We start from the raw sequence: 72,089 nt of genomic DNA on the forward strand, positions 1-72,089 counted from the left end.
TTCCCTCTCTTCTGAAGGCTGCTACCTGCAATTCATCAGCAATTCAAAGAGCAAAGCGGACTTTTTCCTAACGTGAGTCAGCATTAACATCCTGCATATTAGATACACCACTGTGTGTGTGTGTGTGTGTGTGTGTGTGTGTGTGTGTGACTGGAAAGAATCTTTTTGTACTAAGATAAAAATCTGGATAATGTTACATATGTTTGATATAAAAAGCTTGGCTTTGGCTCTTTTTTATTTTTTGCCCAGAAGAGTACTTGAAGAAACAAGATATTTATTTTCCTAAAATGATGTAAAACTCATTTTGGGTCAGGTTCGCAAATGCAGTCATAAAAAACTTATAATCAGCCTTCATAATTACTCCTTGACAGCTATGTAACCTGAAAAGCTACATGAAATAGTGCAACAGACATAAGCATAATCAATACAGTTTGTACACAAAATATCCATTATGGAACATCCCATATATACCGTATTTTCCAGACTATAAGCCGCTACTTTTTTTCCCACGCTTTGAACGCCGTGGCTTAAACAACGAAGCGGCTAATTTATGGATTTTTCCTGGGTTTTTCCCGGTTTCACAAACTTCAAACCAAAAAACTGAGCCCCATAACATTAGACCAATGAAATTGCCGAATGGGTTTAAGGTGAACCAATGAAACTCTTTATATTAAATCGGGTGCACTCCCACTCCCACACATCGGGCCGCACCACATTATAAATATGGATGAGGTTCCTCTGACGTTTGACCTGCCGCTCACTCGGACTGTCAACAGGAAATGCGAATCATTCGTCACGCTGAAAACAACCGGGCATGAAAAAACACACTTCACCTGTGTTCTGAGCTGCACGGCATCGGGAGAAAAGCTTCACCGATGATGATTTTTAAACGCACGACGATGCCAAAAGAAAAACTCCCGAGAGAAATAGTTGTGAAAGGAAGGAGGAAGACAGTGAACAATTACTTTCTTGGTAGGCTACTGTTTAGATACAAGCCATGTAACAGACACTGTCTTTCATTAAAGCCTGTGTAAAGTTCATTAGTTTCAGTGTGAGACAGGTGCGGCTTAATTATGTTCAAAATAATAATCTTTGTCAAATTCACTGGGTGTGGCTTATATTTGGGTGCGCTTAATAGTCCGGAAATTACGGTAAACTATATGGACAAACGTATTAGGACACCTGATCTGTGGTCCTTCATCAAAGTGTTACCAAAAAGTTGAAGACACAAATGTCTTTGAATGCTGTAGGATCTTTCACTAGAAGACTCAAAACTGTTCCAGCATGACAATGCCCCTGTGCACAAAAGAAACTCTATGAAGATATGGTCTACATGGGTTGGGGTGTAACACTGACTGCTCCCCAGGCCTCCTCACAATACATAGTCAAGTCAAGTCAAGTTTATTTCTATAGCGCTTTTCACAACAGACATTGTCTCAAAGCAGCTTTACAGAAATCAACAGTCAAGGTGAATGGTGTGCATTTATCACTGATGAGCAGCCATGGCGACTGTGGCAAGGAAAAACTCCCTTAGATGTAATGAGGAAGAAACCTTGAGAGGAACCAGACTCAAAAGGGTAACCCAGCCTCATTTGGGTGACATCAAGAGTGTGATTATAAATCTTTCAACAATACAGAACACTGGAAAGAGAGAACTAACATGAGCACTGGAGTATAAGATTATAAGTAAATGTTCTTTCAACAGTCTTTGGTATAAAAGTAGGAGCTACTGAGCTCAACATTTGTGATCATCACAGATCCAGCATCAGCTTCTCCATGCCAGAGCCTTTAAACACTTCAGGAAGTCCAATGTCAAACTCCACACATGCAGTGGGATCCAATTGGCACTGGTACGTCTCTAGATGGTTCAGGATGTTTGCGAGTTTGGCATCTACTTCTTTAAAGTCTATAATCTTCATGAGGAGGGACGTGACTGGAGCTGGCCAAACCTCAGGAAGCAGTGGAAAGGAATTAGTGTAGCTGCTGTTCATGATATTAACAGCACAAGTTGATAATGTGCATACCTGAATTTACTAATGCCCTTGTGGATAAATGAGCACCGATCTCCACAATCGCATTTCAAAATCTAGTGGAACACATTCCCAGAAAAGTGGAGGTTATAATAACAACAAATGGGAACTAAATGTGGTAAGGGATGTTCAAAAAGCACATACGAGTCCTAAAGTCAGGTGTCTGCAAACGTTTGTCTGTAAACCTTGCTATGTTTTAAAACTAAAGTCACAAGGTTCCTGTGCTCTTTCTCTTACACATTTCTCACTAAGCTCTTAGGTATAATATTTCATCCAATATTCATATTATTACAGGAATGATAAACGGTTCTTCCTGAAGACACAGAGCAGAAGGGAGATTCGGTTTCTACTCTCTCACCTAAAGCATTACATGGATCATCTGGAGATGTACCCCCACTCTCTCCTGGTTAAGTTCTTAGGTGAGTGTTTCACAACCACAAATGTAGTGAAGCAATCATTAGTGGACGTTTTTGGCTTTTTTTAAATATAATAATAATTTTTCACAATCGCAGGTGTCCATAGCATCAAGATCTGCAACCGAAGGAAGGTAGAGAGGTCTTAATATTGTACTGTTGTCATGTGATTGATGATAAACTGTAAGCAACATAACGATCAAATCTGTTTCTCTTTGTAGTATTTTATAGTGATGCAAAGTGTCTTCTATCCCGATGAAAGAATATGTGCCAGGTAAAAGACTAGCGAATGTGTGAACACAGCCTGTATAGAGAACATTGCTCTGATTTGGATTCAAGTGGTTTATCTTTTTATTAACATTTGTAATAAGAGACATTTTGTTAGAAAATGTATTAACATGGTAGATATTAATCAACATGAACAACAAGCATCCTACTTGCACTGTATGGACAAAAGTTTATGGACACCCAAACACAAGATTCTTATGTGCTTATATGATTCTTTTGCGATGAACATAAGATTCAGGGTGAGGAGGCCTGGGGTGTAGTCAGTATTCCAATTCATCCCAAAGGTTCTCAATAGGGTTGGGGTTGGAGCTCTGTAACAGGATCTTCTCAAGATCTTCCACTAGAAATCATGTAAACCATATCTTGCTATCTGCAATAGGGCATGGTCATGCTGGAATAGATTTGGGTCTCCTAGATCAAGTGAAGGGAACATTTTAATTAATTGTATTGCTCCAACTTTGTGCTAACAGTTTTGGGAAGAACCACATATGGCTGGAAAATTCAGGTGTCCTTATACCTTTGACCAGATAATGTACAAGGTTTGTACTAGAAGTTGACACTGTAAAGCCTGTAGCATGTGCATTTAAGCCTGTAATCTATAATCGATAAAGTATAAATTTATACAATCTTTTCCGGACTTCATTATTATATCATTGTACCAGAAACCATTTGTTGCCCAAAAAAAGTACAGTTTATTCAATGATTATGTGACAAAGGCAACAACCCAGTAAGTCAAAACAAATAGTGCCAAACTAAAGCGAATATGCATGCATCATTTACACACTGTACACTTTTCTCATTTATAGATATGATATCAAGGGCTGCGAAGTGAGCAGGTGGACAGACCCGGCACCCGAAGGAAGTCAAGTCATTGTTGTTCTCAAGGACCTGAATTTCGAGGGAAGGTTCATCACATTAGGTGATGCTCTGTGTGCCGTAGTTTACTGCAAGAATAAATGTCAGTATTTGCATGTTAGACACAATTCATAAATGGCATCTGGGACCTAAAGAGTGTAAAACCCAAGAGATGAACTAAACTGCATTGCTCATCCATGCCCAGCTGATATATACGCCTGTTACTGCAGGGTTTCCCAGCAGAGGGTTTATAAACAGGGGGCTCGTATTTGGATTGCTGGGGGTTCTTAAAGGGGTGTTAAGTGTCACTGACACATTTCAGTTTTATAAAATCAAGTATGTAATCAGATAAAAAAAAGAAAGGTAATTAAGACTGTTAATATTGTAGTGTTTCAGATCTCAGCTCCCCCAAACTGTTTGGTCTTCATTCTGTGATACTTTCTTCCTAGTTAATACTGTTTGTTGATTACCTGAACGTTTCGTCCTGCTTCACGTGTTGTCCTGTTTTTTATTACAAGTTGAACTTTTCAATGGCATTTAGCATGTGAGAGTTAAACGTAAATTGCAGTGTTAGCGAGATATATCATGCTTTCTGGCTAAATGCGTTCTTTTTTTATTTTTTAACACGTGTTTGATAAAAAAAAAAACCTAAAACACGTTTGATAAAACAAAGCCTACATTTTTAATAATAATAATGATAATCTTTATTTTATATAGCACCTTTCTCAAAGAGCTTCCCAAGCTATATAAGAAAAAAATCTTATTAAAGATAAAAAAAATAATAAAATAATAGTAATAATAATGAAACTAATAGGAAAAATATTAATGAGAAAAATAAAATAAGTAAATGAACATCACAGAATACATCACAAAAGAGATGTAAAAAAAAACCTAAAAGACTTGGCCTGTCTAATCTTATTTGGTTTTATTATGTATTCATTTGATTTAGTAAATAAATAGAAAACCAAATAATTTCAATCGAAGAAATACACAGAAAGATTTTACAAAAAGACACCTGTAGTGTATTGCCTTAATTATTTATTCAAGAACCCTTAATCAAAACCTTCAAATGCGTGTGTGTGTGTGTGTGTGTGTGTGTGTGTGTGTGTGCGTGTGTGTGTGTGTGTGAAGTAGACCAACAGCGTCCTTGGCTGCTCCGCCAGGTACAAATCGACACATCCTTCCTACAGACACTGAATGTACTGGACTACAGCCTCCTGCTGGCCCATCAGCCCCTGCATAAGGACGAGCGTCACCCCAGCCTGTCCTTCGCCTCCCTCATTATGCGCACCAAAAAGTGAGAGACTTGCAAACACTTACAACCACTGTACCTGAGGGTTTATTCATTGACACGTGTGCTATTGAGATGATGAAATTTTATTGCTTTAGAATTGCTCAGCCGTTTAGTCAGGCACAATATCTGGTGAATGTTTTAAACTGATGTGTTTCATAAAGTCGAAATGCACACATTCATGTTCAAAGATGCTACAAATTATATACAAGGGCACACTGGGGCTTTGGAATTAATGTTGAAAGGAGCAGATGAGAAACATTTAGCCAATAATAAGAAAGGAAAAATAACCCGAATCCAGTGATCATCAGCTACCATGGTGTTGTTCAGTCTTATCCGTAAAAGGGCCGGTGTGGGTTCAGCTTTTCTTTCCAGTCGAATAGGAGCCACACTTGACTCCATCTGTTTAATTAGTTGCTTAATGCAGCTTAACACTTATTATACACCGGGGAGAATTTTGCATTTGCTCTAGTTGTCAGTTAGTAAATGACCGTACTGTATCTTACAGCAGACATTGTGCTGCACTGGCAGGTTTATCATTAACAATATAAATGAGCTTTCAGTTTTTTCTGTAAAGCAGTTTGTGACAATGTCTATTATTTAAAGCCCAATACAAATCAAATTGATTTTGGCTTTCAGTAGACTATGAGGTTGCACTTTCTTGGATTGGAAACCTGCACATACGTGTACAACACGTCTTTTGTAGAAAAGATTGCACACCACTGAACGACCACATCTTTGGCTCTAAATGTTTTTCGTTTCATTTTTATGTAGACGCTAATGTTCGAAACCATTTCTTTTAGTTGATCATGTTTTTTTTAACTGAACTGTTCTTTTAAAGTGGCTCTGATGGCGTCCTCTAGTGGACAGTTCATCATGTTTGACAGATCTTCACACTTTTTCAAATGAGAATCTAAAAAGCAGTAATATATATATATATATATTTTTTTTACAGATACATTTTTTTTATGCTTTATGCTCATCAAAAGGTCAAAACACAGAGGCATGTTTTTAGCTTTCTGTTTCTGCTGAATCTTACTTCCTTGTTTACCTTTGTTCCCAGATCCCTCACTTTGCTTTCCACAAGGCCAGTAAAAGGCAGGCATGTAGCTAAGACATATTAGTACACTGTAATATAACCAGTGGTATAAATACAAAGTATTTTACCATAACCACGATTGAGCTTGCTTAGTTACCTTACTTATCCTGAGATCCCATTTTTACACATTCCACAAGAAAATCCAAGTGCTTGATGCATTAGCAAACAAACTAATGAGCTCTGACTAACCAGAGTGATTTGTGTGTGTGTGTGTGTGTGATAGAGAGAGATATGACCAGTGCTCGAATTGAGTCAAGTCCTATGGGTCAAGCCCCAGTTGTTGTGTACTTCATATATTTTTTGCTAAAATAATCTTGGGGACCCCCCCAAATCTATTTTTTACTTGTCATGGGGGGGACCCTAATGCCTTATGGGGGTCCCGGATCCCCCCAGCACCCCCTCAATTCGAGCACTGGATATGGCTTTGTAATGCTATGACTAGATACATTTTTTTTCTCCAACAGGTCATTAAACACAAGCTCCCGTGCTGCTGTACCAGGAGTGGTGCCTGAGGATGACTCAAGCATCCAAACCCCAGAGCTGGATCCAGGGACGTCTCAGTATCAGATCGCAAAGGCGTCTCAGGCAGAATTTGGGGAACAGAACGACGAGGCCTCTACGGTCGAATCTAAATCGGCTGAATTACTGGAGTTTCAGGCCCAGAACCGGAGGCTGCTGCCTAACTTCAAAAACCCAATTCATGTAATAGACGGACCTGAGCAACGCTATTTCATCGGCATCATTGACATCTTCACAGTTTACGGCTTCAAAAAGAGGCTCGAGCACCTGTGGAAGAGGCTGAGACATCCTGGACAAAGTTTCTCCACTGTCAGCCCTCCTGCTTACTGTGTGAGACTGTGCCAGTGGGTACAGGACCATACCAATTAGACTGTGATGACGATATGTGCTGACAACATGCGGCGAACATGCTTGTAGATACAAACAGGTCATGCTAAAGCAGAAAGAATTGAATTGCTCTGGTAAATAAGAGTGCCTATGTGTGGTTGCAAACATTTAGCCACAGTGCCAACATAAGATCTTACTACTAATCAATTTGCTTAGAAATAACAGGACGCCAAGCACTAAAATCCCCTCAAAAAGACACTAGAGTCATTCTGCCAGGTCTATGATTAGAGTTTATACAAATTTGAATACAGAAAAGTTTTTGTTAAAGATTTTCCTTATAACTCTCTTGTGCAACTTAATTGTTAAAGGTTGAACAGTGTCTTTTGTGGTACAGAAGATCATGAACTGAATTAGACAGTCAATGACTCTTAAAAACCAACAACCGATTAGTCAGTTTAAAGTAAACCACATGAACACAAATAGAGAAATACCCGGGTATGTAATTAGTTGGGGCCCTTAGCGTTGGTGCACGTTTGATAAGGCATCCATTCAGCAACAAAGCAGGTGTTTTCAGATTTCAGCATGTTTCTCACGAAACCAAATGATTCTCACTCAGTAAAACAGAGATTTCTCCAGCTGTATCCCTCCCTGCTGCAGGGTCATTCTTGAAGAAAAACCAGGAAGAGTTGTAGGCGAGTTGTAGCCACAGTGCCAACATAAGATCTTACTACTAATCGTTTTGCATACAAATAAATCCCCTCAAAAAGACACTAGAGTCGTTCTGCCAGGTCTATGATTAGAGTTTATACAAATTTCAATACAGAAAAGTTTTTGTTAAAGATTTTCCTTATAACTCTCTTGTGCAACTTAATTGTTAAAGGTTGAACAGTGTCTTTTGTGGTACAGAAGATCATATTACACGTTAAGCAGCAAACTTAATCTGTGAAAGTACTCCTTTTTGTGCTACATTCGAGACATCCATTCGGTGATATCCTTATTGGTCAGTGTAAGAAGTCTTGGTGGATATTTTTTGTTTCTCCTCTTCTAAGATGTTAAAAAGCTACAAAACTCCAAAGAGACGACACATCTGGCTTCAGCAACGATTCCAAGGTAGACATGGCAGTGAACTGAATAAGACAGTCAATGACTCTTAAACACCAACAACCGATTAGTCAGTTTAAAGTAAACCACATGAACACAAATAGAGAAATACTTGGGTATGTAATTAGTTGGGGCCCTTAGCGTTGGTGCACGTTTGATAAGGCATCCATTCAGCAACAAAGCAGGTGTTTTCAGATTTCAGCAAGTTTCTCACGAAACCAAATTATTCTCACTCAGTAAAACAGAGATTTCTCCGGCTGTATCCCTCCCTGCTGCAGGGTCATTCTTAAAGAAAAACCGGGAAGAGTTGTAGGCGAGTTTTAGCCACAGTGCCAACATAAGATCTTACTACTAATCAATTTGCTTAGAAATAACAGGACGCCAAGCACTAAAATCCCCTCAAAAGACACTAGAGTCATTCTGCCAGGTCTATGATTAGAGTTTATACAAATTTGAATACAGAAAAGTTTTTGTTAAAGATTTTCCTTATAACTCTCTTGTGCAACTTAATTGTTAAAGGTTGAACAGTGTCTTTTGTGGTACAGAAGATCATGAACTGAATTAGACAGTCAATGACTCTTAAAAACCAACAACCGATTAGTCAGTTTAAAGTAAACCACATGAACACAAATAGAGAAATACCCGGGTATGTAATTAGTTGGGGCCCTTAGCGTTGGTGCACGTTTGATAAGGCATCCATTCAGCAACAAAGCAGGTGTTTTCAGATTTCAGCATGTTTCTCACGAAACCAAATGATTCTCACTCAGTAAAACAGAGATTTCTCCAGCTGTATCCCTCCCTGCTGCAGGGTCATTCTTGAAGAAAAACCAGGAAGAGTTGTAGGCGAGTTGTAGCCACAGTGCCAACATAAGATCTTACTACTAATCGTTTTGCATACAAATAAATCCCCTCAAAAAGACACTAGAGTCGTTCTGCCAGGTCTATGATTAGAGTTTATACAAATTTCAATACAGAAAAGTTTTTGTTAAAGATTTTCCTTATAACTCTCTTGTGCAACTTAATTGTTAAAGGTTGAACAGTGTCTTTTGTGGTACAGAAGATCATATTGCGACGTTAAGCAGCAAACTTAATCTGTGAAAGTACTCCTTTTTGTGCTACATTCGAGACATCCATTCGGTGATATCCTTATTGGTCAGTGTAAGAAGTCTTGGTGGATATTTTTTGTTTCTCCTCTTCTAAGATGTTAAAAAGCTACAAAACTCCAAAGAGACGACACATCTGGCTTCAGCAACGATTCCAAGGTAGACATGGCAGTGAACTGAATAAGACAGTCAATGACTCTTAAACACCAACAACCGATTAGTCAGTTTAAAGTAAACCACATGAACACAAATAGAGAAATACTTGGGTATGTAATTAGTTGGGGCCCTTAGCGTTGGTGCACGTTTGATAAGGCATCCATTCAGCAACAAAGCAGGTGTTTTCAGATTTCAGCAAGTTTCTCACGAAACCAAATGATTCTCACTCAGTAAAACAGAGATTTCTCCGGCTGTATCCCTCCCTGCTGCAGGGTCATTCTTAAAGAAAAACCGGGAAGAGTTGTAGGCGAGTTTTAGCCACAGTGCCAACATAAGATCTTACTACTAATCGTTTTGCATAAAAATAACAGGACACCAAGCACTAAAATCCCCTCACAAAGACACTAGAGTCGTTCTGCCAGGTCTATGATTAGAGTTTATACACATTTGAATACAGAAAAGTTTTTGTTAAAGATTTTCCTTTTAACTTTCTTTTGCAACTTAATTGTTAAAGGCTGAACAGTGTCTTTTGTGGTACAGAAGATCATATTGCGATGTTAAGCAGCAAACTTAGACATGCGTTCGGTGATATCCTTATTGGTCAGTGTAAGAAGTCTTGGTGAATATTTGTTGCTCCTCTTCTACAAAACTCCAAAGAGACGACACATCTGGCTTCAGCATCCATTTTACCGAAGCCATGCGAACTAGAATACTTTTTAAAAATATATATAACAATAAAAAGATCTGATATGCACTACAATAAAAGAGGAATCATTTTCAGTTATGTTTCAGTTCCTTCTAATTTTCTATTATAACATCTTAATATTCTAATCATAAATGAGAATATTAATCGGTTCTCGTACATTTTGGCTGTGATTAAATGTTAACCAATTACTTAACCAGTTAGTCAGTTCAAGAGTGAATGATCACAGAATGTTGCACATGAAATGTTATTTAACTCTGCGTTGATATTGTTTAAGTTATATGCAAAGAAGCTCAAAACTGAGAACATGACAATAAACATGATGATGCTAACAAATTAAGAGCACTGGTGATTCAGGTATGAATTGGAACTGTGTAATTCTCTCTCTCTCTCTCTCTCTCTCTCTCTCTCTCTATATATATATATATATAAAACCCTCCTATGGTTATAGGGAGGTATATAGGGTATAGGGAGCCTGTGGTCCCAGTTGATAGATTGAGAATTATGATGGACTTTCCCCTATGGTTTCTTTCCCTAAAGTACAATTAAAGAACAGTAGAAATATCTATCCTGGTGCCTCCAAAATGTAAAGTTGATCAGTACTTTCTCAATAAATCCCAAAACATTTATCCTGGATTATCAACAACTATAAAAACATATTATTCTGAGCCAATCTGCAGTAAACAATATAATCACCGTCAATTAAAGAAATGTTCAATTGTACTTCTGAACTTTACCCCCCCCCAAAAAAAAACAAAAAAAAACTAAATCCCCTATGAATATCTACTTATGTATATTGTAAACCACAATGTACTCGTATCCCAGTGCTCTTGGACCTTTGAAGAAGTAGATGCCGAACTCGTAAACATCCCGAACCATCTAGAGACGTACCAGTGCCAATTGGATCCCACTACATGTGTGGTTTTGACATTGGACCTCCTGGAGTGTTTAAAGGCTCTGGCATGGAAAAGCTGATGCTGGATTGGTGATGATCACAATTGTTGAGCTCAGTAGCTTCTACTTTTATAACCATAAAGCCTGTAAAAGACTGTAGAAAGATCATTACTCATAATCTTACACTTCAGTGCTCATGTTAGTTCTCTCTTTCCAGTGTTCTGTATTGTTGAAAGATTTATAATCACGCTCTTGATGTCACCCAAATGAGGATGGGTTCCCCTTTTGAGTCTGGTTCCTCTCAAGGTTTCTTCCTCATTACATCTAAGGGAGTTTTTTTCTTTCCACAGTCGCCACGGCTGATCATCAGGGATAAATACACATCATTCACCTTGACTGTTGATTTCTGTAAAGCTGCTTTGAGACAATGTCTGTTGTGAAAAGCGCTATAGAAATAAACTTGACTTGACTAAAATTAATCCGAATGTCTCCAGATATCACTAGTTCCTGGGAAAACATCCCGCGCCACCATTTTTTCCGATCCCTTCTTTTTTTCCCACTTTCCCACAATTCAGTCCACCTCCGAAACCTGATTGGACAAACAGTCTGTCCATCATACAGGGAGAAAATCCTCATTGGCTATTTTTCATACCCCATAAAGACACAATATATTCATACAGTATAATACAAACATTTTTCATTACATATGCATTGTCCTAAAATCCCTAGTATGTTATATATATATATATATATATATATATATATATATATATATATATATATATATATATATATATATATATATATGAATATGATTACAAAGTTCTGTAATTTACTTTTTTTTTTAATTAACAAATTATGGTTTCTTTTATTTTATTGTCAATAAAACAAGAATGAACTGCAGCCATCAATGAGATGAAGTTTAGTAATAGGTTTATTGTAACACCCATGTTACATTTTAATATGGAAGGAATGGGACAATTAGATGTACACCAGCTAAACGTTTGCGTTTCTTCATGTGATCGTAATTGATTATTATTATTATTAATATTATTATTATTATTATTATTATTATTAATATTATTATTGTCTAGAGTGACTGCAGGACCCCGTGTATAATCTGTTCGTGTAGAAACAGTAACCCATGTATGTACAAGCGTATTATTATTAACGTTTACGTTACAGCCGGAACTACTTGTACCGTTAGAGGAAAATAGCGCACACTTTCTGACCAATCAGATTTGAGGATTCAAACCGTAATCCACACTTTCAGCTCTGTATAATTATTCATTATTATTATACAATATTATTATTATTATTATTATTATTATTATTATTATTATTATTATTATTATTATTATAAATGTTAATAAATAATGCTACACATTTAACTATTGCGCTTGGTGTTTTATTTTAAATAAATAAATAAATAAATAAATAAATAATTTTGCACATTTCGCATTTCTGCTTGATATTCGTACCTTAAATGATTATATTTATGATAAAATAAAATCTATGCTCCTATCATAAAGGGGTAGTTGTAAAAGCAGAACGTGTGTGAACAGAACACTGCACTTGAGAAGTGAACAATACCGGGTCCCTTTAAACAGGCTGTGTAGTTGATGCCCGATCTAACTGATGAGGAGGCGGATTAGCGACACTCTTCCTCCAGCCTGCTTCACTCCATCCATCCATCCATCGCTGTCGTCAGCTCAGCTCCCGTTGCAGGATCTCTAGCCCGGCCCATGTAGGCTTGGATCATGGACTTCAACGTTAAAAAACTGGCGTCCGATGCCGGCGTCTTCTTTACTCGCGCCGTGCAGGTGGGCTGATAAAATGATGTGTTTATATATACATATATTTCCTGCATTCGTGTTGCCTCTGTTCACTTGGTGATGATGAAAGCAGCAGGGGAACAGGAGGCACGACTCTGGAAGCGTGTCGCTCATTTTTTCCGTTTCATTGATTATTTTATTATTAGTATTTTGGAAGCGCTGTAAAAGCAGTCCGCTGGCTCGCGCTTGTGCTGCTACCGGCTGTGTTTTATTTCCCGATACTGTAAACCGATAAGGACACGCTAAAGCCCGCATCTATTATTGATGGCTTGTGTGCCTAAGTGTATGTTGCTCGAGGTGCCTGGACAGAACCATGGCGCAACGCGCGACAGCGCCCACACACACACACACACACACACACACATCAACAGGCCTAAAATGTCATAATTTTTTTAAACTCTGTAATATTTGAAGTATACAAAGAAACATTCTTAATGTAGATGATTTATGATTCTCCTAGATGCTATCTATCTATCTGTCTGTCTGTCTGTCTGTCTGTCTGTCTGTCTGTCTTTTCTCCTTTCTGTTTGACTCTATTTTTCTGTCTGTCTGACTATCTATTTGTTCATATTTCTGACCTCTATATGTATATGTATATGTATATATATATATATATATATATATATATATATATATATATATATATATATATTTGTGTGTGTGTGTGTGTGTGTGTGTGTGTGTATGCCTATCTATCTATCTATCTATCTATCTATCTATCTATCTATCTATCTATCTATCTATCTATCTGGCTGTCTGGCTGGCAAATTTCCCCCGACATTTAAATGAAATACATAATTATACATGTTAATATTCAAGATATAAGTCTTATTTATAGTTTGGAAGGGTGTTAAATATAAATTCTAAATAAGACCATAATTTTAATTAAAATGAGGGCATCTTGAATTGCAGCAGTACACTTTAACTTTCATTCATTCATCCTAAATAACCGCGTTATCCTGGCTATGGAGCCAGAAGCACTGGGTGCAAGCCAGTGACACACCCTGAATGGAACACCGATACGTCACACGGCGTCATGCACACAAACATTCAGGTTCACATTCCCATTAAGGGGCAGTTTATCTACCCCTATAGCTACCTGCATGATTTTTTTTCCGTGACACGTTCACATTAACATTTGCAGTTTACTGTCATCAATCCACCTCCACCTATTGGAATGTTTTTGTGAGATAGGAGGAAACCAGGGAACCTGGAAGAAACCTACAGAGATATGGTAAGAATATATGAAGAATTACAAAGTTGTTTCAGCTCAGGTTTTAATTTTTTTCTGCTTTACTTTAGTTTTCTAATTTTTGGGAAAAAGTGAGGGAGGTGAGATTGAGATGGTTTGGACATGTGCAGAGGAGGGACATGGGGTATATCAGTAGGAGAATGCTGAGGATGGAGTCAACAGGAAGGAGGAAAAAAGGAAGACCAAAGAGGAGGTTTATGGATGTGGTGAGGGAAGACTTGCAGGTAGTTGGTTTGAAAGAGGCAGATGTAGAGGACAGGAGGGGGTATGGAGACGGATGATCTGCTGTGGCGACCTCTAATGGGAGCAGCCGAAAGAAGAAGAAGAATTAGGTTTACTAATTTTATTTAATGGTGAGATCCAACAACAGCTCAGATGTTTTTGTTATTTATTTCATACATTACAATAATAATGACATGGCCCACACTAAACATTTGACTAATAAACATTAACACGTTTTGACTGTAAACCACTACCTTGTCAACATACTGTTTTTGATACAACATAAGTGTTCCAGTTTGTAATATAATTACACAGGGTTGCCAGGTTTCAGCAACTTCCAACGACAAAGTTATAAAATGTCTGTCTGCTGTGTTTTCCCAGAACAAGAACTTCTTGTGTATGATTTCACCCCCTTTGCCTCATTAGCATTAGCACTAATAGTAACCAATAATAACTCTAATGCACTTTATGCGATTAAGAATTTCGGTGCAAGAATGATACTCTGTATAACTCTCTGCATTTGACAACATAGAACTTAAACTTGAAGTGGATTGTGCTTGGTCTGGTCATCTTTCAAGAAGTGGACCCTCTAGTCAATAGTCAATCCTAAGGCCAAGCCATGATCACTTTTAGCATGTCAGTGTTCAGTCCCAGTGGGTTTAGTCACTGTTTGAATGCTTAATACTGTATTTGACAAAATGTTGTGTGATATGTAGTAAATGCTGTTCTGTAAAATTTCTGAAGAGCCTTTTTTAAATGTAAAATGATACTTGTATGTACAGTACCTTTACACTACACAGACAAAAGTGTGGATTCCTGACAATCGCACCTATATGTGCTCTTTGAGCATCCTATTTCACATTAATTTTCTTCTTTGCTGTTTTCCTCCACTCTTCTCTTCTGAGAGATATGTGGAGGGCATTGTGATCATTTAGCCACAAGAACATTAGTGAAATCAGGCACCTTATATCTGCAAAAGAGGTCTGGGTTTGAAGTCAGTGTTCAGTGGGGTTAAGGTCGGTGCACGGCCACTCAGGTTCTCTCAAGCCGCACTTTACAAACCATGTATTCATAGAGCATGTTATGTGCACTTGAGCATTGCCATGCTAAAACAGGTTTGTGCATTTTAGTGCCAGTGAAGGAAAACAAAGACATTTTACACAATAGTGTGCTTGAAGATTGAGGAAGGCCCACATTGGGGTAAAATCTTCAGCTGCAATATACACCAGGCAAAATAACTTTATTGAATGTATGCAATTCACTCATTCGAAATTCAGTACTTTTGTAATATACTTCCATACCCTGCACATCTACAACCAACAAAATGCTAGCAATCTGCTTTAAATTTGACTATATAAACCTTTAGCTTCATTAGACTTGAGCTAAGGCTGTCTAACATTACCTGTGTTTGCTTTGTAGAACAGGTTTCTGTATGCCTGTAGCACTACCAGGACGGTTTAGAGTTGCACTCTCCTTCATCAGTCCATACTAATATATAAGTAGCCTTTTATCTGCTTTTATTTGGGTTGGATTTATAAAAAAGGGTTAACGAAGAATAAGAGCTGTTTGCTGGTGTCACTGGTTTGTGGGACAGTGCTTTCTCACACCAGCTATGTATAATCTACACTACATTATTTGGTAGACGTGCAGGCTATAGGTTAATGGTGCGCAGTTTGCCATCCCCCTTTCTCTTTCTCTTTTACCATCATCCGTCAATGGAAATGGACCGCTGCTGGCAAGGTGTTATTTAGGGGTTGATTGTTCTCAGCACTGCAGTGACATTGACATGGTGCATGTGTGGTGCTGGTGGGTGTGTATCAGAAACGGTAGCGTCACTGCATAGCCATCATGATCCTCTGAAGGCTATATTTCATTCTGTTGAAGTAACGTAGATTTGTAGATAATGTAGATTTTTTGTACACCCAAAAAATCTACATTATGTTTTAATAACATAAAACATAAAAGCTCCATAAATAGTTTATTAAATGCAATATTTAATTTATTTGAATTATTTTTCCATCAAAATCGATTTAGTTTTTATGAAAAAAAATTGTTTAGTCAGGCTTTGGAACGAAATGAGTCTCATTAGAGTTCATTTATTCCCCTTTCTTTATACTGTGATATAGTCAACAATAGGCATGGGTTTGTGATAAGAGATGTGTATGCTTTGTTTTGAAAAAAGGCCAGCTGGTGTGCGTGTGTGTCAATGTTGTGTGGGCTTTGTGCGCGTGTGTGTGAGACGGAAACAGAGTACTATGAGGCATCCCTCAAAATAATTCAGACTCTAGTGTCCTGTGTTTTCTGTTGTATCAGCAGAGGTCTTTCCTGAATGTGAGTGGCATATTTTGCACTGGGGATTTTCTAAATGTGTGGGTGGAAATCCATGTTTTACACTGTTTTAGCATCAGATCTGATGGAAGAGGATGAGTATTAAAGCAGTCACAGTGAAGCACTCAATATGCAGAGGCCTCAAGTTGTCATTCATCAAACCTTTAGGATAAGAAACATCTGAACGCTCGCATGCTGGTGAAATCACATGTTGCTTCATGACGTGTTTCACCAAAATGCCTTCGGGCTTTTAGAAAGGAAGTATAGCAGTTATTAGCATGTCTCACAGATCTGGAGAAGATGCTGGTTCAAGAATTTTGAATTGAAATCAATACCATTTGATGGTATTTTTTTTATTTGACGTTCAAAAACAAAGCACCTTTTAAGGATTATGCCTAAAACCCCATGACGTCTTCCATAAGCCCGTCACATGACCTTGTCACATGTCACTGAACACTCATTCCTGAATCACATTGTACTGTAATCACTACTTGTCTTTATGTCTCACCTTTCGTAGTTGTGCATGCTTCAAATTGTAATGCTAATGTTGTGTTTTCCTTGATTCTTTATGTTGTGCTTCTTTGTTTTGTGTTTTATATGTTTGCACGCTTTATTAAAACACTGCGGTTTTTATGTGCTCATTATTTCACAGCATGTAATTTCCAAACCATCAGACTGAAACGGATGGGATTTAATTAACCAAAACAACTGATAATTAATGTGTTGTGTGTTCAGCCTAGCCGCATAGCCTAGTATGTGTTTCGAGCAGTTACCAACACTTGAATGCAGATTTTGTAATAGAAAGGAAAAGAGAAACATTTTGATTAAAAAGAAGTGATCATTTTACTGGAATGATGCAAATAAAATGTGGGGAAAAATAGGGTGTGTAAATGCATCAATGGTAATAATAATAATAATAATAATAATAATAATAATAATAATAAAAATGTCACGGTTTTTAAATTAATTTTATTTATTACTCATTAATACTAATTCATTATTAATTTAAATTATTTGTATTAGTTATAGTCAGTTTTGTGGTGTCTTCATATTGATGGATCTTTTCAATTATGTATTTTTTCAGTTATTTTATTAATAATTAATAATTAATTGTGACTTGTGAAAAGTCAAAGCACATGAATGCAATGGCATAAAAATCCTCCTACCGCATTCTCCTCCTCTGCCGACTGCTACTACTAATAAGTTTTATAATAGTTCTGTTTTTCTTTTTCTTTCGATATTTTTCTTTTAATTTTGGTCGAGAATCACTTTGTGCTAGATTTAAGCATAGGACAAAAAAACTGATTTATAGTATAAATCAACATTCAGAAAATGTACAACCATCAATATTTGGTTTATTCTTTTATTTGGTCTTATTGTTTTGTATTGTATTTGTGTTTCTTTTGCATTTATTTCGGTGTTTTGAATCATTTTGATATTTTCTAATTTTCACATTTGTTTTCCCTCTCACAATCCTTAACAGTGCTAAATAAGCATCACATGTCTAGTGATAAACACAGTGATTATTCAGTATCTGTCTTAAAGAGTGCATTTGGCAGACTGTAGTTTGGAGGCAACGACTTGTAAGAATGACTCATGCTTTTTCTTTTAAGCAAGAAGGCAAATAAGCTAAGAAATAGTGCTGCTTTTTTCACCTTAAAATATTATCAGGCTACAAAATGTACCATTGAAGCACAAAATGACCATCTCACAGATTATAATACCTTAACCATGATAAAAATCTAAGCAACTATTAGCATATGAAATGTCTCGGTATATCATCTAAACCTTTAATACGCTTCCTTATTTTTCCCCCTAGTTCACAGAGGAAAAGTTGGGTCAGGCAGAGAAAACCGAACTGGATGCTCATCTGGAAAACCTGATTGCTAGAGGAGACTGCACCAAGAACTGGACAGAGAAGATCTTCAGACAGACTGAGGTGCTGCTGCAGCCAAACCCTAGTAAGTGCAGTTCATTTATTGTTCATTTAAAGACGACAAATTTCAATAATTAACGTTATTGTAGAATTGAGCAGCCATACTGTCTGCTTCTGCTATGTGTTTATCATAATAAAGCAGCATATCCTGCTTAGTAAGAGCTTATCAAATTATTCATTTAAAACTGTATGACTTTTCTATAACAGCACCTGTGACTGCAATGTGGAAGATTGATATGAATTTGCTTGTGGTAATAAATAATTCGCTTGTAGTTTTTATATAATAACTGCCTATTCATAGGGACTGTATATCAAATACCATTTAAGTTTTTTTTGTGTTTTGTTTTGTCTTAACTTCACTGAGAGAGGAAAAAAGAAGGTGGTGAAAGCTCAACTGCTTTTTTTAATGCAAGAGATAACATCAACCAGATTAAATACGTCATGAAGGTTCTAACTCCAAGGTTTCTTCTTTGTCTGTGTATGAAATTGCTATCATCATACTTTCACAGATCCTATTGTGTCTTGTGAAAATTGTAAAATGACATTTCAACTGCCAAAAAATGTAGTTAGGTTGTCAGTATTGACTTACAGTTAGTAGCCAAGCAATTTAGATCGCTATCTATCTTGTTTACTGCCTCACTATTCTTACCAAATCGAAGTGATGGATTTCCCACGTCACTGTGGCATGACTTCACATTCTCAAGCTCTCAAAAAAGCAAAAACACCACAGAGGCCAAGTCTGCTCATGGTTAAGGTTCTGTGTTGGCAGTTTAAACATAGTAATCCCAGAAATCCCCTTGAACTTCTCAACTTGACTTTTTTCCAAGTATATAAAAAAATCCCATTTTGAGGCAGTGGCAACCCAACAGTTCTGCACAGAGGCACTGTTTATCCCTTATGTAAGACCATTAACTTTAACTGCTCAGCATAATGCTTGGTTTCATTGCTGCCAGTGCAGGAAGCATTACTTGAATAAGTCACCAGTCTCTACTAAATGAATAAATGTAAATTAAATTAATTAGACAGAGGTTCCTGCTGCTCAAAAATTTTCGGCTCAGCACACATTTTGATGCAGCTGGTGAACAGATTCATCTGGAGTAGCTCTACATATGTTCGATCAAGCCTGTCTGGTGCAAATTAAAAAAATGAAATTATGCAGGACACGATGCTTTCTGGACTGCAGTTGAAAAGATGATCAATTGTCATGTCTCTGTGGCTGATGTTGTGTCTTGTCCTGTAAATCTTAAATGTTCAGTCTAGTATTATGTTAGTAATAATATCAACAGTATTTGGGTACATGGCCATTTATGGAGCATGGTATAGAGATGTTTGCTCAGTGTTATGTGTGATATAATCACTGTCCCATCGCTGAAATTCTCTCAGCTGGAATGCAATAAAGCAGCAAACAAAAATTGTGCCGCACGAAACATTATATAAAAAGAGAAAGTTTGAAAGCGTCCCAAAATACTTAAGTATCCTGATGAAACATTTTTTAACATAGCTTGATCCGGAAAACACGAAGGGTGACAAATGCAATAACGAGGTGCGGAAAACAGAAACGCTTACTAGGTGGGAAAAATATATCAATAATATATACACCTGGGCCTGTGGAGGAAACAGAAGCTTGTAATTCTCTTACCCAGGATATTGTTCTTGACAGTGAGCCACAACCCTGTCATAGGCAATGATAAATATGGACACAATGAAAACAATGATACATGCTCTACTTTCCACTATACAGATACACTGTAAAATAAATGCTCTATTGAAATACTACTGATGTCAAGTATTGCATAGAACATATATATTTATATGCATGACACTATTGCATTTTAAATACTTGTTACACTTTAGTAATGTTTACCTGGTTATGTTCACAAAATACACTGTTTGGGCAAACGTTTGTGGGCACCTGACCGTAAGGTTTTTATGTGCTTTTTGAACATTTCCTTTTAAATTTAGCACATTTATTTAATGTTAAAATATCTTTTCTGGGAAGATGTTCCAGTAGATTTCAGAATGTGCTTTTTTTTAGGATACATGCTCGTTCAGCCACAAGTGCATTAGGAAATTTAGGTTCTGATGTAGGTAAGGTGAGGAGGCATGAGGTGCAGTTAGCATTCCAATTCATCTCAAAGATGTTCAATAGGTTTGGTAATCAATAGGTAAGTCAGAGCTCTATAACGAGCCATATTTTCATGGGGGTGGCTGAGTGCACAGGGGCATTGTCATGTTGGAACTGGTTTGGGTTTCCTATTTCAATTGAAGATAAAGTTTCGTTCTCAAAGCTATTCGTACAATTGTGTGTGCCGATAAGTCAGGAAGAGTCTGGTGTCTCAGTACATTTGTCCATCTAGTGTATGTAGAGATCCATCTAGATGGAGAAGATTAATTCTGCACTTTGTACCAGCTTGTAAGATTGAATTGTAGTCAGTCTAAAAACAAGTTTGATTTTTTCTTCGTATTATAAAGATTGAGCCTAGTGTAGATTATTCAGCCTAGTGAGCACTGCTTTGCTTTGCAAAAAATATAATAACTGCCTGTCTCATAGCATGGTTTTTATATACACATACACACACAGATATATCTGTGCATGTATATCTGTTCTTTATAATCTATGGTTTGGTTTCAAGCCAACTTATTGTTGTAAGAATTAGATCAGTTGAAAGTAAGTGTAATTGGCTGCATGCTCTCAGAGATAAGTGGCAGTCCAAAATTAATTACTGCATAATAGCAGGAATCCACCTGCATTATCAGGCTGAGAAATAAAACAGTGTGTGGTAAGAGATGAGCTTTTAGTGCCTAATTTAGCACTAATACAGTGGATAAAAATCCACTCGGCTGGAAAGAACCCTGCAAGGTTTTGCAGCAAAGAAAGAATAAATGCTGGTATATTTTAAAAGAAAGCGCTCACCAGGGTTGAAAGAAATGATACAGTGCTTTAAAGCACAGGACCCTTATAGCTAATGAAGTAGACGCAAGGTGAAAATCCTATAGTTTTTTATAATGTCCGTGTAGTCAAACATGTGCAGATGAGTTAGAAAAAGGAGATGGAAGCTGTACAATGGTGGTATTTAATGCACATCATTATGGGACTTTGACCTTCGTCTGTGTGCCTGCAGCATGAATAGGTTTTTGGGTGTTTCACACAACTCATATTGATTAAGAGGGCAGCAATACCACTGCACTGGTCACATGGGCTGGTAGCAAAGTACACATTTAAAGAACATTTTCTTATTATCGTATTTATTATTTTACAATTATAAATTAGTTGCCATGTTGAATGCCATCAGCAGCCATTTGCAGTTGTAAGTGGTTATTAAAGGGATTTTTTATTTTTCACTGATTAAACATGCGGATCACAAATACGGATGATTCGCTGTGGCGACCCCTAATGGTAGAAGCCGAAAGAAAGTTTATTTGGTTGTTAATTCATTAGTTAATTGTTTGTTACTAATTTAATCATAGTGTCCCAGAAGTTCTCTGGTCACCTCTGGTCATGCTTTTTTAAAAAACTTTTAAGACTGAAAATGGGCTGGTCATGGGTTTCTAATTCTGCCAATAGGAAAAATTTTTGCCTTAGTATTTTGGGGGAGTTGTTACTATGAATTTGCAAACTACGCATTAAGTATTAGCAGAAACTAATATAGTGAGCAAATATGTTTTTCAGTACTTAAAACACGTTCATACCTAGCAGTTTTCACATACTATGTAAATATTATTTTTAGTTGGAGAACTTTATTTCTGCACTTTGAATCGGCCTGTAAGAATTGGATTCATTCTGAATTCCAGTTTTCTATGCACAGTGATCCATCATCCTTAATGCTGTTTTGACACAAGGAATATAGAAAAATTAGGAAAAAAAACAGTCAACCTTTTTAGGGTTTCTAACATTTGACCAGAACGTGTGTCAAATGTTTGGTGAATTTAAATGCATTCTAGTAGTAAATCTAGGCACCTGGGCTTATAATCGTGAAGATGTTTTGCTACTCATCTGAGGGGCTTCAATAGCTGTTTTACTGCAGCCACTTATATCAGTAGTGAAATGTCTTCAGTTAAATGAGACTCTAACATGTCATTTTCTGACTCTTCACATGCTCCAGTTGACAACACTGGTAAGTCTTACTGTATTCGCAGTTCCCTACGCTCCAGGTCATAACCTCGACCACTTTTCCAAATCTTCCATTTTGATTGTTGAAGCTAATGGCAGTGGTGCTGGGAACTCTTCCAGAAGGTCTGAGTGCTTTTAGATTCCTTTAATTCACCCATCCAGAGGTAGAAGAATCTTTGATCCCCATTGAGCACCTACCTAGATTGGTAATTTAATGTGGCTTTGTAAATTCCCATTAGGTGTTTTTTTTTTTTTTTTTTTTTTTTTTTTTTGGCATTTTAATTAGAACTGAGTGTTTTTCAGCCACTTGAAAATTTAGATGTTTTTATGATAGTGCTGGTTATCAAAGAAAGAAATTGTTTATATTAGTAAAAATGTAGACAATTACTGGCAACTTTCTGGACGTGGTGGAAAAATTAAATATGAATAATTTATTTTTTTCTTCAAGGGTTTTCCATTTCATTATCTTTGACAGTGATGTTTTCATGACTTGTTTGCCATTCCTGATTTGCTGTGGTGTGATGTTTCTCTTTTATTCCAACCTAAGGCCAGTTTTGCCATTTTCACTGTAATGGCTGTGATCAGATTTTTTTTTTTAGCTTAAATTAAACATATATTGTTAATAAACTTGTGTCTGAAAGTCACTAATGATTTTACAATAGACTAAGAAACAGTTAGTCTATTGCAGTATTAGTGATTTCAAAGAACATTGTTTGTGGTTACATGGAATTTTTAAAATATATTTATATATTTATATATTTATATTTAAAATATTGACCAGGTAAGCCTCCGGGTTATTTAAGAAAAGTTTTCCAAGGTTTATAGAACTACAGTTACATACATAACAATCATTCTGTTTTACACCTTCTTACCACCAGGGGCAGTAGGAATCACCTGGATAACATTGCAGTATGGTATAAGAAACCAACACACCTAGGGCTTTGGAGAGGCCTACGTACAGCGATACGAATTGTGCAATTAGGCTGATGGCTTTAGACAAACAACCCAGACCCAGTTTTTCTCACACACACGAAAGTTAAATCATGCCCACTGCATGATCTGCAGGAATGCTATGTGGGTTAACCTGCTTTTGACAGGTAACCGTGGGCGAGTTCACTTGAAACGTGATCAGTCACAAGGTTACCCCAAAGGGATCTTCCTTCCAATGTATACAAGGTAAGGTAATTCCCTGAGCTTGCCACATCAGAGAGAAATCCCCACACTGCATTTTGGAAAATGAAATCTGTAAACTGGTGTTACCTCACTCTTTTCAAGAAGGAAAGCAATAATTGTTTATGCCTTAAGGGGTATCAATCATGGTTATGCATGATTAGTGATGTTTCTCTGTCTAGCAGTTCCTAAAGAATAATTCAATAAAGATTTCCTAAAGCAGACGGTGTACTGGTCCAATGCGATACACACCAATTTCACTCTGAGCTCTTTTGTTCAAGTTCACATAGTTATTAATTCTACATTAATACATTAGAATAGAATAGCGTTTATTTGTCACATATACATTACAGCACAGTGAAATTTTGTTCTTTGCATATCCCAGCTTGCTTAGAAGCTGGGGTCAGAGCGCAGGGTCAGCCATGATACGGCGCCCCTGGAGCATAGAGGGTTAAGGGCCTTGCTCAAGGGCCCAAGAGTGGCAACAGCGATACCGGGCTTGAACCCCCGACCTTCCGATCAGTAACCCAGCGCCTTAACCGCTGGAGCTACCACTCCCCCTTATATAGTTATAGTTATTTATTTGATTTTAGTTAATAGTTATTAACATTATTAATATCAATAGTTATTAAATTTTGTGCATCATGAAGTATCAGCAGTAGAGGATCTGGCTTGGGACAGTCCCTGTAGATGAGTTACTCTCATTAAAGCTTTGTGTAGATCCGACCACATGAATACCTTCTATGCAAGGTGAAGAGAGCCATTACCCATTCTGATTAATATATTTGTTTGCTATTTGAGGATTGGAATGATTGTCCTAATGCTAGCTGTGACACCAATAAAATTAATCTGGTTTTATTTCACTGCTAAGACCAGCAACATGATGCAAGTATCACTAGCAGGCATATGGGCACAGGCCAACTTGCCCATAATTAGTCATATTAGCTAAAGTGTGTACCATGGAGCACAGATACAACAACATTTACCAAACATACCTGTATATACTGTTTTCTTATGCTCTGTAGTTATGTTGTGTGGCCTTTATTCTTGATCAGCTGTTCAATCTGCCTCCCAGTTTTACATATCCACATGCCCAGAAATTTGTATAAGAATGTATCCAGGTGATTCGCACCACTCCTGAAAGTAACAAGGGGTGAAATAGAAATAATGTTCCATAGAAACTCTTGAGTTTTCTGTTTCTGTTTTAAACTACCACACCGAATGTTTTTTTTTCCCATTTTATGTCCCTTTATTTTTAAATGAATGGATTTATTTCTTTGCCTGGATAGTCCAGTGTAGCTCTAGGTTTTCACCACACTCAAGCTGGACCTACACCTGTATCCATTTAATTAAGGAACTGGTTTCAGATGATTACCAGTTTATTCAGAATAAAAACCTGCAGCTACACTGGCCCTTCAAAAGAGAAATCTAGCATTTATTGTGAACACTATAGAGCAGGGGTGCGAGATATACGTTGATCGCAAAGGTAGTGTGGGTAGATCACATGACATAAAAAATAATAGATATTTTTTAATGCATTTTTATAGTAGGTAGATTTTGACTTGATCATTTTATAAGTAGCTCACATGTCGGAAAAAGTGTGTGCACCCCTGCTATAGAGTCTGCATTTCAAGCAAATGTATTCACATCGAGAATTGTTTTGTCAAGTTGTAAAAACACCCTTTTCGTCTTTCTTCATTTCCATTTTCCTTTGTGTTTTATGAGATGTATAAACTTTAAAGTAGGTTCTTGGCTTAAGTAGCAATTGCAGCTGACTGAGAAATCATGCTAAATCATTTTTCGTTGGTCTCCTCTGTCTTCCCACTTAAGACAATTAAAATAAATGACTTTCCTTCATTCATATCTATAACCGCAGTAACGGGAAGAATAACATACTGAAACATAAACCTTATGCATTCAGTATTAAATCCTCATACTGGAATATTTCATTTACAAGGGGAGCTGTATGATGGAATACAGAATTACAATGTACTGTAATGGAAAATACTTTTAATATAGATATTATTCTATAACAGTTCATGTAAAAAATATTTGTGATGTTAAATCAGGATCGCTTACTTTTAAAAGATTACTTATTAGCTTCCATTGGTAAATGGAAACATTCACTGTAACTTGTGTGTTAGATCATTTTGAAATTGTGTCTGATTTTTCCATCCATTTAACCCAGGATTGGGAAAGAAAGCATTTTGTCTGTGGGTGGAAATCTTTTGGTCATTCTTTAATGCAAGTGTCCACTTAGGTGCCCGCATTGAGGAGTTCTTCTATGAGAAACTGGACAGAAAACTCCCTACAAGAACCACTAATGGTGAGCTGCTGGGACAGTACATGCAGGATGCCGCCAAGGACTTTGGACCTGGAACTGCGTATGGTATGTAAAGCTGAACCTGCCATCATGGAGGGAAAGTTTTTGTGGTATTTTCTTTTCATTTTTTATTTTAGAAGGAAGGGTAAGATGGTACAATGAACTAGAATCAAGGTCTAATGAAGCAAATCCTGATATAAATCTGTGTGGGCAGTAGAGGGCATACTTGTCTTCTTTATCATACACAATAAAATGGAAAGGAACATGTGCATCGTTTTATATCTTTCTGAATGTCCCAAATGCCAACAGGTCATGATGATTGTAATAGCAAATTTAATAATTAAAACCCTATTTCACAGATATATTTTACACACAATACCTTTAAATTGCAAATTTGTCTGCCAGAACTTACATATCATGACTAACCATATAAAGAATTATAAATATCATTCTAGTGATTTTAAATATTTAATATAAATTAAACCAAGGGTTCTTAAAAAAATTGCAATAAGTTATAATATTTATAATGAACTAAACAGTTTTATCCAGTATAAATATCCTGCTCATATCAGGATCTACAGAGAGAGGACTCTCAACAGACTCTCTAAAGAGAGAGGACTCTCTGTAGGTAGACATAAGTAGACTGCTGTAATATTGTACGTGTGAATCATTATGCGTTCCCTTCGAGTTTACCTGCCAGCTCTCTGTCTACATGCGATGCTCGACCATGCCCCCATCGGCACACACCCCTTTAAAAATAGCAAGGTTTTATAAAAAAAAAACATAAAACCCCCCAAATATTTTAGGTCTATCAAAGTCTTAAAAAAAGAACCTTTACTTCCCGGAGGTGCATAGACATTAAGAATGGTGATTAAGGTGCCCTCAACTCTGTCTCTTATCATTATGTATCTGTCATCTCTCTATTTTTTGTTTTATTTCAGCAAGGTCAGAATCTTGCTTCTTTTTACAGGATTAAGTAAGCCATTTACATTATATGATGCTATCTTTATAGAACTACTTTTTTTTATTTTCTTTTATTCCACATATTTTCGTGTCTTATTGATCCCTTTTCCTCAAACTCGTATAGCAGTTGTCGATTAGCATCCCCTTCTGAATTAGCAATGAACATGAACTCAACAAGCTCAACAAAACACTCATATGCATGATCCCTCCAGATCTGCTCCTTTACATAATAAAAACCTACAGACAAAAGTTCTGACTAAACAAATCTGTTTCCAACCTACACTTTAACACTGAGACTGTGTCTAAATCCCAAACACTAATTGGAAGGCTGTTGAATAACTGCGTGGCTTTGTAGGAGAAAGCTCTGCTTCTGCCATGGTTTCTATTATTTAGGTACCAACAAATAGCCTGCACCTTTAGATTGAAGTCAGCAAGGTGGATCATAATGTAACAAAAACTTGCCCTGATACTGTTGCGTAAGACTATTCAGTGCTTTATACGTCAGTAAAAGTATTTTGTAATCAATGCAAGACGTTATTTGGAGTCTGTTTAAAATAGAGTTGATGTGGACATATTTCCTGTTTCTGGTAAGGATTCTTGCTGCTGCATTCTCGACCAAACTAAAGTTTATTTATGCAACATACAAACAAATAATGTAACAAAAGAATGAACTAGTTGTTCTGCATTTCTGTAACATCATATTTAATACTATTTTTCCTTACTATTATTGCTAAAGTAAAAGAAGGCTATCGTGGTAATGTTCTCCACAAAGCAAGATGCAAAGCAAAGACTAGAATAAACAATCACACTTTAACTGCTGTACACCCTGAGAGAGAAAAGACCATCCAGAGATGCTACGTAATCGGAAAGTTCACTTCTAGCTTCATGTGGTCCTAGTTAAAGTACTTCTCCAAAATTAAGCAGAAGGAAGATCTCAAGTATCCGCTGTCTTTTAATGTCTTTTACGCATTCCTCAACACTGTTAAGCTGATGTCTCTCATCTGGCTTTGCCAAAACATACAATTACGTATCTTCAGCATTGCAATAGAAGCTTGTTTACGCATAATTTCACCCAGGAAGAAGGAAGCTTCTAAGCGGTGTCTCAATACGACCCTTCCTTCCTCCACAAAGCAGAAACGGAATTTAGTGACCTGAAATGGAAACTAAATGTTTGCATAAGTCTCTGGTGTTTCCCATGTTTGTGTGGACTGGTAGAGGGATTTACTGTATGACACAGAGGAAAAGGTTGTCAGAAATCCATTTCCCCTAATTATGCTTGTCGCAGTTGTTTTGTGCAACCTCGAAAGCTGTGCGAAATACCGTGTTGTGGAAAATCAATTCGGTTTTGTGTACATTTTCTGCAAGTAATTGGTTTAAAGCGTTTACATGGCAGAATTTTATTTTCTTTGATTTAAAGTACAACAGTTCATCTCTTCCCTCTTAAACCGCTAACAATTTCATTCGCTTTGAGTATTTCTATTCCACTTGAGGTTTTTATATGGAGCATTTTCATTCGGATCACAATGCTCCATGTAGGGCCGCAACTAACGATTATATTGATAATCAATTAATCGGACGATTCTTTTTTCCAGATTAATCGGATAATATTTTTTACATCTATTTATTTTTTTATTATTAAAACTATAAAACCCTAATTCAGGGTATTTATAAAAGTGTATTTGAAAAATGCAAAACCCACATATTGAGTTTAAATTTCTTCCATTTAGACGTTTATAATTTAAAGCTTATAGTGGCTGCTTGTTAAGGAGCGCATTGGGGATTTCTCCTTTCAACAAATTCACTCATGTTGGGTTGTTTCTTTTTGTAAAAAACAACAACAACAAAAAAAGATGGGCAATTTGTGTGAATCAACATTTGTATTGTATTTTGCAGATTGCAAGTTGGCAACCATGTTAAAAAAAATCACTATAAAATATAATACTACATTGTTTTGACAATTTTTGTTTAAAAAAATTCACGGATAATTTAGTTTTTGTGAAGGTTTATGCATCAAATAAGCTTTTGAATGTTGTAATTTGATAAGTTACTGTTGTAGCAGGCAAATGGTATAAAAACAGAATGGAACAGCGAAATGCAGCAAGCTAACAGGCTTGGTTAAAAAAAAAAAAGGAAAAAATGTGCATTGGTGTACAAATGCATAATCATTCAATGAAAACAAAACAGTAACAAAAACATTTTATTGTTTACTGTTGCTATTTGCTGCTTTTAGATTCAGTGTTTGTTCGCACAGTTTTTATTAAATCCATCACGATGTCGCGATCGAGCCGAACGCGCAGCCTGATTTTTACGAAGTTACAAACAAACAGTTTAGACAATAGCACTTTATTAAACTACTATTTGACATGAAAAAGACAAACAGTTTTTGCTCACGTGCTGATTTTTCGCCTTCATCCGTGACAACAGTGTGTTTTCTTTTCACTGTGGTACTTCCATCCCACACAAGCACTGTTTTGCATAACTTCCAGGTACATCTTTCTTTGTTGCGTTTACTATCAAATGCTCTCATGACTTGCATTTAATATAAAATGCTCCAATGCCTTGGCTGACTTGGGATGCACACTTTTTCCTGCTGCCGGTTGACCTGGTACAGTGCCTTTTTTGCAAGCGGCTGTGTTATCTCACTGTCACGCTAACCCGTAACTCGAGCAGCACAACTAATCGATGACGGCATTCTTTGACAACAGATTTCGTTATCGATTATTATCGATATGATCGAATAGTTGTTGCAGCTCTAGCTCTATGTCAACGTACCTAGTCAGTGTAGAGAACTCACAATTTAAATAAAACCAACTGATATTGATCAGTGAAATTAGAACTGAACCATGAGAAAGCTGTTCCCTTTATTCAAACAAAATTTTTAGTCTAGCAAGGACAATATTATGGTCAGTTGTGTCCGAATTTGCACTAAGATCCAACAACACTAACAAGGAGACACAGTCCTGATCAGAGGCCAGTAGCATGTCCTTACTTTAACCAGTGAATTCTCTGTGCTATGATAAGGCCTACTGTAAATCCTGACTGATTCATTTCATGAATGTTATTCTTATGTAAGTGTGAGTATAACTGCTGTACTACAACCTTTTTGAAGATTTTTGTGAAAAGGGGAGGTTTGATGTTGGACACTTGACAGGGGTCAAGTTTTTTTTTTTTTTTATTAGATTGGACCAAATCTATATTTGGAATGGAATTGGAATGAGTGTTTCAGCAAACACATGGTTGTGTGATGGTCAGTAGACCATGTAGCTTTTGCCATAATTTGTAATTAGAATCACAGCAGTGGTTATTAACTATAATATTTAACTTTTTAATTCAGTTCATTTATTTAAACAATGAAACAGTATTTTAGAGAAGGTAATTATGCATACAGAAAAGATTTTGTAGTATGTGGAGCTAGTTCCTCATGTAGTGCTTTGGAGCTTATGAAAACAATAAGGTTTTTGTACTCAAGCCAATGGCATTAGGCGTTTCGGAATGAAATGTGTCAATATTTGGAAACTGTAAAGACACACTTTTAATTTGGGCTGAAAACCAGAAGCCATTAAACATGACATAACTTGCTGACATATATCCTTAAATGCCATTATAATGAATCTCTGCTTTATATGATTATTGTAGGTGTGCTTTAAAAGAAGAACATTGTATATATATATTTATATATTTATTTTTATGCTTTTCTGGTGATACAAACCCGCTAAATATGAAACTTAGTTCATTTTAAATACAAGACTTTTCATTATTTATTTTCATGGTTTTGTTTTGCTGATTGTCCATTAATGTGTACTTTGGTAGCAAGATTAATTTATTTAAGGTTTATGTATTTTTTTTGAAAATTGACAGAAAGCAAAAAGTCTAAATATGATTAAAAGAAATGGATTGAAAGAAAGTGATAATCTAAATGTATTGCTTTGGTTATATTCACATTATTCTTTATAGTAACAGTACAGTCATGCATACATTGTACAGGTGATAACTAGTTGGCTACCATCGTCAAAAATTTACTCTTTTCTTTGTCTGCTGACTAATTTCTCTTTTTTTCCATGATGCTCTAGTTGCAAATTTGTCATGGATCATGGAAATCATGGATTCATGGATCATGGGTTTCCCTACACTTTAAACTAAGCTTGTCAAAAATCAGTAAATGTATACAGTAAATGTAAATATATATAGTAAATAAAAGATGATTAATATAACCATTATTTTTTTGTAGTGATATTTTTGTGATATGACTGAAGGCCTTAATGTCAAATAAGTAATAGTTGTTGTTTGTGTATTTAGGAAGTACTTTGTACACTGTAGGAGACTATCAGAAAAGGCTAGGCACTGCTGAGAAAGAGTTCTTACAAGCATCAGCCATCAGCTTCCTCACTCCTCTTCGGAATTTTCTAGAGGGTGACTGGAGAACCATATCGGTAAGATCAGCGCATTTGAGAGGGATTTTGCTTTCACACATGGAGATAAAAAGGAGCTCACTTGAGCAATGAGCTGCACTTGTATGAGTAATGGTTTGTTTTTGTCTTGGCATGTAAATGAATAAATAATAAATGTAAACTGTGCTACTTATTTTATGATTATTTCAGAATCAGGTTTAGAATCAGAAATAGCTTTATTACTAAGTATATTTCACACACAATGAATTTAACTTGGCGATTTTAACCTTCGAGTGCAGGTGAAAGTACAGACATAGGGCAACATGTGATATTGCAGGTTTTATAGGAATTATACAGTAGAGATGGAATATAACAAAAAAAAAAAACAGACAATTAAATAATATAAATATATATATTATTATTTACTATGTATAAAAGTAGAAATATTGTTTCAATGAATGTATATATATATATATATATATATATATATGTTTTGTTACAAGTGTGCAGTTTACAAATGTACCAATCAGATTCTATGTATAAATGTGTCGGTTATGATGGACAATGTATAGTTATGAATATTTTAATTGTTCAGGTTGAGTATAGCCTGGGGGAAAAAAAAACAGTTTTTGTGCCTGGCTGTTCTGGTGGATGGACCAGAAGGCAACAGTTTGAAGAGAGAGTGGGCCGGGAGTGTGGAGTCCAAAGGGAGTTTCTTAGCCTTTTCCTGGAGGTGTAAATATCTTGGAGGTTGGGCAGGGGGCAACAATAACCCTCTCAGCAGTCAAGATTGTAGTCTGTACTGTAGTCTCAACTGTAGTCTCTTGATGTCTTGATGACCAAACAGACTCAGTGATGGCCGAGTAGAAATGTTTCAGCAGCTCCTGTGGCAGGTTGAATTTCATTATATATTCATTCAAATATTTTATTCTCAATAATACTTACAAAACATATCAAATGTTTAAACTGAATAAAAGTACTCTTTCCATAAAAAAAATAATTATAATAATTAAAAAAGTAATCTTAAAAGTAAAATTGATAGCAGCGCCATGTTTCAAACGTTGGGACAGAGGCTTGGAAACGAAATGTGGAAAAAGTAAATGGTACAAACAAGAAAGAGATTGAAGAACAATTTGCAATTAATTAGGTTCATTGGCAACAGGTCAGTAACATGACTGGGTATAAAAAAGGGCATCTTAGAGAGTCAGAGGCTCTCAGAAGTAAAGACTGGCAGAGGTTCACCAATCTGTGAAAAGCTGTCTCTTCAAATTGTGAAGAAACAATTTCAGAAAAATGTTACTCTATTAAATTGCAAATACTTACCATTGCAAGCATGCAAGTTAAAGCTCTATTATGCAGAGAAGAGGCTATATATGAACTTGATCCAGAAAAACAGCTTTCTTCTCTGGGCCAAAGCTCATGTAAAATGGTCTGTGGCAAAGTGGAAAGCTCTTCTGTGGTCGTATGTTTTATTTGACATATTTTTGGCAACCAATGACGCCGCATCTGCCGGACTAAAGAGGAGCGGGACCTTCCAGCTTGTTACCAGTGTTCAGTTAATAACATTTTGAATGGTATGGGCGTGCTTTAGAATCCTTCGGAATGGGCATCTTTTACTGTACATTTGGAAAGTCTCCATCAATGCTGAAAGATGTATCCAAGTTTTAGAGCAGCATATGCTCCTATCTAGACGACATCTTTTTCAAGGAAGGCCTTAAATATTTTAACAGGACAACCCTAAACCACATACTGTATCTATGACAACAGCATGGCTTAATAGAAGAAGTAGTCTGGGTACAGAAATGACCTGCCTACAGTATAGACCTTTCACCAATTGAAAATATTTGGGGCATCTTGAAACCAAGAATATACCAAAGAAGACCCAGAACTGTTGAGCATTTAGTATCCTAAATCAGGCAAGAATGGGACAGCATTTCTCCCAAAGATCCACCAAATGGTTTCCTCATTTCCCAGATGTTTACAGACTGCTGTTTTAAAGAAGAGGGGATGCTACACCATGGTAAACATGGGCCTGTCCCACTTTTTGAGAGGTGTTGCTGCCATTAATTTTATAAATACATATATATTGGTGCTGTCACTCAATTTAAATATTTCATCATGATTAATCACATGATTGTCATGTGTTAACACATGATTCATCGCAAATGTATAAAATTTTAAGTTTTTAATTCTCTAATCAACGTGGGCATGAAGACTAGACATGTTTCAAAGGTCATAGATGTTTTTCAAAGAACTTGTTCATGTCTATTAGGTAGACCCATTAAAAAAAAGAACATAGAAATACCAGCTTCCCATTACCTCTGTTACCTTGCACTAAACCAGTTGCTCAAGCAGGCAAGCCAGTTTACATTTTCAGATGACAGGGAAGCTAATAAAAATATTTTTGTAAATGCTTAAAGTAATTATGGTGTTTTAAATTATGGAAATCGACAACAAACAGAACCTTTGCTATGTTTTAATTGCTGAATGTGTGCATGATGGAGGTTTTGGTGTTTGATTTGAGACTGAGAGGCTCATCAGTAAACCAAATGTTCAGTGAGTAAAAAGTATTTTTTGGTGGATTTTTGTTTTTATATAATTCTAAAGAAAGGAGGTAATTAATAAATGTGTTTTGTGTTGAAGTTTTTTTTATATATATATATATATATATGTATGTATGTATATGTGTGCGTGCGTGTGTGCGTGTGTGTTTCAGAAAGAAAGAAGGCTATTGGAGAACCGCCGGCTTGACTTGGATGTCTGCAAAGCACGTCTGAAGAAAGCCAAGTTAGCAGAATCTAAGGCTGCTGTGAGTCATGCTTCCACTTACATTTTTTTTTCTTTTCTTCTGCTGTTCTTTTGTTTTGGAAAAAGTACCACCTCTTCATACCCTGGTTCATACAGTCATCTGCATTTTCCCCCACATGCACATGTTACATTATTCAGCAACCAAATTGCTTCTTAAAAATGCAGTGGGTCCTTGTGAATCAGCATGATGATGAAGTGGAGTTACCATGTAAGCAGTGTGTTTACGTTTATACTTGTGATTTAGTTGCAACAACTTAGCCCTAATAAGATCATTCCTGGAACTGCTTTCACAGAAAAGGAAGTCATCTATTCAGTGGCTAGAGTCTAAATATAGCATTTAGTTACAGCTACTCCTGTGGATTAGATGTTTCACTTTTTGGCTCATAGCTATTTCAGTTGGAGATGATTATGTCACCCTGTATCATACGTAGAGTCAGGACCTTAGTCATGACTTAGTCACCTGGTGGAACCTCATGTGGATTTGCAAATAAACATTCAAAGCCTCATGTTTGGGTCTAATGGTTTTGATGAAGTTCTTAAGAGTCTCTTAGTTGCTGAAAATAACTAGAACTTTTATGAATTTTGGGTAATAGGTGAATATTTGGAACAGCCATAATTTTTTTGTTTGTCACATCTGTGAGTGTTTGTGTTGCTTGTTTGTTAGATGTGAGGATTACAATCACTTTTTTTTTTCTTTTTTTTTTTTTTTTTTTTTAACATGTGCATTAACATGTTTCCTTGTTATCATTTGCACAGTGTGAGGGAGATGTGAGTACCAGTGTCTGCGTGTGTAAGAATGTGTTTGTCTCACGCATTGTTTTTCTTTGGTTTTCTCTGGTTTAAACTTTTCTACTATACTTCTCACCCTCTTCCCAATCTGCCAAAGCTTGTTGCTAATAAAAGGACAAGACATAAAAAAAGCGGAAATACAAATTTATTTAATTAATATGGACATTGATATGGACATACATATATTTAACTCAGTTAAAGCTTATTAATGAATTATTATGATCAAACTGAATGATTATTGAATGCCATTCCTAAATTGCCTAACTTACTTTTCTGGCCGTCCTGACATTTGCATACAGTCTTCTGTTCTTTAAAACATAAGCAGTAAATTACCACCCTTTTTAAAATTCTGGAATTGACTTTGACACTTATTATTATTATTATTATTATTATTATTATTTTTTTTTTTATTATAATATCTTTTTCCCCCCCTCAAAGTTTGACTTAAAAATATTGCAATCATTGTGAATAACTATGAGAAAAGTGGCCTGCATTCTGTAAGTGTCTTACAAAATATAGGCCGATCAAAATGCCAAACCTTTAAAGTAAACCTTTTACATGACTCATGAGCATACCGAAATTGGCACAAGCCTTCCTCCTTTTTCCTTAATGTATTACTTGACATTTAGACAGATGGTGAGGGGATTGTCTAGCTACAGTATGGCTTTCAAAGGAAAGCAGTTTAAGTGGAATTGGTACTTTCATTAATTCCCTTTCACTGCATAGAAGGAAAACACCTCTATGATGAAACATCTCCAGGGAATGAAGCTACATCTTTTGTAAATTTCTAGCTAGTGAGTCAAAGGCACATTAGGGCTGGTCTATTTGGCTGTTTTTATTTCCAGTGTCTAGGGATAATTGAGCATGTTTTCTGTAGTAGCCAGGCACTCAGGGCGAGTCAAGTTAGTAGCCATGGAGTTCTGAAAAGCTGCATTTTTTTAAGAGATTAGAGATGATTATAAAGAGATTATTGGAGTGATAGCTATATTACAAAAATGTAGAGTCTCAGTCACAAAGGGGAGGTGTGGCTGCAGGGTTTCGTTGTACCTGTTTTTCTGTTTATCTTTATCAATCGAAAACCAGCTGTGGCTCAATTGGGTGAAACCCAAAACCTGCAACCACCCAGGATTCCTAGATAAGTTTGAACACCCCTGCCATACTGCTGTTTGTGTCAAAATTCAAGATTTTTTATTAGTCACAAACATAGGTATATACAGAACACAACTTGCAGTGAAATGTAAACCATCTTGAGCTGCTTGTGCATTAAATAAAAGGGACTATAAATATAAAATATTAGAAAATATATTCGATAATGATAAAGTGGTACAGATTTCTCATATCCCAGCTTGTCAGGAAGCTGGAGTCAGCTGGATTGCAGACACATAAACCAATAAGATCACTGTCAGTAAATACTGACAAGATACACAAGCATGGCGAATAGACCGGACAGAAGAACAGCATTAGGTTGAGGAAAAAACAAACGGTTAAATTATTGAATGGTATAGCAGCAATTAACTGTGGCAAAAGACATTATATATATTTTTTATATTATTATGTTATGTTTTAAAATGTCCAGTAGCAGTTTTTAAATTGCTGGTGTGCAGTAATAGATGTACAGTGGTAGCTTATGGGAGATTAGTCCCCATATGAGTGTTTGCAAGAAACCATAGGTTGAGGTATTTTTTTTATTCATATATTACATTTGATGAATGTTTCAGCAAAAATGTGTCCAGGTGATTCTTCCCACTTGTGGTGGTTAAGTGTTGAAATAGAACTGTAATTTATGTTTTAATTTTTTCCAAAACACATTCAGGTTAAGCTAGGGCAAAATGCCAGAGGCAACTGCCATAAATGCTTGCTTCCTTCTGTGCCACAACAGTAACTAAGGTGTTGCATCAAAACCCAGCAGTATTCTACAGGATATATGTGGAAATATATGGATTTTTGCATTAAGTATACTGTTTACTCAGTAATACTAACCATGGTATGAAAAACTTCTAAATGATGTAGGTCTTGCGCTTTACACGAAGCAATACACCCGTCTTGAATGGCATAACCCAGCATGTAAAATCTTTCATTTTGCAGTGTATTTTCCTAATCCTTTTTAGTCCCAGGCTTGATTATTGCATGAGTAAAAGGTATTATTTTTGTTTTTTCACTATACAAATTAGAGAGAAGACATAAAGATCTGAAAGAAAGTGCCACTAAATATTCTGCAGGATTTTGTAATATGAACATGACTCTCCTGTCTTGGGCTGCCTGCTTTAGTTACATATTTATTTTGTTGGAAATGACTATGCCTTTCCATTTGTCACTGCATTTCATGGTTTGCTTTGCTGCTCGCTTGCTTTTTGTTTGCATTGCCTTAGTTCGATCTAAGTGTGCCGTGTGCTGTGGCAGTTAATCTGGATGCATGATTCTGTGTAAAATTCTGTTTCCCCCCTTCACTTTTAGGCTGCACCTGATTTTCAGGAGACTAGGCCCCGAAATTATGTTCTGTCTGCCAGTGCATCTGCGGTAAGAGTGCTGCAGGAAATGTTGGTCTCTTTCTCTTCCTGTTCCTATCCCTCTTTTAAAATTAAGCCCCATTCACAGACCAAAAAAAACCAAAACAGTGCCTGGTTTACATGAAACACTCAACTTCCACATTCTAAACTAAATATAATCAATTATAATCAATTATCAAAATCATGGTCTTGCCCACATACATTTGTTAAAAGGAGCATGTGTTGCAGAAAGATTAGGCCAAAGGACCATGCTAGACTGTACTTTGATATTTTTCAAGCATTGTAAACAGGGTCCAGTTGAAATCAAAGTTCAACAGAAGAAATAGTGTGAGGAAGAAATTTGTGCGGGTGGGTTCCGCTTTTAAATATAGAGTTTTTATGTGTGCCAATCCTCGTTGTTTTCCATTCAATGACCTTTGCATGCTCAGTTCACAGCTTGGACTATTTCTTTTGAATGAATTCTTTTTAAAGCAATACTATTAAAATTAATTTTAAATTAAAACAATTACAATATAATGATTATTGTGGAAAACTAGTTACATAGAAAATAAAGGTTTGCTATCCAATTACATCATTTCAGCTTTATTTATTTTCCCCAAGTGTCCAATATTTCACACCACTTCACATTTTGAGCATGGCTTGGCTGACCACTGAGAATGTTGCTAAACCCAGTCTGTTTTTCACTGGGAATGCAAGCATGTTTCACATTTCACCTAGATTAAATAACATCTTTAGAGAAAAAAAATTTTTTGGGATTCAAAGGAGGTAAAAAGAAATACAATTATAAGGAAATAATAAATAAATAAATAAATAATCCACTGTGTTCAGAACTTATATAAAGATCATATTGTGCTTTTTGATGTGAAAAAGTATGTAATACAAAGTTAATTTCAAGTAAAATTATTCAGATATCATAATAAATAGATAATAATACAATACACACACACACATATATATATATATATATATATATATATATATATATATATATATATATATATATATATATATATATATATATATATATATATAATGTCTAACACTGGGTTTATTGCAACCCCTGGGAATAAACCTGCACCCCATTTGTAATTTTAACAAAACAAAACAAAAAAAAACACTTGTTTGTCAAGGAAATCATGATATACCTACTGTATGTATTTCCATATAAACCATATTATATTATAAATGTGGGAACAAAGTTCTGATACATTTTTTCTTAATTGAACTTGGAAAACCAAAACCTGTTCCAGCATTGCTCCTTGAAGATCTGGTTTACATGCTTTGGAGAGGAAGAGTTTGAGTGTCCTGCTATAGAGCTCAGGACAGATATCTCATCCCTACTGAACACCTTTGGGATGAATTGGAACCTTAACTGCACCCCAGGCCTCCTCACCTACATCAGTACCTGCCTTTTATAATACCCTTGTGGCTGATGAACACAAAGTGTTAAATTGGGATGAAATATGGAATGCAATGCTCAAAAATCACATACCATACTTATGACCAGGTGACCTAATAGTGACGCAATATAGTGTGTGTAATGTGTTTGTGTATGTATATATATATATATATATATATATATATATATATATATATATATATATATATATATATATATATATATATATATATATATATATATATATATATATATATATATATATATATATATATATATATATATATATATATATATTTAGAGAGTAATTTTTCCTCGTGGACAGAAGGTCCATATTGAGCTATTGAGGTCCATATTTTTTGGCAGTGTCTTCAAGGACTGTTTACTATTGTTGGATAAACACCACAGAGAGACTCTAAGAGTTATTTATGTAGGCCTGAATTAGTCATTTACACAATTGAATTAATCACTTAGACGTTTCTTTTTTTAGGTGGATTGCAAGCCATTGCATCATCAAGAAACATAAAGGCTTGGTATACAGTTGGTTTAAATGTCCTTCAGTGTAGAATTCTTGGCTTGCTAGTGTGCGAACTAGTGATGGGTTTAAGTAGTGGAGTAGTCATGGGTATAATTGAGCTCTTGTAATAAATACTGCTTTTCTCACCTGACAAATTATGGCCCCTCCAGTATGATCATACATATTAGAAGGTACGTTTACTGATAAAAATGAAGTATGCCACTTTTACCAGATTTTACAATGCCACCATATCAGATGCTATGAACCCCGCTAGTGAACAGAAAGGCATTTAGAATCAAATTTAAGAATTTATGGAAATAAATGGAAAATGCCTGATGAGTGAGTTTTAATGGCATAGGCAGTAACTTCAGCTTCCTCCACTCTCATATAATAATTAGTCTTCTAATTATATAAATATAAAATAATACACCACACAGTAATGCTGTTGGCATGTATGGGAAAGTATTTGGTGTGGAATAAGCATGCGGTTAGGCTCCACATCTGGTGTCATTTTGGATTTGCATTTTTTTTTTTTAAACCCTAAAAAAAGCTAAATTTAATGTTTTGCTGTATTGAACATGTTCTTGTCAGCTGCTCCTGCATTAAAGCATCTACATGTAAATTCAGCTCAGTTTTATTTGTATTTTGCTTTTAGAATTTAAAACACTGATTCCCATAGATCGGGAATGTACATCTTAAATTCAGATTTATCCTTTAAATATTATCCCTAATGAGCAAGCCAGAGAGAGTCAGTGGCAAGGAAACTCTCCCTGAGATGAAATGAAGAAACCTGAGAGAATCAGAATCAGCAGGGACCTCATATGACACCAGATTTATTCAATGTAGTTTTATCATGAAGTCTATTTTCTAGGATTCATTAACTGTTCACTGATGGAGACTTGAGTGCACAACTGTCCTAATTGCAGTCCAAAGCCATATTAATGGTTATTAAGTTGTATCAAAGACAGACAGAGATTATTAGGTATGCATTTTTCACGTAATGGATAAAGGTAATACACATTTTGATCAGCCTGGAGTCAGAATGTAACACAGATATGAGGGAGCTCTGGTACATAAAGTGCCCAGCAACACCACCAACAACAAATCTGAGTTGAGAAAAGAAAGGGGTTGTTTCAGGTTGGGTATCTACACAGTATCTACTTAATCTGGTTTCACTGCCATTGATTCTGCTAATTGCTCAATATACACATCATCATGACCATATAATTTTCTGTGGAACACACTTACAGTTGTTGGAAGTGTACTCAGACAGGTATGTGAACACTCCCATTTCTGTAGCTGTCATGTCCAGGACTGGATTTACATGATTTAGGGATTTTCTAAGCTTTAACCCATTTAATCCACTACAACTGCTTTAACCAAAAAAAGAAAACCAACAAATGCTGCATTAACACAAAACACTAGATACGATAAAATCGTGATAAACTAGGATTATATACAGTTGATACTTGTACGTTGTGTCGGCATTCCGTCATGCGCTAAATATCCTCGACTAGTAAGTATTGTATGCTGCCTGCTGTTATACATCTACAAAATCTGTATGCCTCTCAGTGTGCACATTAGTTGGTTGTAGCGGCACCTTGAGAAAGATTAAATTAGCACATTGACAGAGTTAGCACATTGACAGCAAGACCCTACTGACACCATAACACCAAAGCCCCTAAAATTTTAGACATGTATATTCTAGTATATTTAGAGAAGATTGTTGAAAACTGTTGAAATTTGTTGTTTATAGTATGTTTCGACTAACTCAATACTAATTCAAATCAATTAGTTCTCCTTTTTGATGTCACTTTTGAAACAAGACAGACATTTTTAATGGAATTCTTTATAACTTTTGTTTATAACTCACAAGTTATTTTTTAAAGATTTAAATCTTTAAAAATTACTCAATAAATTAGAGCCTGCCAAGGAATTTTCTTCCCCTGTCAAACATTATGTAATAAATAAAACTCAATCCAAGAAGTACTGGCACACAAACAAATCCGGCCATGTTTCAACATATTATTAAACTAGATTTCAGCCAGAGGCAATCTTCCTTTCAAAGGTTTTCTAATTGTTAGACTGAAAGCATAGCTATTTATTTTTATATTTTATATTCATTATTTATTATTTATTATTATAGATAAGCAGAGATGCCCAAACTAACCTTGGTCATGATGACTTTGTGATTTGGCCTGCCATGCAGTCTGTGAGAAGGAAGAAAGGAAGGAAGGAGGGAAAGAAGGAAGGGGAAGTCATACCTTACACTGAGTCATAATACCTTACCATGAGTCATAATAATTAAAGTCAGCTGCAGACCACTTTGGGAAAATCCTTTAAAAACTAAGGAACTGCTTCATGTCTCTCATTAGAGGTACCTGATATTACAGGCATATGGCTGTATTGCTTATAGCTTGACTAGCTGAATTACATATTGAACTCTATTGTACTATAAATGGGATTGTTTCAATGTTTTAACTGTAGTATACGTTTTATTTTATTTTTATATTTAAGTCATAAATAAACAGAACAATGCCAAGTTTAATACATTAGTTTGTTATTATCCAACAGTTACTTTTGGTCACCCGGCCTTCAATAAAGTTTGATTTTTGGCCCTTCATAGCAAAGAGTTTGGGCACCTCTGGTTTATAGCGTCTGCTCAATTTGAGGGGCTCCTGACCCACAGTTCTAGTAAACTCGTGCAGAATTCTACCCCTTGGATGCATTGTCACATTCCCCTGGTAATTTAAAGTGTAAAGCCATGCTCATTGCGACTCTTTTTAATTTACTGTCACTACTGTGTGAGAAAATAGCTAATGCCTCCTCCTTTCCTGTCCATTGTGCTGCATGAAATCAGCTGTGGAGTGAAGAGGTGGACAAAGTAAGTATACACTTATTGAAGGAAAAAAAAAGTAGGGGGTGATTGAAATTGATGGGACAATATTCACATTACTAACCCCCTAAACTTTAAAATGATTAATCAATATAGAGATAATTTTAGTTTGTTTATTGTAGGCTGCATTTGTATAAATGGGTGTGTGTGTGTGTGTGTGTGTGTGTGTGTGTGTGTGTGTGTGTGTGTTAGGCAGAGCAGGAACTGCGTGTGGCTCAGACGGAGTTTGACAGACAAGCTGAAGTTACTCGGCTTTTGTTGGAAGGCATCAGCAGCACACATGTGAGTCACAGATTATAATCAGATGCATCTCTATGGTTCCACAATACAAAAACAGTGTTGATAAGACAACAATAAAAATCTGCTCCAGTTTGTTTAGTCAATATCTACATGAAATATTCAGCAGGTTGTGACGCAAACGGGTGTTCACTGTTGTGTTTCTAATTAAATTATTTCTAAAACTGGGCTGAAACCAATATTTGACAATGCACTGTGTAATATACAGTAATTACATATTTTCCAGTCCAGATTGACCGATTGAGTTATATTTGAAATTGATGATGCTGATGATGACGATGATGATGACAGGTATTTGTAATGGTATTTTGGCAATATAATCTAAAGTAATATAATATGATACTATAGGTGTATAAAATGTGTTTAAAATAGGCTTTACATAGCAATGCATACAAGATGTGTGATTGTAATGTAATCACACATGAACAAGGCCACAAGATGCTCATTCAGGTTTAGCTATTTTAAAGAGCAAAGCTGGAACTATGCAATTTAATTTCTTCTGTAGTGAAGCTCCGGAGATGAAATGTAGTCTTCAAGTAGGCTTTATTGTCATTTCAACCATATACAGTGCAGTACACAGTGAAACGAAACAACGTTTTCCCATTACCAAGGTGCTACAGCAAACAACATAAATGAAATGAACACACAACTGCACAACACTGTACTCTAAACTAGCAACACTGTGCAACGTACAGTCCAAAACAAACAAAAAAGATAACATTAGACCAGGAAACAGTAGACGGAGTAATTTTTAAAAACATGATTTAGGTGTACAACCTTCTATTCTTTTTTTATTCCTTTCGAATGATATTAGCATTATGCTAATCAGGCATAAGTATTGAATAAAATGTGTGTCAAATAAGACATTTCCTTTTCCCTGTTTGCTCAGGTAAATCATCTGCGTTGTCTGCATGAATTTGTGGAAGCCCAGGCAGCTTACTATGCCCAGTGTTTCAAGCACATGCAGGATCTTCAAAAGGAACTCAGTAGGTGAGTATTAGCATAAATTGCAACAGTTTAGTATGTTAACTTTACTTGGAACAGTTTGGATGAAGAGCAAGATGCTCTCTACACTGGACTCTCCTTGTTATATGAAATGTATGTGTATATGTATATGTGTCATGGACTTTAAATATTAACTGTATACATCAAAACCAGATCCACTGACCAGTTAACAGCTTTAGTGCCAATCATGCTTCAGAAATCAATGCAAATATTTGTACAGCTTTTTCAAATCAAAACCATGTTTATTCCATAAGCAGTAATTCACACTGGATTTGTAAAAAATGAGGACATCTCTGAAGTAAAAACTGAATCCTTCATCTTGTCAAAGTGTAGAAAGGACCGTTTCTGAGTAGTCTTGTTTATGCAAGCAGGGTTGTTACGATCTACAACTGTAAATGGTTTTTTGTTTTGTTTTGTTTTTTTTTTAAGTACGCTTCACCCACTAGTTTTGTTTTGCCGTTTGTCACCAGGTCTGATTTAAAGAAGAATGAGTTTGATACAGATATGTCAGGATGATTGTGCAGATACAGTATAGAGCTACGTGAATCGGATTCTGCAGATGAAGAGATACAGGAATCTGATTTTGCAGATGTTGTAGATATATTAACTGTGAGGATCTGAAAGCTGTCATGAGGAAACCATTAATAAAAATACGGAGCATGTTATTTGAAAAAGGGAAATGCAAATTTATACGCTGACCTCGTTGTGTTTTTCTGATCATATATTCAATTTCATTTTTATTTTGAACCAATTCAAAGTCTCCTTTGCAGTATGTTTTGGATCATTGTCCTATTAGAAAATCCACCTATGCCTCATCTTCATATTCATTTCCAGAATTTCCAGGTATATGGCTTTAACTTCCTTTTAAATTTAGAGCATTCCAGTACCGTGAGAAGAGAAACAGCCCCATACTGTGATGCTTCCACCTCCACACTTTACTGTTGGTAATTCTATGGTAATTCTATTGTCATATGCAGAATCATTTTCCTTCCAAACAGTGTGGTATTGTTGTCCAAAGGTTTAATTTCTCTCTTATCTGAGCAGACTTTACATTGTTGTTGTTCTTCAGAGGCTTTTCCAAATATTGTGTATCAAACCGCAAACTAGCTTTAATGTGCCTTTTCTTCAACAATGGAGCCTTCGGGATGAAAGTGCATGGAGGTGGAATCGGTTGTATTTGCTGCTTCTAAGGGCTACTCTTCTGACTACCTTTCTGAGTCATTGATAAGAAATCTTGCGAAGCGCTTGTTTGTTAGGCCCCAATGGTGCTTACAGGAACATTTTAGGAGTTGTCAGTAACCAGCTGTGATGTTGTGACTATCTGGGAAAGATCTTTAAAGCTGAGATGTTTGCATATATGGTTACAGAGATGAGTAAGCCTTTAGCTGCAATATAAATCATTTAAAATCGGTTGAATTCATTTTGAATTGTAAAGCACTTTAAACAATGGACATTGTCTCAACGAAGCTTTAAATGGATAAAGAGGTTATATAGTTGTATAAAAGAATGTATAGGTTTAGTGCCTATAAGTTTGCTCCCCATCATTTTACGTTTATCCGTAATGAGAGAGTCAGTAGTGGCTGTGTCAAGGAAAAACTCTTTCAGATGTTATGAGAAAGAAACCTTAAGAGGAACTTCATAGCTATTTAGGCTGTTGATGTTGAACCATCCCCAGCTGTGGAGGGTGGTCTCCAATCGGAGAGAACGGCATCCAGATGTAGGCTGTCGGGATGATTCTGGCAGAACCTGAATAGAAGAAAGAACAGAAACACTGGTCACATAGGAGCATATTAAACTTGAGAGAGAAAGAGAGCTAAAGAGAGAGGAAAAATAAGGATTATTAAGTATTCTTATTGTTTTAAAAATGTTTAAAGACACTGTACAGTGTGATCAGGGTGTAAGTAGGGACTCTGGAAAGTCTAGCTTTGCCAGAAGGTAACAAAACATGAGGGATCTCTGGAATAAGGGACAGACTGCCACACCACCTTCAAGAAACCTGAGTGCACACAAATTTGCACAGGTACGGGGTAGAACTACTTGGTGTAATCAGCTGCTGCGTTACTGTACTGCTTTTATTATTATTTTTTTTTAAACAATTTTTCTGTGCTATTTTACTTTTATTAGATTGAACTGCATTGGAACTGTGTTTAATAAAATAAATGTTGACATTTTCCCCCACAATAACTAAATATTACACCCCTGGAAGTTTGAGGTTATGTAATGGAGCTTGGCAAAGTTTTTACAAAGTCACAGTTGTTCAGATGGATTGTAATGTGTACCACATGGAAAATGCACAGTAAAATCCAAGTAGTGCTTCCTTTGTGTCTTTGTGAGAGTTTTATGGGTTAAAATCTGTTGGGACACGTGACTCTATTATTCTGGCCTTGAATGAACTACAGCTGGGGCCCACTGTGTTAAGTGACTGAATATAAATAAAACAGAACTGTTCATTTGCTTTCACCATTCTTCTGTGCTATGCGTTTTCTTATTTTTTTACTTTTAAAAGGATATCATCCTTAATTCAGTGATGATACCTGTATTAAAACTTTTGAATTGACAAAACATGTCTAGTAAACAGGGAATATTATTCACAGCATGGGATAATGGAAAAAAAATGGTAATACAGTATGTCTGTGGTCTGGCTAAATGCTTTTCTCTCTTTCCTTTCCTTTGGGCTTCAGTGCAAATGGAGATGCGTGAGTATTTTACTTTCTCAAATATGGAAGTATATGTGTATTGCATGTTTGTATGTATGCATAATACATGTTTTTTTGTTGGGTACTTTCCAAACACAATGCTGATACCATAAAATTCTACCAAGTATTAAGCAATCATGGAACATTTTATTTAGATTTGTTTTTGTTTGGTGCTGTTGTTTGTTACAATAAAGTTGTTTTAAGCAATATGTTGAATAGACAGGCTCAGCTGAATGTGCTGAGCTACATCATCAAAGCTGGTCATTAAAAATAAGTGGATGTCCAATAATACTACTTTTTACATGCAGGTCGACCACCATCAGTCTTTATTAAAGATCATATTTAAACAGTGTATTTAGACATTTTATTAGGTTTACTATGTCTGCTGTTCTCAGACCTTTTGTTTGAGTTTTACTTACAAAGTGCAGAAAACATACAATCTTTAGAAATTTAGTTTTCTTGTAGTGAAATATGCCCCTAGAGTAATTGCAATTCTGCTTTTCTTGGATAGGTTTCCCAATGCCTTTGCTGCTAACCCTTCTGCCTCAGCAATTTCCACTTCCTCTACACCCTCAAGTGCCGCTGCACCCAGGGCCTCTCCTCCAGCTGTGTCCTCCAGCTCTCTGGACACACTGAAAATTGAGGAGGTGAATCCTCCAGCCACTGGCACACGCAAGGCCAAAGTGCTGTATGACTATGACGCTGCAGACACAAGCGAACTCTCGCTGCTTGCTGATGAGGTAAGCTCAGCTCAGTGTGTGTATGTGTGTGTGTTAGTGAGTATGCAGGATGAAAAACGCAACAACCCGTCTCAGTCATTCTCCATTTGCTAAGAAAAATCTAAACAAATAACAACCTGAATGTTTGTTGCATGCTAGGTGGTCCTTGGCATAACCTGATGACGCAAACAAGGCGGAGAAATCTGACATTTATACGCACATGCACATGCACAAACACGCATTTTAAGAAGCTTTATAAAAAGGAACCTAAGATGCTGCAGATAAAGCAGGTGGCTTTTCAAAAACACATTGATCACAGCTTTATCAAATCTCACCAAAACCTCTTTGTTTACTAATAACCAGCCTGTCAGCTTTCTGAATCTTTTGTCGTCAACGTCACACATGCATTCTTCTGAAACCAAGTAGCATTTGCACTTTCACATCTATACTTTGTGATTACAGAAGCACCTTTTCAAGTCTTTACTCATCTAAGGGCTCTTATTCATAATAAGCTTACACTGCACTTTTTTCTACACATTTAGCATTGTTTGACATAACGGTATAAATTTGTAGAAGAGTTTACATTTTGAATCTCACTATCTTGTGCCATGATTTGCTGTTTATGTCTCTGTCACTAGTAGTTGAAGCGTTACGTTTTTATGGGTTGTCTGTACATATGTTTAATTCTTAGGAGGAAATCTCACAAATGGCTGGTTACATTTGTAAAATTTATATACAGTTGATATAAACAGCAAATGAACAGATTTTGCATTTTGAAGTTGATCAAATAGGATCAAGGTGACTTTTTTTTAGGGGAGCATATTCTTTGGCATCTAAACAGTCCATATCTTCATCTGTAGCCGTGCTCTATTATTCCCTGCTTCTAAATGATTTAAATAACTTTGGAAATGAAAAAAAAACAAAACAATGTATGACTCTTTACTGCTCTGTATCCTCAGCTCATTACAGTCTACACAGTACCAGGCATGGATCCAGACTGGCTCATTGGAGAACGGGGGAATCAGAAAGGCAAGGTGCCGGTCACATACCTGGAGCTTCTAAGCTAGATCCTCAAACACAAACACACATGCACAGACAGGTAGTTGCACATGGGAAGATGCGAAGGTACACTTACAGACACAGTTTCAATGTATTCCTGCTGTTGTTCAGTTTGTTAGGGTCAAAATTATTTTGTGAAAAACCTTAAGGAAAAATTTGCATGAGCAAAACAGACCTGAACACTCTGGGATTTCATGAAGTTTGTTTAAACTCATTCATACCTACCCCATACATTTTTAAAGGCATAGAAGTCAGCATCATATGAGGAATTCTTGAGGATTTGTTGAAAAATTAAAGATATGCAATCTAGAGATAGGAAATATCCTAATTCTCGACTGTCTCACTTGATGCTTGATATGATTGTGATTATTCTCAACACTTTTAAAAAAGAGAAATATTTGACTGAAATATTTGATCAAAGAGAGAGTTAAAAAAAACTGACTAGTAACTATGTAGAAATGTAACTGGTAGTAGAAAATTAAAATCAGATTTTCAGATCACCTTGTCTTTCCTTTTGAATGAATTGAACATCTGTCTTGATTTTTATTTCCTTTGCTTTCCACAGAGATTTAGTCTAAATTAATTTAGAATAAGAGACATTATTGAGAGAAAATATTTCTGGTTGAAATACAGTGGATCAACCTTAACATTAATTCCACCTAGATATTTATGAAAGGAACAACACACTATGAAGCATGCTGTAAAATAAAAATAATGCTGTAAGAGTGCTGTGAAATAAAATCTGACTCCGTCGCTCATTATTTTTCTCTAACAGCATGCCCGAAGCATATCACTCATACCACTAGTACAGTTAATACGTCTTGAACACTATACAGAAACAGTCATTCCTCTCCTTGAAGTATAATAAAATATAATAAAACAAAAGTGCAGTTGATTAAAGAGCAACCACAGCGCAACACTGTTTACTTCCACCCATCAATGACAAAGCACTAGCACTAAAGACTTCTTGAATTGCTAGTGCTTTGTCATTTATAGAGGGGAAGCAAAAGGTGTCAATGACAAAGCACTAGCACTGAAGACTCCTTTCAGAAATCCTATGTAAACCTCAATTATTTTATTTTTTTATCTATTTGTAATTATATGCTGAGAGTTTGGCATTAATTAATAAATCATTGTCGCTAATCAAAGTTGAGAATTCAGCATTGCTATGGTTTAATAGTTCTGTCACAAGGAATTAATGCTGTTTTGCTTTTTTGCTGTGCTTTCATTTGAATACCTAGCAATATGCTCTCATTTGAAATATGAGTCACTAGGGAAAAATTTGACCAGCTGTAATTATTGTTCACTTCATATTCCTATTTAACTTTTTCTTTTGTTGATCAATTTACAATTTTGAATGGCCTTGGACAAATAAACTGGATAAGTACTTATATAGTAAATTGGAAAAATTACAAAATGTACAGTAAATGTGAAGTCTAAAGTCCAATTCTTCTAATCTAATGTCTAATATAAACATTGTGTTTAAATATTCTGACTGTGTAGCCTAAAGAATTACATCTGGCTTCAGAAATATTCCCTCGTGTCCTAGAACATTTCGTTTCTGTGTTTTTCCCCACATCTTTTCCAGCTAGAAGGAACTATTTAAAGCTTTTTTTTCCATCATTATGTGATGATACTGGTAGTGTTTTTATGTGTTTCTGTGTTTTTATTTTATTGCCTGAAACTAGGTTGTTTAACAGTGGCATATAAAAACTAGTTTAGATCTTAGAAGTGTCTTAATTTGAATTCGGTGTGACTGTAACTTTGGCAAGATATGCATTATGTGTGGTTTGTGGGACAAAAGTATGTAAATGTTTTTCAAAATGGGTCCAATTTTATTTAATGTGATATTTCATTTATGTTCTCCAGTTACTTCCCTGTGAACTTCCCTTCCATTGCTCTCACTTTAGCCTTTCTTTTTTCAGCTGTGTAACTGATGCTTGTTTGAAAGGTTTTAAGCAACGCATACTGAATGACTGAAACTTAAACATAATAAAAAGAGCTTTATTGTAATGTTTTATGTTTAGAATCTTATGTAAGCCAACATTCCAAGGTATTTTGGATGACGAAAATGATAAACGCATTTTCGTCATCAAAAACACCTTAGATATCATTAGAAAAAGATTTGAGGTACATCCACACCGACTTATTTGAAATACTTGAAATACGTTAATAATAACTTATAATAAGATTGGCATAATATTAAAATGTGTAACATTACATTTGAATTTATCATGATTCTGAAGGAAGAGTTTAGTAAGTGTGTAGTGGAGGTGAAGAGAGTTTCTGATAGGGTGATGATCGTGAAGCTGGAAGTTAAAGGGGTGATGATAAATGTCATCAGTGCTTATGCTCCACAAGTGGGTTGTGAGATGGAGGAGAAGGAAAAATTCTGGAGTGAGTTAGATGAAGTGGTAGAAGGTGTGCCTAGGAATGAAAGATTGGTGATTGGGGCAGACTTTAATGGGCATGTAGGTGAAGGGAACAGAGGTGATGAGGAGGTGATGGGTAGGTATGGCTTTAAGGAGAGGAATGTGGAAGGGCAGATAGTGGTAGATTTTGCTAAAAGGATGGAAATAGCAGTGGTGACCACTTATTTTAACATGAAGGAGGATTATAGGGTGACGTATAAGAGTGGAGGAAGGTGCACACAGGTGGACTATGTTCTGTGTAGGAGATGCAACCTGAAGGGGATTGAAGATTGTAAGGTGTTGGCGGGGGTCAGTGTAGCTAAACAGTATCGGATGGTGGTCTGTAGGATGGTTTTGGAGGTGAAGAAGAGGATGAGAGTGAAGACTGAAAGAAAAATAAGATGGTGGAAACTGAAGGTGGAAGAGTGTAGTGTGAGGTTCAGGGAAAAGGTCAGACAGGGGCTTGGTGGTGGTGAAGAGGTGCTGGATGATCGGGGAACTACTGCAGAAGTGATAAGGGAGACAACTAGAAAGGTACTTGGTGTGACATCTGGAAATAGAAAGGAAAACAAAGAGACTTGGTGGTGGAATGAGGAAGTGCAGGAAAGCAAAAGGAGAAAGAGGTTGGCAAAACGGAATTGGGATCGACAGAGTGATGAGAAAAGTAGGCAGGAGTACAAAAAGATGCGGAAGAGGGATGTGGCGAAAGCAGAGGAAAAGGCATTTATGAGAAGTTGGACATTGAGGAAGGAGAAAGGATTTGTACTGATTGGCCAGGCAAAGAGACTGAGGGGTGGTAGCTCAGTGGTTAAGGCATTGGGCTTTGGATCAGAAGATCACAGGTTCAAATCCCACCACCAAGCTGCCACTGCTGGGCCCTTGAGCAAAGCCCTAAAAAAAAAAACCATCCTCTGCTCAGTTGTAAGTCGCTCTGGATAAGGGTGTCTGCCAAATGCCGCAAATGTAAAAGTGAGCTGGGAAGGATGTGCTGCAAGTTAGAGCAATAAAGGATGGAAATGAAAATGTGTTGACTAGTGATGAGAGTGTGTTGAGAAGATGGAGGGAGTATTTTGAACAGCTGATGAACGAAAATAATTAGAGAGAGAGAAGGTTGGGTGGTGTGAAGTTGGGGAAGCAGGAAGTGGATAGGATTAGTAAGGAGGAAGTGAGAGCAGCACTTAAGAGGATAAAGAGTGGAAAGTCGGTTGGACCAGATGACATACGAGAGAAACATGGTGATGTTTAGGTGAGATGGCAGTGGAGTTTTTAACAATATTGTTTAACAGGATTCTGGAAGGTGAGGGGATGCCTGAGGAATGGAGAAGGAGTGTGCTGGTACCGATCTTTAGGAATAAGGGAGATGTGCAGACCTGCAGTAAATACAGGGGAAATAAGTTGATCAGTCACACCATGACGTTATGAGAAAGAGTAGTGGAAGCCAGGCTAAGAGAAGAGGTGTGTTAGAGAAGTGAAGTGTGTTAGAGAAGTGAAGAAAAGAGTGCAGGCAGGGTGGAGTGGGTGGAGAAGAGTGGCAGGAGTGATTTGTAATATGGAAAGTTTATAGCACTGTGGTGAGACCTGCGATGTTGTATGGTTTTGAGACAGTGGCACTGACTAAAAAACAGGAGGCGGAGCTGGAGGTAGCAGAGCTGAAGATTTGAGATTTTCATGGGGAGTGATGATGATGGACAGAATTTGAAATGAGTTTATTAGAGGGACTGCGCATGTAGGGCGTTTTGGAGACAAAGCGAGGGAGGTGAGATTGAGATGGTTTGGACATGTGCAGAGGAGGGACATGGGGTATATCGGTAGGAGAATGCTGAGGATGGAGCCACCAGGAAGGAGGAAAAGAGGAAAGCCAAAGAGGAGGTTTATGGATGTGATGAGGGAAGACATGCAGGTAGTTGGGTTAAAAGAAGCAGATGTACAGGACAGGGGGGTATGGAGATGGATGATCCGCTGTGGCGACCCCTAATGGGAGAAGCCGAAAGAAGAAGACATTTGAATTTATCAAATGTAATGTTATTAACACATTTAATGTTATTCATATATTCTTAAATTGTATTATACATGGTCAGGCTGAACATTAAATTTACCTGTCTATGGTGTGGTTCCTTTTGGTGCCACCAAAAAAACCCAAACCTGACCAGTCAAGGAATGGTCTATATGACCTCTGGAGATGTACTGTGGCAACAAGATTTTAGCAGCAAATCCTTTAAAGTCCTTTAAGTTGCCAGCTGGGGCCTTCATGGATTGGACATGTTCCCACAGATGCTCAATAAGATGAAAATCTGGAAAATCTGGAGTACTTGTCAAAACAACTTGTCAACACCTAAAAATTTTTGCTGTGTGACTAAGCAATATTCCGTTAAAAGAGGTTAACACCCTTATGAATACCATAAAAATAAAGGAGCATAATTGGTCAATAGCAATATTATGGTAGTTAAGCCATGAAAACATAACATCCACATGAATACCAGGACCCACCATTTTTTACATGATGTAAAAGAAAATGTGATTCATCAAACCAGGCCTACTTCCATTGTACCATGACCCAGTTGTGGTGCTCACATGGTCATTCTTGACGACAGATTTAATTAATTCAATGCAATTCAGCATTGTATAGAGAATGAATTTTCTGCATGGATTACATTATTTTGTATGTGTGTATCTATTGGTCTAATCAAATGCCAAATTATATACCAATACTAACACTGTCTTAAACATTGATATTTTTTTTGTAAGAAATGTTGGGAAGAACGTAATTATGCTTTTAGACTTTTTTCCCTTTTCTGTTATGTCATTGGCAACAATATAAGATTTGCCCAACCAGTGCATAGTTCATGCTCCAAACCCTTACAGAATCCACAACTAAGCAGCTTTCTACTTTAGGTCTAAAGTAATGTAACAACTAGTGCTGTACCTTTACTTGAGCTTGTCTATCACTTGGTTGGGCACATAAAAAAATTGTTGGTAAGATGATAGTAATAAACTTTTCTGTTGTCTTGTCCTGTCAAAAATTTTCCGCCTTCACTAAAACTCTCAAATAAAGCAACTAAATTTGATTTCAATCCTCAAATCTATTTTGCATGAAGAAACTACCTCATTATTCATCACAAACTCTGTGAATGTCTAGTTGTTCCCTCTTCAGTGTGTATGTTTATTTTTTCTACTTCTAAAGGTACCTGCATAGGTGTAAACATTTTTAAGCAAAGGGTAACAAGCAGGCAAACAGTAACTATAATAACAACAGCCTGACTATAAATACAACTACAACATCTACCAACCTTTTGGCTTCATTACCATCACAGATCTCTTCTGTTTCATACAGTGTGCTCAGGAAGACCACATTCTTGTTCTTCTTTGGGAGGTAAGAAACTAGAGTGGTGGTCTCTTCAGTAGCTGCTGGCTAAGATTATAAGATGTAAAAAAAATGGTCTCTCTCTACATTGTGGCCCCTCAGTCTAGTCCAGTGATTCTTTTCTTGGCTTCCACTGGTCAGCTTCCCTGTGCACACTAGCTGGATTGTGCATCACAGGCCACCCATATATTAATGCCATACTTTATTGGCTTACTGGCCAAATATTGCCGGAAAGGACGGTGACCTTTTGAACAAGATAATCAACATTCAATATTATTGACATTATAGATATGAAACATTTATTTTTTTGATAAAAATTGATTTTGCCCATTGCAACTGCTTATCCACTGTCACTTCAGGGGTTGTAGAGGTATGGCAGGCACTTCACCCACTTCTCCCAGACCTCTCTAATGAAAGCCAGTTTGTCAGTCATCTTGCAGGTTTTGACTCACGGTTGTCAAACCGTAATTTTCTGGAAAAATGTAATGGACCTTCATCGACATTGTGGCATGTATAATCGGTCTTTAACTCAACAGGTCAGTCTCGTCAACAATTTTCCACTTGTCTCCATATTTTTGAAAACCATGTAGATTGGTCATTTCCAGGATGAATTTTTTAATGGATAGTGTAAAAATGTTTAGACAATGTCCTAAGCTTGGAAAACAACATATTTTGTTCCCCCTGGTGTCATCTCAAGACATTTTCTGCTGCTATCCTGCCCTGTTTGCCATTTAAATCAGTGTTATCTTCTTCGTTCAGGACACATAAATGGTGTCATGTAGGGAAGATGAGAGAGTGAGAGAGAGTGTCTTTGTGATGTGTCTGTAGTTTTTGTAGTGTATAAATGGTTGTATAGCTGGTGGGCCAAATTTGACCCATAAGACAATATTTGTACTCTAGCTGTGTAAAAAAGAAAATTTAAAATAGGTTATTTTCTTTAATGTTGAGGTCATTTTAGGAAACGTTTCAACACATTCTCAGTGTGTCTGAGCTGCTGTTGTTCCTGCATACTTCTATTTCACCAGGGAAAATCTAACAGAGCAGAACTTTTCAAAGAAGTTGACATCCTGTAGAAGTGTCATGTTTAACTGAACTTCACTATGAATCATTTTATGCTTTGTTTTAGGAACCTGTTAGCAATCAGCTTCCCTGAAACACCTAAATGTTACCATTAGAAACTGACACAGGAATATTTCCCCCTAGTTTGTGACAAAGTATTTAATTATGAACGCAAAATTTTATTATACCAAAATAAAAGAACATTTTTATATCCAAGTGTGTGCATCCAGCTTTGTGGTAACAGTTTGGTAGGACCATTTATGGCAGGAAAGGTCAGGTGGGCAAATATGCAAATATTAAACCATTTTAAAATACAGTATACAATAAACAGAGTGCAACCCTAAGATGAAAATGAAACCAATTGCTATGAAAAACTATAAAAGGTTGCTGTGCAGCAACAAAACAACAGAGTAATTTGTTTACAGTCTGGAATCAGGAAAACAGTTGTGAATGATTCAGTTTATTTATCACATGATGATTATTGCACGATACTTAGATGTCTATAGGGAAATTTCTGCCTTGTAAAATTCAGTGTTGTAATCAACATTTTGCTGAGCTGTGCTGTGTAAAAGAAAGAATTTGAGTCAAAAAAAGAAAAAAGTACATAATTAAATGAAAATGAAAGGATTGTACATACAAAACATATACTGTAATTGGCTGTAAGAAGTGATAAACTAAACAAAGTTAATAAATAAAATAAAAAAATTTTTATAGTTGTTTGAGGTACACTTGAGAGGAAATTATCTAGTAAGTTTTAATGAGGAGAATGTAGTGACTGTCACTTTGTTGTAGCCTTCATAATATAAAATATAAACTTTTAAATATAATATCAGTATAAATGGGTCATGTATGTATGTGTATATATGTGTGTGTGTGTGTATATATATATATATATATATATATATATATATATATATATATATATATATATATATTTATTTATTTACTTACTTACTTATACTGACCCAGTAATGCAGGTCAAATAAGAATTAGGATGTTCAAGTCCAAGACTAATAATTCTAAAAATAAAAATCTAAAACTTGCTTATATTCAGCCCCTTAATTTTATTGAGCACTAAATATTTATTGCAAATCCATATTCACAGTACAATATCACTGATTTTGTGGGAGCTTTCACAGCTAAAAAACACAGGAAAAAAAGATGAAGACATTAGCTCTGCACCTTGTTAGAAGCTCTGTGAAATCAATTAAAATTGTAGAAAAACAGCACCATTCTGAAACAGGAGAACTTGTGCATCAAGGCTATACATTAGCATATGTCCTAGTTTGATAGATGCCAGAAATATGAGAAAAAGATATTGCAGTGTGATAGCATGCATTTTGTAAGGCATGTATTTTGTTTCAGAACAAACCAAATAGAGCCCATGTGGGTTGTTAATAATAGCATCACACACTGGGATTGCATTTCATCAAAATGAACTGGAAAGCTAATTGCCATCAAGGGCAACAAATTCTGAGTAGAATCAGCAAGTTCCAATCAGCAAGAAATGTGTGTCTAGGATAGAAAAGCCATGAAAGACGATTAGAAGAAGGCAAGCAGGTGGAGGCAATGTGTACTAGAGTTATAGCAATTTTTTTCACTAAAACATACATACTTGTATGTTTTATTTTACTCTAGTAAAAGTAAAAGTGCTCCCTTTAAACGTTCACTTGAGTAAAAGTACAAAAGTATTTGCCTTTAAATGTACTTAAGTACCCAAACTAATATGATTCATTATGGCTATAATGTTCTATCATTTTTTTCACAAGACTCTTAGCACACCAATCTATAAGAATTATATTATTTAGTCAATTAGTTTAATCTATTAAAAAACAATCATGAGCCCAAAAAATGAGCCCTTCTTTTCAACCACAAAAAAAAAAATCTGCTTGCTGTTGAACTGATGCTGAACTGTATGTTTGTGATAATTAGATACAACCAAGCGGCGATCAAAACAAGTTCAAAACAAAGCCATTTAATTTCCAGGTGTGAGCTCTTTTATTTCATAATATATTGAGGAGATAAAATTTATGAAGTGGATTCTGTCTTAGATAAACATTGGGTAACTGAGCAATTAATGTTTGAAAAAGTTCCGCATTAGCTTTCAGTAAGCCTTGTGATTGAAGCAGTATATCTTGTTCATCTTGTTGACATTCCTGCAAGTTTTGTATTTCTGCGCCAAAACAATTAACCTAGCAACAGCTTCAATCATAAATAAATTAAAACACACCCGACCCTTTGTATTACACTTACAAATATTATATAAGCTCTTTAACATATGTGCATGGATACCTTCTGTTTTGAAATATTTTAATACAGTAACATGGTGATGAACGTCATAAATGCCGACATCTTACAGGAAGAATTCAATTCTCAATTAATTCACACCTTCCTAACAGCACAGGTTTTCTTAGAAAACATGCTAATTAATTGTGTGAGGAGAAAACATTGGAGAAAACATTGAGAGAGGAAAATTGCAAACAGCTAGCAGAGTGTAATTTTCAATGTCTATTTTACCTCACAAAGATGAATATTCACAAAAAGAGCACGGTAAGAGGCTAGCTAAAGAAAAAGACAAATTACATTAGATTAGATTAGATTCAACGTTATTTTCATTACACATGTACAAGTACAAGGCAACGAAATGCAGTTTGGGTCTAACCAGAGTGCAATAACAGCAAGTGCAGGATATACAGTGTTACATGATTTACATAAGTTAAATAGATGAAATATAGGACTATAAACAGTAATTTACAGATGTATATGTACTGTGAATATACAGATGAATATATATGTACTATGAATATAATATACAGATGAATATATATGTATTATAAATATAATATACAGATGGATATATATGTACTATGAACAATAATATAGAGATGAGTATATATGTACTATAAACATGATTTACAGATGAACAATAATATATAGATGAGTATATATGTACTATGAACATGATTTACAGATGCCTATTACTATAAACAGAAATTTACAGAAGGATGTGAATGGTGAACATAATATATTGCTAATACTATAAACAGAAAACGGGTATATATATACAATGGTAATAAGTTAATGGTGAGCAGCAATACGAAAAAAACAGTGTGCAAATTAGCATAGTTTTGTGTAAACACTCCATTAGTCCAATAACAAAGTGTGAGGTGAGAAATGAGCAAGTGTCCAAGTGAGCATAAGTTTATGTGTAGACAGTACATTAGCGAAATAACGAAGTGTGAGGTGTGGGGGGGGGAAATGTGGTAGTGTAGTTTATCAGCGAGGGGCAGAGTTTAGTAAAGAGACAGCTCTAGGAAAAAAGCTGTTCTTTAGTCGGCTGGTCCTGGTCCGGAGGCACCTGAAACGCCTGCCAGAGGGCAAGAGAGAAAACAGTCTATGGGCGGGATGAGAGGAGTCCTCAAAAATGTTGCAAGCTCGATGAAGGCAGCGTTTCTTTTGGATGTCCACCATGGCTGGGAGTGAAGCTGATATCCAGGGTGAGCTGATTTTTGTTTTTTAGTGTCCTCAGGAAAAAGAGGCGCTGGTGAGCCTTCTTGACCAGGCTGGAGGTGTTGGTAGTCCAGGACATGTCGGCCGAGATCCCGAGGAACTTGAAACTGGAAACGCGCTCAACAGCCATCCCATTGATGTGGGTGGTGTCGTGTGTGCCTCTAGACTCTTTCCTGAAGTCCACAATGAGCTCCTTTGTCTTGGAGGTGTTAAGGAGCAGGTTATTGTTGTTGCACCATGTGGCTAGGTGCTGGATCTCCTCCCTGTAGGCAGTCTCATCATTGTTGGTGATGAGACTGATCACGGTAGTGTCATCTGCAAACTTGATGATGGAGTTAGATCCATTCACAGGCCTGCAGTTGGAGGTGAAGAGGGAGTAGAGAAAGGGGCTCAGCACACAGCCCTGTGGTACACCAGTGTTAGGGACCTCTGGAGGGACCTCTGGAGGATAAGGGACCTCTGGAGGATAAGGGACCTCTGGAGGGACATTAGGGACCTCTGAAGGATTGGGCATCTGTAGTTCATGTCAGGTACTGATGTAGGGTGAGGGGACCTGGGGTCTCAGTGTTCCAATTCAGCCCAAAGGTGTTCAGTAAGGTTGAGATTTGAGCTCTATAGAAGTCCACTCAAGATCTTCCTCTGCACACCATGTAAACCAGATCTTAATGGAGTGTATTTGTGCACAAGGACATTGCCAGGCTGGAGCAGGTTTAGGTTCCAAGTTTTAGTGAATGCAATATTTTATTAAATGCAAACGTTGCCAAGGTTTGCTTGTTTATGATTTTATAATATTTAGAACATAGAAACAATGTCATTTACAATCCCAGAGTACAATGCCTAATACAGCAATTCAAGTTCTAAGCAATACAGCCATATGCTTGTAATATCGGTGACATCTAATGAGAGACATGACACTCTTTCTTATTTTTCAAAGTCAAATTCACTTGTATTTTTGACATCTAATTTAAATTGAACATTTTTGCTGCTTAAATATAAAATTAAATTAAATTTTAAATTCTGACAACAATTCCCATAGACATTAATGTCTTCACATGGATCTTATTGTGTCTGGAAGATATCCTGTAACAGTTTATAAGGTCAGCCCAGAGAGGACAAGGAATGTGTGCCAACTGACAGGTGCAAAAAAACTTATAACACCCTTCTCTGCAATGTCACCTGAAATCCTCTAGTATCACTAGACTGGATCCACCACTTTAAATATCACCTAGTTTATTTATTATATATAATGCAATTTAATTCAATTCATTTTTATTTGTATAGCACTTTTAACAATGAACATTGTCTCAAAGCAGCTTTACACAGATAATATGGTGATAAACATGTTCTTTATAAGTGTGTATAAGTTTGTCCCTGATGAGCAAACCGGTGGCGACTCTGGCAAGGAAAAACTCCCCGAGATGGCATGAGGAAGAAACCTTGAGAGGAACCAGACTCAAGAGGAAACCCATCCTCATTATGGGTTATAAAAATGTCCTTGTCTTGTATTTTCTTTCAACAGTTTACCTAGCAGTGGCGGCCCGTGCATTTGGTACCTGGGTGGGCCTTCAGTGAGGACTTACCCGACTTAATCCACCTCTTAATACCACCACTAACACGTCGCAATTATAGAAACCATCAATACAATACAAAAACGCAATATAAAAGCATGTGGTATTACAGAGAGAGAGAGACATTTCACATATTGAGGGTAAATACCATTTTATTAAAGCAAGAAACCCAGTTAAGACTCGAAAACTCTACACTACAACCGCAACTGTGCACCTACATCATCTGGAGCAGTTCAGAATCAATATTTGTCTAATAACATGGCAAAAACATTTAAATGTATATAAAATAAAACCTACCCACCAGATATGCAGAATCATAATGTGCACCGCTCCTCAGAGGATGTAAGCCTGTGGTATAGTCGTACTTACTGGTCTGGAAGTGGTGAACAAACCCGGAGACACACTAGCTAGCTTGGCCGACCTCCTCACGATGTCTATCTTTTTTTATTCAAAATGTATTTTTGAGTATGTCCCCGTTCAAATTAATTTCTCTTAATCAGTAGGCAAAAAAAAGTCTAACCCATATGTATTAATGTGTGCAGAGCAAGTGCAGCCAAGAGAAACACTACAAAAAAACACTACACTACAAAAAAACACTACACTCCTACCATCAGGAAAACGGTTCCGAAGCATTCTGAAGCAGTCACAACAAGACTATGCAACAGTTTCTTTCCACAAGCCATCAGGCTACTTAATACACAGAAATGAAACAGAACTCTCTCTCACACACACACACACACACACACACACACACACACACACACACACACACACACACACACACACACACACACACACACACTCAAATGTGTGTAACGAAATGTAAAATTTTTCCTGGACTTAACACTTAACACACACTCATCACTCATCTCAATCCATTCCACCACCATTCATTTATTTATTATTTATTATTCTCAACTGTACCACACTCTCAACTGCTGTTTTTTGCACATTTATCATTATCATTGTATTATACTGTTTACATGCTGTTTTTTTGCACCTTCGACTGCTGCTGTATTTTTTGCACTACATTGTTCTGTTTATTGTCACTTCTGGGATATAGTTTTTATTTTGTATAGTTTTTACAGTTTTCTTGTACAGTACTGTATAATCAAGTGTACAGTAGGTTTACTGGTCGGCGCTATATAGGGTTTTGTGTCTTGTCTTGTGTCGTCTGTCTGTACTGTTTTTTGTCTGCACTGTTTGCACCAGGTTGCACTCGATGCACTTTATGTAACTTGTGTTGTAGCTCTATGTTGTTTTGTTTGTTGTTGTTTAGTGTAGCACCAGGGTTCTGGAGAAACGTTGTCTCATTTTTACTGTGTACTGTGTACCACTGTGTGTAGTAGAAATGACAATAAAAGCCACTTGACTTGACTTAAAAATGAAGAGAATAAACTGTTGGGAATAAATTTATACAATTTCATTGAACAAATATTAGAATTTAGACTGGTGTTTAGGCCAGCAGAGAAGGCTTTGCTGGCGCTGACCGCCCATCACTGTTACCCAGTGATTTAGCATGATGATGTTGAGGATACAAAGCAACTCTGTATGGTAAGTTGTTTTAGGATAACAGCAACTCATTAATGCTAGATAAAAGTAAATATGAAATGTTTAAATATTTGTAAATTTTGTTTAGATTTGGAATAAATGTGTTAAACATTAAGATCTGTATGTTTCTTTGTTCAAAAACATATGCATATATACATATATGCATATATGCAGCTTAAATGTAGAACCAAAATTATTTTGGTTCTACATTTAAGCTGCAGAAATTGTTAATTTGTACAATAAAGGATATAAAGGATCTGAATGACTTCAGAGGTTTTATAAACAGTACCTTTTCCATTGTTTTCATTTAAAGAAAGTAGGAAACCCCCGCTTTGTTACACTTATTAATACAATGTTTGCTAATGATATTACATGTATAAATCTTATCTTAATAAGATAAGACATCCTCTCATGTGCACACAAAATGTACCAATATAATTTAGCTGCTGGATTTCCGTTATTGGTATATTTAACATATAGTGTTCATTTATTTAATAGGCACCAAGCACTAAAAGATTAACCAATGGGGATTGTACATTTGTTGCTCCTCCTCTCAAGTGAGCAGAGGAAAATGACCCAAAATACACTTTAAAAAGCACTCAGAAACAAAGCGCTGTAGAGTTCTGAAATGGACAGCAATTAGTCCAGATCTGAATTCCATAGAACACCTGTGGAGAGATCTCAAAACAGCAGTTGGGAGAAGGCATCTTTCAAATCTAAATGACATGGAGCAGTTTGCAAAGAGTGGTCCAAAATTCCAGTAGAGAGGTGTAAGAAACTCATTAATGGTTATGGGAAGTGATTGGTTTTGTTTATTTTTTTCAAAGGCCTACCAAATATTAAGTTTTGTGAAAAAAAGTGAAAAAAGTGAAACTTGAATATTATATAGATTCATCACACACAGACTGATATAAGTGTTTATTTCTTTTAATTTTGATGATTTTGGCTCACAAATAACAAAACCCCACATTTTTCAGAAAAATCTCAGAAAATTCGAATACAGTCCCACCTCAATAATGAAAAAAAAAAAAATCGCAAGGTTTTGACTCTCTCTTTTTGATGGTTCCTGAATACTCATTTACTGTACTGTAAACTCAACAAAATTTGTGAATTACTTAAATAAATGTTTTATTTACTACTTTAAATTATTAATACAATAATAAAATAGTTTTTATGTAATTTATTAATACTAACTTTGTTTTGAAACGTTAATCCGAACTTTCGAGCCACGCGTGGCTTCTTGCGACTATCAGATTTTTAACGAGTTACTCTGGACTTTTAGTTTGGGTCCAAATGAAAAATTTGCGAACTATTGAGGTCGCGAGTGTCAAGGTCAAAAAACATTTTAGTGAATTTGTGGCCTTCTGGAAAATATGTTTATTTACTGAACATGTGCTTAATACTTGGTAGGGGCTCCTTTTGCTTTAATTACTGCCTGAATTCGGCGTGGCATGGAGGTGAACAGTCTCTGGCACTGCTGAGGTGGTATGGAAGCCCAGGTTCCTATGACAGTGGCCTTCAGCTCATTTGCATTTTTTGGTCTCTTGTTTCTCATTTTCCTCTTGACAATACCCGATAGATTATCTATGGGGTTCAGGTCTGATAAGTTTGCTGGCCAGTCAAGCACACCAAAACGATGTTAATTAACTAACATTTGGTGCTTTTGGCAGTGTGGGCAGGTGCCAAATCGTGCTGGAAAATGAAATCAGCATCTCCATAAAGCTGGTCAGCAATTGGAAGCATGAAGTGATCTTGAAACTTCCTGGTAGACGGATCCCTGTGCTGTCTTTGGACTTGATAAAACACAGTGGACCAGCACCAGCGGATGACATGACTCCCCAAACCACCACTGACTGTGCAAACTTTACACTGGACCTCAAGCAACTTAGAATATGTGCCTCTCCTTTCTTCTGACAGACTCTGGGACCTTGATTTCCAAATCAAATGCAAAATTTTTTTCCTTTTAATTTAAAAAGAATCCAGTCCAGTCCTTTTTGTTCTTTGCCCAGGTAAGACACCTTTGACATTGTCTCTGGTTCAGGAGTGGCTTGACACAAGGAACGCATCAGTTAAAGTAAAGAAATTCTTTCACATTTTGCTCATTTGACTGCTACTTGGTACTTTGTATGTGTTTTGTTTGTAATCATGATTTTTATATACCCCATTCCTTAAAAGCATCTAAGATCAACTGATTTAAAAAAAAATCCATGGCCACATTTGTATTTTTTAACAGTTCTTGAACACGCTTTTCACAACCTTTAAAATTTGGCTAACATCAACTTTAAACCATATAGCATGCAACTTGACTGTGAAAGTGAAAAACAGGAAGTGTTTTACAGGAAGACATCTACTCATCAAACAAAATCCTAATTTTTGTCACATATACACTCACGCACACATCCAGCAAGTAAAAAAAATGCAATGTTGAGTCCTTCTGTGTGTATTAAGCTTACAAATTATTTCCTGATAGAATATTAAAAAAAAAAAACAACCGCAGGGTTTTCTGAACCCTAAATTGTCTGTACTGTACTGTTTTTATTTTATTATCTGCTGTTTGGACATCTAGGGGAAGTTCATTCCACCACCTCGATGCCAGAACAGAGAAGAGTCTTGAAGTATACTTACCTCTTTCCCTGAGAGAAGGTGGTACCAGTTGAGCAGTGCTAGAGAATCTCAGACAGCATGGTGCAGTGCTAGGTGTGATGAAGGAATCTCTAAAGTAGACAAGCATCAGAGTTTTGAATCTGATACATGCAGCTACTGGAAACCAGTGGAGGGAGCGCAGCAGTGGGGTGGTGTGGAAGAGCTTGGCAGGATTAACAAAAGTTGGGCAGCTGCGTTTTGGATCATTTGCAGTGGACATATAGCGTTTGGAGAAAGACCTGCCAGCAGAGTTGCAGTAGTCGGTCTCAAAATGACAAGAGACTGAACAAGCACCTGGGCAGCCTGTGTGAACAGAAATGGTCGAATCCTTTGGCTGTTGTAGAGCAGTGGTCCCCAACGTTTTTTGCACCATGGACCGGTTTAATGTCAGACAATATTTTCACAGACCAGCCTTTAAGGTGTGGCGGATAAATGCAACAAAATAAAATGATACGACTGACATTTTCTAAATATAATAATAAATGTAAATCTTTTTTGTTCATTTTGCTAGCTTGGGGGGTTCAATTTAGCAGTAATGTATTATGTGTTAGCGGCCGGAGCAGCCCCTTTAAGAAGGTAGCGGATGGAGGTAAGACGTGACCGAGGCATCATGACATGCATCAAGAGTAAGCCATAGACAGATGTGGCGGAGAGAATCCAGTAATTTTCCAAAATAAAACACCGTTCAGAATCAGATAATAAATAAAACGGAAATAATGTAAGTTATGTATTCTTTCTGTGCGGCCCGGTACCAATTGACCCACGGCCCGGTGCCGTTCCGTGGCCCGGGGGTTGGGGACCACTGTTGTAGAGAACAAAATCAACAAGAACAAGCCACATCAGCACGAGCCACATGTGAGGAGAAGGACAGTTGGTTGTCCATAGTCATCCCAAGGTTGCGAACAGTGGCTGAAGGGGAGAGCAGAGAGTTATGAAGAGTTATTTTTAGATTTTGACCTGGAGCTAAATCATCTGGGATGACCAGCAGTTCTGTTTTGCTGGGGATGAGTTTTAATTGATAAGCACTCATCCATATGTCCGCCAAGCATGCCGAGATCTGAGCAGAAGCTGTGGTATCTGAGGGAGGGCAAGGAAAGATCCATAGCAGGGGTAAGAAAACACCAAGATAGTGGGTATATAGGGAGAAATATAGGGGACCAAGTACTGAGCCTTGTGGGACACCAGTGGAGAGTTTGCATGGAGCAGATTTAGACCCCCTCCATGTTACCTGGGACAAGCAACCTTCCAGGTGGGAAGCAAACACTGAGGGTGGACAATAGAGTCTTGTGGTTGACTGTGTCGAATGCTCCTGGAAGGTCTAGGAGAATGAGTAAAGATGACAGCTTAGCTGATTGAGCAGCATGTAGTTTCTCAGAGACAGCTGGAAGGGCTGTTGAATGTGCCACTTTAAAGCCAGCATTGTTTGGATCATGGAGGTTGTTTTCTTAAAGGTTGACAGACAGTTGGTTAAAAACAGTGCCTTCCAGAGATTAGAAAGACAGGAAAGACGTGATGGTCTGAAGTTGTTGATGTCTGATGGATCCAGAGCAGGTTTCTTTAAGATGGGAATAACCCTTGTGTGCTTGAAGGTAGTTGGCACCTGGCCAGATGTTAAGGACCCATTGATGATCGTGGAGATGAACAGCAGGAGGTCTTTTAAGATGTTCTGAAGTGTAGTTGAAATTAAAAATAAAACCCATATTAACAAATAATGTGTTTACAAGCAGATTGTCTACAAAGATTTCAGTCTGTACAATTATTTTAACAATTTAAACAATCATAATTTGTTGTAAATTCCTTAGAGAATGTGGATTATGTGTATCAGCACAAAAGCTGTTGAAGACACTGTCCTGAGAGGTGATAAGTATTTGACCTCTAGCATTGTAACCCTAATATATCCATTCTATAGGATGCCTGATCACCTCATTTTTTGGGTATATTTTATATAGTGTTCAGACATTATCCTGCATTTCTGTGATACTATACAAATTCATGTATAACAAAATTATTCTTATGCAAGCCTATTCTCGCTGAGTAAATGAGAAACCGCTAAAAATAGTTCAGTTACTTGCCAGCCAAACAAACAGCTTGTAATAGTCATACAAAGGCATTTTTATGTCATCATGCTTTCCTTATTATTGCTGTCATGTCAGAGGAAGTAAAACTATAATCATCTACCCACACAACCCCTCTGTATTAAGTACACCCATCTGTACACCTACATATTCATGCACTTATCCACTTAGCCAGACATGTGACAGCACCACAAAGAAAATAAAACTTGCAGAAACATGTCTAGAGCTTTAGTTTATATTTACATATATCAGGATGAAGGATATATGATCTCAATTATTTTGACTGGAGCATTAGTCATTTCTAATGTTCTGGGATTTCCACAGGGTGGTGTGAAACAAAAGCAAAAATAAAAATTCCAAACAAGACCTGCTTGATGAGAGAGACTAAAAAGTTTGAGCGGACAGGAACGCACAGTAACTTAAATAACCACTCTATACGACTGCAATCAACAGTATTACCTTCAATAACGTGCCATAGTCTATATTGACAAACATTTTTTCACCTTAAGATTAGTCTTTATTTACCTCTACTCTTCTGCGAAGATGTCCCACTAGATATTGGAATGTGATTGTGGAGACTGTGCTCATTTACCCACAATGGTGTTAATAAAGTCAGGTACTGTTATATGGTGAGGAGGCCTGGGGTGCAGTCAACACTCAAATTCATCCCAAAAGTGTTCAATAGAGTTGAGGTCAGAGCTTTATAGCAGGCCACTGAAGAACTTTCACTTCATCCCATGTAACCAATATCTACGTAATGCTGGCTTTATACACAGGGACATTGTCATGCTAGAACTCTCCTAGTTCAAGTAAAGGTCAAATTAATTTCTACCACATCCAATGAAATCCTATACCATTGTGTACCTCATACTTTGTGGAAGACTCACATATGGCTGAAAAAGTCAGGTGTCCCAATACCTTTGTTCATATGTATACATGTGTATGTGTATACAAAGTATTTATACAATCAGTGTTGGAACACATACATAGATAAACATATATTTGTACGCCTTCTATTTGTAACTGTGACTCTTTAGAAATCCATATTCATGATTCCTGAGGATAACCTTTCACAGTAAATTCGTGGATCTTTAGACTGTTCATGTGAAAACATCCTCAGCAGCAGCAGCATATGGTCTCAAATTGTAGCAAATCTAAGTAAAGAAGACCGATCTCATATGTGATTAATTAGTGGATTGCTAATAGTTCTTGAAGATATATACATAAAATTACAGTCAGCAATTATGGCATAGCTCCTACTAAACTTCTTTATTATTACCTATGCACACTGTTTATTAGTATTTAAAGTGACTAAATAATGAGTATAGTACCATAACATGCCATAACATACACCTGACCATCACACTCTAATGTGCATTTGCACATCCACTTCCACAATTTGCACCTTTTACTGTTTTAATAACCTCCTTTGAAATGGGGCTATAGAGATTTATCCACCCAGCCATAATGAGTTTTGTTATGTAAGAAGTGTGTCCACATCACCCCTGTTTTATTCAGTCTACACTGACTCACCATTAAATCTCACATTAATAATAAAATACTTCTACTGAGGTATAAAGCCTTTAACGGACTCCCGCCGCAGTATTGAAGTGAACTTCTGTACCTTTATGATCCCCCACGCCCACTTGGATAAAAAGGTGCATGTTATTTGTTGGTACCTCAAATAATGTAGACTACAGCAGGGGGCAGATCTTTCCCTTACAAAGCCCAAACAAGTGACACAGTTTCAGTGTTCAAGTCGAAGCTAAAAAAATATCTATTTAGTCAAGACTTTAATCGGTAGATTTTTCTTAGGTAAAGGAGCAGATCTGGAGGGATCATGGATATAGAGTGTTCAGTGAACTGGAAAATTTGTATGCTGTCGTCCCCTTACTTTCGTGTTAACTCAGGTTTGTTGACGATATTATAGTGGGCCGTTTCTTATTACAGAGATCCCCCATGTCTGTGCTACCTTCTGGCTCTGCATTTTAGTTATGCTGCTCATGAGGTACCAGTGACCGCTGTTCCTGCCCATCTCCTCTCAGATCTGCTCACTTTGTCCAGGCCTTGGTGCTCTCTTTAATTGGATGCCACTCTGTGCAGCTGGGGATGGTTTCACATCAACGACCTTAGGATCCTTAAAATTACAGAGTAACACAAGAGCTTTGAGGATTTGGAATTAGACTGTACTTAATGTCAACATTCTGCTACACTGTCTCATGACTACAGTTTGCATTTGATCACCATCACTGCACACCTCAACATCGTTTAGCTGTAATAAATGGACATTCAGTGCCACCGCGTTGAGGATGGGTTCCTTTTTGAGTCTTGTTTCTCTCAAGGTTTCTTGCTTGTGCCATCTCAGGGAGTTTTTCCTTGCCACAGTTGCCACCGGCTTGCTCATTAAGGACAAACTTACTTATAAAGAACAATCTTATTCATTCTTACTTACCACATTAAAAAAAACGTTTTTTACCTGATAATTTTATTTTTTACTTAATAGAAGATTCATGCAGTAAACAGGAAACATATTTTTTCTTTGCATAAGGTTAACAACATTAACAATGAACCTAAAGCTTTCCTTAAATTCCTCAAGTGTACAGACATCTCTAAATGATTTTAGAGTATCCTGTATAATAAATGACATGGGGCTAAAACTATTTATACATTATTCAGACCCTTACACTTATGTTGCAGCCTACTACTACACTCATTCAAATAGATATTTTTGTCAGTAATCTACACTCAGTACCCCATAATGACAAAGTGAAAACAGAATTTTAGAAATGTCTGTAAATTCCTTAAAATAACATACAAAAAAATAAAATATCATGTACTCAGACCCTTTGTAACAACACTTAAAAATTAGATCAGGTGTCTCCCAATTCTCTTAATCGTTACTGAGATGTTTCCAGACAACTGTGAATGTCCTAGAGTGGGCCAGCCAGAACCCTGACTTGAACCCTATTGAGTATCTCTGGAGAGACCTGACTTAGCTTGAGAGGATTTGTTATGAAGAATGACAAAAAATCCCCCAATCCAGGTGTGCAAAGCTTGTTGCATCATACCCAAAAAGACTCAAGGCTCTAATTGCTGCCAAAAAGGTGCTTCAACTACGTAGTGAGTAAAGGGTATCTACGTAATAATTCAGATTGATTATTTTTTTTAATGACAGACATTTACAGAATTCTGTTTTTACTTTGTCATTATGAGGTACTAAGCGTAGATTAATGAGAAAAAATATTGATTTGAATGAATGTAGTATCAGCTACAGCATAGCAAAACAAAAATTCGAAGGGGCTCTGAATATGTAATAAATGCACTGTATTCATATCATAATCAGAGAGCATTACTCCAAGGTTTGAATATTTCTATTTAATCAGCTTCACTTCAAAATATAAACAGCAATTTTGTGAGTATGTGCAGCAATAAGCAAGTGTTATTACAGATGGCATATTGCTGAAAACAAAAATGTCAACATAAAGAATGATATCGATTCTGTTTTAACACATGCTACATAAATAGATACAATTGATGATGACATTCATACCACAATAATGGGTCATTTGATTGTAAAAAAAAAAAAAAAAAAACTTTTTTTTTTTTTTATCTATCTGTAATCAAACTGGTGGGAGCAGCTATGTAAAATTACAGCATCACAGATGACTAACACTTGAAATTTGGAAAGTTGTTTTGTACAGTGATGATCAGTAAAGTATGTGCTCACAATGACATCACAAAACAAAGACAACGAGTAAAATGCAAGTGGTGAAAAAACTAAACAATACAAGTTGGGTGTGTTTTATACAAGTGAGAGAGCAATGAGTAATCAAAAGCTGATTTAGGAGTTAAGACCTGTTTTTAACTGTGAACGGATCGTCCTAAGGGCAAAAATTTCCCTTCACAAGTAAAAGTATCTGCTCTTGCCTCACATACTTTAACAGTTAAATACAGGTAAAAATATATAGCAAATTATATTATATAAATAATAAATATAAATATGTGTATATAAATATAAATATGTATATATATATATATATATATATATATATATATATATATATATATATATATATATAATATATAATATATATATATAGTATAAGTCACATTAAAATAGAAGATCTATTATATATAATATATTATCTATACCTAATAGCCTAATATTGGGTAGGCCCCCCCCTTATATTAGGGCTGCCCAGCTCTGGCCTATTAAGGACTAGACTCCAAAAGACCTCTAAAGCTGTGCTGTAATATCTGGCACCAGGAAGATATTTGAAGTCCTGTAAATATTAAGGTGGAAAGCCAGGACTTACAGCAGATTCACACTGCCTCCACTGGTCTGACTGGTCTGACTTCCCAAAGTACATACTGCTGCTATCTCTCCCTCATATAAAAAAAGCATAATTCATCAGACCAAGCCACATTCTTTCATTGCACCGTGCTCCAGTTCTGGTTTTCACACTTGTAGGCACTTTCAGCAGAGGACAGTGGTTAGCATGAACACTCCGACCTGTCTGGATCTATGCAGCCTCATATGCAGCAAGCTGCAATGCACTTTACATATTTTTGTCAGTGTTAACTTTCAGCAATTTCTACTGTAGCCTTCACTTCCCACACAATCATGATCCTGCCACTGGTGAACCAGTTGCAATTCCTTGAACCAGTTTTGTTAGGTTCTAACCATTGCATACCAAGAGCATCCTACAAGACCTTCTACTTTGATAATTCTAAAACCCAGGGAAATTAATTTGGACATGATGCAAAAAACCTCTGTGAAAGTACACGTGGGAGCAAAAAAACAACAAAGGGATTAAAATCATTGTCTGTAGACTGCTGAAATAGAGATTGTGTCTGGACACCAACCTACCCATCCAATCAAACACAAACAGGAAGAATGGCTTAAGTCAAGGTAAACTTGAACCTAAAAGTTTTCATACACAGCACTCAGCAGTATTTACAAAAGATGGTGTGAAAAACATTTGTTGCGTCTAGGGTCTAAGGTTTATTTGTTGTGTCAGAGGAAAGAGCACATTGGTACGAGCGGATAGAAAAGTACTGTAACAGTAACTCCAATATGTACTTTTGCAACCATGGCCTACCAGGAGCAAGAATCTAAGATTACAGTAGGCACACATTTACAGTGTCAAATAAGGAAAGCCTGGAAAAAATCATCTGGTCAAATCAATGTTGATTGCTGTTGATTCATGACTTGGAATTTAGCATCAACAGCATTAATCACTGACCTCATCTTGACTTGTGTCAACAATTCTGTTGTAATGCCAAATGAATTTTGTTGACTACATGTTGGCCACATTTTACTATGTGCAGCCCTTTGCAAATGTTTAAGTTGCCTTATATTATGAATCTATTTGTGTATATAAATGTACAAATGTACAAAGTAAAAAAAAATAAGATTTGAACTATTCAGTTTAAAATATAAATTTATCCTGAGACTATTTAATATTATCACAAAAGCGCTGCTGTGTGGTTTTACATGCACATTATCCTCCAACAAATCATTCAATTCACCTGCAATAAACATTAAATGCAAGCCCATACATCCATCTATCCATCTATCCATCTATCTATCTATCTATCTATCTATCTATCTATCTATCTATCTATCTATCTCATGTAAATGTGTGCCTACTGTAATCTCAGATTCTTGCTCCTGGTAGGTTACGGTTGCAAAAAGTACATATATGAGTTACTGTTACAGTACTTTCCTATCCGCCTGAACCCATGTTATCTTTTCCTCTGACCTTACTTATTAAGTTTTTATTTCCTGGAGACGTTCCACTCAACAAATGTTTTTTTTTTATTGGCTTCTTGCTCAGGAGTCGAATATGTGGATAAACTTGGGAAATGTGCATCCTGTCACACTTTTAAACATCACTGAGAATGATAAT

At 36.4% G+C, this 72,089-nt stretch overlaps 2 protein-coding genes across 22 annotated transcripts in view; both read left to right on the forward strand.

Moving 5' to 3' along the window:
- Positions 1-7,722, forward strand: part of pip5kl1 (phosphatidylinositol-4-phosphate 5-kinase-like 1) — a 17,398-nt gene extending 9,676 nt beyond the window's left edge. For 6 of the 11 annotated variants that reach the window (XM_046839586.1, XM_046839590.1, XM_046839591.1 and 3 more), the window contains exons 4-11: positions 1-72; positions 2,325-2,449; positions 2,543-2,577; positions 2,665-2,717; positions 3,538-3,689; positions 4,718-4,883; positions 5,941-5,979; positions 6,441-7,722. The exon at positions 1-72 is cut by the window's left edge and continues 83 nt beyond it. In XM_046839586.1, coding sequence (XP_046695542.1) covers positions 1-72; positions 2,325-2,449; positions 2,543-2,577; positions 2,665-2,717; positions 3,538-3,689; positions 4,718-4,883; positions 5,941-5,979; positions 6,441-6,864 — 1,066 coding nt within the window. In that variant the 3' untranslated portion in view covers positions 6,865-7,722. The remainder of the gene's footprint in view (positions 73-2,324; positions 2,450-2,542; positions 2,578-2,664; positions 2,718-3,537; positions 3,690-4,717; positions 4,884-5,940; positions 5,980-6,440) is intronic. The other 5 variants (XM_046839587.1, XM_046839594.1, XM_046839595.1 and 2 more) reach the window with 5 other exon arrangements.
- Positions 7,723-12,397: 4,675 nt separating this feature from the next.
- On the forward strand, positions 12,398-50,012 carry sh3glb2b (SH3-domain GRB2-like endophilin B2b). Of its 11 annotated transcripts, XM_046838931.1 has the most exons (13): positions 12,399-12,602; positions 18,236-18,377; positions 22,456-22,467; positions 25,894-26,022; positions 31,216-31,349; positions 34,024-34,116; positions 37,359-37,421; positions 42,188-42,211; positions 42,416-42,505; positions 43,410-43,510; positions 46,207-46,221; positions 46,733-46,961; positions 47,900-50,012. In XM_046838931.1, exons 1-13 carry the CDS (start codon positions 12,540-12,542, stop codon positions 48,005-48,007), a joined length of 1,203 nt encoding a protein of 400 aa, XP_046694887.1. In that variant the 5' UTR covers positions 12,399-12,539; the 3' UTR covers positions 48,008-50,012. The 11 variants fall into 11 exon arrangements, with proteins under 11 accessions (XP_046694889.1, XP_046694896.1, XP_046694887.1 ...); XM_046838933.1 differs by lacking the exon at positions 46,207-46,221 and having other exon boundaries at positions 12,398-12,602; XM_046838934.1 differs by lacking the exon at positions 42,188-42,211.
- The last annotated feature ends 22,077 nt before the right edge of the window (positions 50,013-72,089 follow it).

Source organism: Silurus meridionalis, chromosome 25, assembly GCF_014805685.1.
Source record: "Silurus meridionalis isolate SWU-2019-XX chromosome 25, ASM1480568v1, whole genome shotgun sequence".
Taxonomy (NCBI): domain Eukaryota; kingdom Metazoa; phylum Chordata; class Actinopteri; order Siluriformes; family Siluridae; genus Silurus; species Silurus meridionalis.

What these genes read in the sequence shown, in the direction of transcription:
- sh3glb2b (XM_046838931.1), top strand. Translation starts at nt 12,540, where the DNA reads ATGGACTTCAACGTTAAAAAACTGGCGTCCGATGCCGGCGTCTTCTTT. An exon ending in GGAGTGAAGAGGTGGACAAA is followed by an intron (nt 42,212 to 42,415) that starts GTAAGTATACAC and finishes TGTGTGTGTTAG; the next exon opens with GCAGAGCAGGAACTGCGTGT. An exon ending in AAGGCATCAGCAGCACACAT is followed by an intron (nt 42,506 to 43,409) that starts GTGAGTCACAGA and finishes CTGTTTGCTCAG; the next exon opens with GTAAATCATCTGCGTTGTCT.